Raw genomic sequence first — 72,089 nt, 5'->3', positions numbered from 1 at the left:
CTGGAACTTCAGAAGTCGCCACAGGACCTAAGAATCTGACGAGGGTAAAGCTGAGCCGACCTGGAAAGACAACACCTCCAGTGGAGCCCTGCTGAACCGACTCACCACTTCCCAACGACAGAGGAGATCTCCCTGCTGGAGAGTCTTCTTCCCCCTGACTGGTGGGAACAACCAGTCCCTTGCTTTTTCTTCGCTTCCAGGACATCTAGTGGTCGAATTGCCCGTGCTGAGCACCCCGGCAACCGGATAGCCACTAACCACTGTACCGCGACCAAAAGGTGGTGCCTTATGACGGAGCACTCCACGGCCGGTCTCTTCCCTGGTGGTGCAACGATCTTCAACTTTACCTCGACAACGGGATCCTCTCATCTTCTGGCAAAGCCCCGACTTGCATCCACCACCAGGAACAACTGCCCCCGCCGGAGCTGTCTCTTCACTTGCAATACTGTGTCCGCCTGGCTTCCCTTGAAACGGTTAGCGTGAGGTGTCTTAAATCCTTACCTTTCCATTGGGTCGCCTCCAGACCTTCTTAAACGTTTGTTCTAAACTGGTCCAACCTTTCGGTGACATTTTATTACAAAGACTTGAAGTGCATTTCCACTGTGATACTTTTAGGACATCCAGCCTTGCCTCTCTCCGAGTGGGCCTGGCCTCTGAACTTTGTGATTTACAGTAGACCATGCCTTGCTCGCCTTGCATTTGTTTTGTAAAAGTGTTGGTACTGAGTTGGTTTCATACCCTGCTTTTTTCTCTCCCTTTCTAACGAATACTAGAGTGCCATCTAGGTTAAAGCATTCACCTCTGTCTGCAAATAAGTGGTGCTGTTGAACCTAGACTTGTCGAAATATTGTTATGGGATTGATATATACTTATAGTAACTGTGATTGAAGTTGTTTGCCATATTAGTGCAAGTGTGTTTTCCATAGATGTGTTTTTAAATAAATAATTATATATCTTTACACCCAAGCTCTGATCAGTGTCTGCTTGTTCTACTGTGTAAATTGCCCTATCCTGTATACTCCAAGTACGGCCTAACTCGTCTTGAGAGAAGTCTGACTGCTCAGCCACAGCTACCAGGTAAATCTGGGTGGTACAGACTGCTACCAATTGGGTTTACTGCTAACTCCTGTAGACTTAAACTTTTTGCAGTGGTCCCAGAGGGAACTGCACAGGTTTCTGCCTAACACCCGCTTGGCGTTTGCTGTTTGGCAGTCCGGTAAACTGGTTTTGGGTTGGCGCAGACCTTTGCGCTGGATTGGGGATTTTGATGCCTTTTCCTTGCGCAAGGGCATTCTTGGGGGCGTAACTGGTGCTGCTGCAGGGTCGCTGCGCCACTCTGCGCCACGGCTGGTTTTGGAGGCTAAAATCCATGAATACGCTGTGCGCTGAAATGGATTTTATCGCACGCGGCTGGCGCAGTCTATCGCACTGGAACACTGTCCGCCAGCCGCCTGCGTCAAGTTCATACAACTTCAGCTATTATTGACACCAGATTTATGCGGGTCAATTTTATTTAGTGGTAAATATCTTAGTCTTTCCCTCACAATGGAAAGTTTTTTAAGGCAAGTTTTAGGATAACTATTTAATTAATAACCATTTTTTATTCTTCTTTCTGGTATTGATCAAAATTTTAAAAAGAAAAATGTTCATGAATTGTAATGCATTTTTCCAATAGAAATGTGTGTGACTAATGCTTGTAAATATGGAAGAATTGGTTACCCTTTTTTATAAGATGGTTTTTAAGACATTATAATAAGTGCTGCTCATTGTTCTTTTTTTAATAATGTCTTTGCTTATAAATGAGTCTCCATCCTGGCAAGCTTCCGTACATCCCATTACCTCTAATTATGCCTTCTCTCTGTGCTCCCTTTGCAGGCTCAACATTCTCACAGATTGAGACCGGTTTGCTGCTCACCTCAGTGCTGGACTCATTCCCCAGCTGGTCGTCATTGTTCTCATCTTGCTGGCTGCCTACTTCTTCAGGTAGGAGTCAAGTGTGTCACGTGGTACGGTGGTGTGTAGGGGAGAGCAACTCTACATCAATTCTCATTGTGGGAAACTCAACCATGTTGATATGATTTTGTCACAGAAGGATAAGGAGGGGGTATGCGATCTCAGAGACTGTGTGGCGCATTCAACAGTGTCTTAGTTCTGCCGTTTGTTGGCCAATCCCTCATTTCTCTTCATTTGGTGTCCCTGATGTATTGTTGTCTATGATATTTATTGACCCTGGAACAATGTCTTCCTGCTCTTCTAGTGTATGACTGCGAACTCCGAGCTCCTGTTGGGCTTGGGCCTAGGTTTGAAGGACCCAGATCCCTCGTTCAATAACACAGCAGGTAAGTGCTTTGAGGGGAGCAAATGCCTGGTGTCACCCTGCCCCCTCGCTGTAATGCAGTTGCCGTGCATCCCACCATCCCGTTGATTAAGGGTGGAAGGAACTTACCGACATACAATTTTGGGGAAGGGAAGAGAACCAGCTTCTCTTTTTTCCACTGCTCAATCCTTCTCTCACTAAAAAAGGGTTCCATTGCCCATCATATGGGGGGGACACAAGCTTTATGGGAGACTCCTCTCAGGGATTTCTCAGTGTAATGTAACCCATAGGGTAAAATATCCCGGCCACGGAGTCTGAAAAAGTATGGGAGCTTCATTTCATCCTTACTTTATTCTGGGATGTTTTCCCCCACTAGTCCAGGCCCTGCAACATCACTGTGCATTGCTTGCATCAGGAACATCAGAATGGCTGCCGGAAAGCATACTGCTCGCTGAAAATCACCCAAAAGTGCGCAGTAAAAATCTGAAAAATAGGCCGCCATCCACTTTTGCCTATGTCAGTGGTAACACAGGAGACCACTGCCAAAACCCCTCATTTGGCTACCCACAGAGCAAAATGACTGCAAAAGAAACACAGAGCTGTTTGAAATCCGTTTTTTCTTGGTTGCCAAATGTGCAAAAATCATGGCTCACAAACCACCCAAAAGATCCAACCTCCTGTTGGGTGTTGAACATCATTCTACTTCAAGAATCCACATAAATATAATGCCAGCAGAAATATATGTTATCTGAACAAAGTCCACTTTTGAAGATGGTTGCTGGAAAGAAATCTGTCAAAAATGGATGCAATACCATTACTCACCTTTGTCAGACGCTGGCAATTTCTAAATCTGACAGGAGAAACTTGTGTCTCAAAAAGCTAAATATGCCAAAGAAGGGATTTCCATCAAATGCAATATAGGGTGCCACACATTGATTTTCATGTTGAAAAAGACTGGAATTGAAGATATGTTTGCTTATTTTAAATTTGTAACTGTAATTTTGCACAAGGGACAGTGTTAAAATGGACTATAAGGTAACCTGATTCAGCTAAACTTCCACTGAGTGTCACAATCACACTTTACCGGAAAGGAAGAGAGATCGACACCCTCCCTCGAACCACGGAAGCCGAATGAACTCGACCCTCCCACCGTGGTTGACACAGACACCTGATATCAGTGCTCCAAATAAGATTTTGAGGTGGGAGTATTTTACTCCCTATTTTTGAACTTTGAGAGTAAATGTGATTTTAAGAGAGTAAAAATTGCTTTTCTCCTTTGCAAGAGAGTAAAATGTATGTGACATCCAGCTGACGTGTGCAAAAACGGTATGGAAATCATTACTATGCAGTAGCTTTTTTCATTGTGACAGAATACACCTTTCATTTGATCTCTCCTTTATATATTTAAATGTTGAAAACATAAAAAACCTAGCCAAATAGATATTACAGCAAACATTAATTGTATTGCGTGTTTAGATGTTCGATAGCAGAATTGTCTTCTGATGTTTAATGAAAGTCTGCTTTTCTTGGAGCTATAACTACCTAATGGTATACCAATGTTATGCTACAACAGTGCAGAGAGGCAAGGACTCCACGCTAAATTCTATAAGTAATCTCATGGTCAAATGGCTATTTATATAGCGCTTTTGGCAAAGCGCTGTACATAGAACATATTTATCACAAATATCACCAAACTGAAGTCTGTACTTTTTTATCTACCTTGAAAGGATGAGCTGGCCTTGCCGGGATTCGAACCTGCAACCTACAGATCACACACAGATCACAGCAAGGAGCACTCGACCGGCTAAGCTATCTTATTGTCTAACATTCTTCAGAGCTCAGTAAACTGGGTTTCGACTGAGGTATAATAATCACAGTGCCTAGATGTTGGATGAACCATGTATGAAGCGCTACATACAGTTAAATACCTATCTGGATTATCACAGGGACAGGTTTTACAAATGTAACTTTAATTTGTTTGTTTTTAAACAGCACTTGCACTTCCTGGAGAGTAAGGTTTTGGATGTTTTAATTGCAGTCTCGAAGATTTGAGGCTATAACACTGGTGATTGTTGTATTGACAATCACTCACCCTGGAGCCGTAGACTCTGCTGCCACTGACCATTTATAGTAATGTACCCCATTAACTGCAAGGTTGAATGGATGTAAACTAGGCCGCACATACTCATCATTTTACACACTGTTTTTATAATTAGAGTTTACATTAAATTATAAGTGTAAAAATTATCTGCCTCCGCACGATTATGCACACATCACAGGAACTCTGAAAAATACAAATGTTCAATACTCGCTTGCTTTCTCTGGAAAAAAAAAGCATAATTTGTTACAAAAGATGACTTATACATTGCAACTTTGTTTTCCATCTTATTAATTATACAATCCTAAAATGCTAGGAAAATAAATATTCACAGTGCTTCTATTTGCTCCATGAGCATCAACACAGCAGAAGCTGAATGGAAAGAAACGATTCCTTTTGTCACAGTGTGCAGTTTCTTTTTTTGAAAGACTTCAGATAAATACATTCTGTTTCCGAGGCTTTTCTCCATGGCTTGCAATTACATCCATGTAGATCAAATCTGTCAAGTAACCTGAACTTTGCACTGCTCTCTGCTCTAAACGTGGGTGTAAATGTACACAGGAAAATAATAAAGCTGTCGTATTTACAAGATTTTCATGCGTAAAAAGGCCTGCTATGCTCCTTATCTGGAGGCCTGCCTGATATATAAAACAGGTCGCCACGTGGCAGCCAATGGGAGGAAGAGGGGTTAGGGAGAGGTTGTGGATAGGATGGGGAATTTAGGAACACCGGAAAAAGGGTCAGGAACTCCTACTTTGGATGGGACAGGGGAAACACCAGGAAAGAACCCTACTCTGTCCAGCATGTAACACTGACCACGTATATAACCTAACTTCCTACCTCGTACACCTTACTACGTGTACTAACCCCTGTTGGTTCACAAGAAAACACATAAGCAAGCAACATGATGAAAACAAACATTAGGAGAACTTCCCATCATGATAAACAAGACACATGGCCCTTCGGGCAGCAAAGCAACATATAACATAAATGATTTCCCTCCTACACTAGTTTACTGCACCAGTGAAGATTTGGTGAACTTGATAAACGTAATGTCCATGTATCATATTGAGTCATTTGTCAGTAAATAGTTCATTACTCATAGAGACCCATTAAAGATGCAGATTCACTATTGCTTGCTACACACTGGGTTTGCCCAACACAACCGTAAATGAGTGAACACCCTGGATTTCCCAACGCAGCAGTACATGAGTGAATACACTGTGTTTTCTCAGCACAACATTCCAAAAACGTTCGCAGCTACTTATCTTATGTCTGGGAGCCCCTCGGGACTTCCCAGACGAAATACGACCCGCTGTAAAAATCACTCCCAACAATGTAAGCAATCACTGTGCATTTCCCCGTACTTATCTTTGGTCCGGGTAGCCACACGGGACTTCCCAGACAATGACCGTAAAGCCGTGATCCTTATCTGCACTCTCCTGCTCCTTCCGAAATGCATCCGCCTGTAGTTCATGCAGTCCTGCTCTCCATCGTTCCTCTCTGCACGCGGCCTGCCTGCCTCCACGCTGAAACAGAATAAGCCACACCTGCACGCTGTCGTTACCAGTTAATATGCTGTCCTTAATCCCAGACAGCTGGCCAAGCGCGCGCGTGTTGAACTACACGCAGACCCAGAGAATGCTGGGAATTATAGTTTCTAGACCTTCCCAGCATAAGAGGCATATCTAGACACTCCTCGTCTTTGCCAGCCCTGAGTCCTGACACTGAGCTTCAAACATATTCCACACCTCCTCCCTAAACAAAGGAATCTTTTCTCCTGTGCTCTGCTGAGTATCTGACAGGCAAGTCTGAAAGGAAATGGGAGCGGCACTCTGGCATGTGGCTCTGGGAAAGAGACAATGGAGTCCTTGAACTGAATGGAAATGCTAATTCGGGTGTGACTGACATCAACTGCCCTGGTAGGAAGACAAGCCATGTGACTCTCTGACTCAGTCAAGCTTTGGAAGCGGGTCAGACTGAAAATGTGGATTTGAAATTGGACTAAATACATGTTTAAGGAAAAGTCTTATGAAATATTGTAGCGAACTGATAAAAATATGAAACTTAGAGATTATTAAAATGAAAAATGTGCTCACAGTTTTAAACTAATCTGGAATCTGTGAGACATTCAGAGACTGAACCACAACATTTTTAATATTGTAGCTATTGTGATTATGTTAGGAACATGAAAAACTATAGGAATATGCCCAGAGCGTATGTGCATGTATGTATAAAAAATTGTACGGATCCGAAAATGTGTAACCAACCAAAAGTGCGAAAAATTGTCATTTATGAACCAAAACTCGTAGGAAGATAAGATTTTGACAGAAACGTACCTTAGGCAATATGTGGTGTGTATATGTATTATTAACAAGTTATGCATATTGAAAATATGTTTTTGGGGAAAAATAGATTTCTGGGTAAAAGCAAAGCGGAGGTGCTTCCCTAGATTGTAAATGGCAGCATCACTCTGACACATGATGACACCTCATGACACACTGTTCCTTTCTCAAATCAGGGGACAGGGAAGTCTCTGACCTATCAGATACTTAGAGGGTTAGGCATAGACAATCAGCCTCCCAACCCACTTTGGAAAATGGATAAATAGGGACTGCTGAGGACAGGCAAGACACACACACTTTCACTCATTAACTCATCCACTGGCGAAGCACCCTGCAGGAAGACCCAGTCTCCAGAACCTAGATCCAGACTCTAGAACCTAGATCCAGACTCCAGAACTCTGAAGCAGAGGCCTAACCCAAAGAGCTGAACCCTTTTCAGCAGGCCTTTAGAATCTTTTGCAACCTGATTCTAACCCCATACTTCCACGGGGCCTAATTAAACCATTCAACAGCCTGGCTGAGCTGTTTTGCTTCTGGCCAAGAACCCATGCTAGAACCCAAAATCCAGACCAGTCCAGCAGAGCTGTAACCCAGAACCCGTCAGATCCAGTCCATCCTCAGCTTTCAAACTAACCCAAAACGACATTCCAATTCCTTATAGTTTTTCCGTAATCGCGTTTCCCGCACGTGGAAAAGTTGCAGCGTTTTCGCATTTGGCTCAAGTTCACACCATATAAAAAACAGCTTTTTCTTGATTTCAACCTCTGAATTTCGTTTTCCATCTGCTAACCATTCAACAATCATTGCTAGTGTTGACCTGAACCAATCCAAAGCAACTCTCACTAGTTCTGAATCCCATTTAGCGAATTAAAGTCATTTTTAGCATTTTTCTCATTCAATTCAAACCACATTTAAAAGCAATTGGCCTGTTTAAAATCATTCCTGTTCTCGCTAAGCTTTCTGGGGGAAATGGGATTGAACTGCATTGTTGATTGTTATTCCTGAAACCTGTGGGTCCTCACTCCATATCTCTATACTGCATATTAGGGGGGAGTGAGTAGTAACAGAGGGAAAGAGGGATCATATTGTCTTTTGATTGAAGTCATATCAAGTCTTATTTCTGTGTTGCATTCTTTCCTATCATTGCATTTCCTTGAACCATACAAAGTATTCTCGGCTACATGATTCTTCCTATTCGTACTCCGAATTGATTAAAGAGATTGTTGATATTGTAATATTACCCATTGCTGATCATTGCATAAATATTCATACGTGTGATATTCAGATGTTATTCATATTTATAAAAGTGTAATCTATATATTGTTCAATTCTTCAAATAAATCTTTTAATTTGGAAAACAAACCTACTTCTGGGCTCAGTGAGGCTGGGGGGATTCAAAGAGAGGGGTGTTGTATAAGGGTACATCATGCAGAATTAAAAGAACTTTTGACATAAAAATATATAGATAAGGGTTTCCATTGGGCATCCCATACTAGGCCTTGACTTAGTTGGAGTGCTGGATTGAAATCACTTACATTATCTTGGTCATGCCAGAAACATTAAGCATCTAAAATAAATAGTTCCTCCCCTTGATACTACGGTGAGGTAAGGGGTTATTCTGGCGAGGTAGGGTTCCATTTCCTCTCCTTTTCAGACTCCACAGAAGGAGTACACTTGCTGAATACGTGGTCAAGAATCATGGCAGCAGGAGTGTTAAAGGTATCTTAATAGAGAAGAGGTAGGTTTGCATCTCCCAGGTATCTGTCCAGCTTTTGCTTCCTCCAATTGTTAGCTGAGGAGTGGGAAGATGAGCAGGAGATGGTTCTAAAGGTTATACTGGCATAATGCCTTGTCTCTGCATTCCTTGCACCCCTGCACACAGCTGAGCACTTTACCATCCATGCTCCAACATGTGGCAATGAGATTCCTGTTACCTCGGAGGATCCGAGGTATAGTGTATAGATGGCGCCATGGACTTTGTTTACCTTGAATGCAGCTTGTCAGCCCTGGAGGGGCACACCAACACCCTGCAAGCCGATTGGACATGGACTACAACAAATCAAATGGCCTCCCTGGGTCGGGAGGCAAAGCCGGCCCAGCTCAAAGGCCTGGTTCCAAGGCTCATTGAGCCTGTCTGTGCCTGCTGCAATGCCGTCACCACCTCTGTCCTGCACGCTGAAATCCTCATCCAAATCAAGCTGTGCCTGGTGCTCTCCCCATCTCGATTACCTGCCGTTCGCAACGGTAAGAAGAAGCCTGACTCATCTTCTATCTACATGAGGTACGCGATAATGCAGAGCTTGTCTGTACCTGTGCCATCCCCCCTACCCACTCATACCTGCCCGCTCCCGTGGTTCAAACGCTCAGGTCGTCCCGTTCCTGTGAATTCCATCCTCACTATTTGCCAGCAATGTCTACTCTTACAGCAACAGCGCTATGTGCCTCCAGAGCCTTTCAACATCCTCATTTTTCCTTCTGCCCTCCTTGCCCGAGTTGATTTCGCCTGCAACACCTCTGCCCTTAATTCACTGCCTAACTCTAAACCTGCAGTGTAGCCGGTTACACACCGATCTTGACTGATTTTACTACTCCTCCTGTAATATGTCCACAATGCCGCCGATTTCGGCTTTTTTAGCATAGTGCAAAACATATACTGGAAACTCACTGATGCTGACATTCTGCCTATTGCTATATTCAGAATATATATGTAACACCCTTCATTTTTGCCTCTCGGCCTAATGATGATTTGATAACTTACCTGCAACCACCTCTACATCATCTTTTTGCTCTGCCACTCCTGCATACCTGTAGCAGCCCCCCATGCCATGAGGCGAGGCACTGCCAGTTTGTGCACTCATACTTATTTCGTCTTCCATGTCTGCTCACATAACTGAAGTAGCCCCCGTACCAAGAGGCTAGGCTTTGTCAGTTTGTGCACTCATACTTATTTTGTCGCTCATGTTTGCTCTCATACCTAAAGTATCCCACGTACCATGAGGCAAGGCTTTGCCAGTTTGTGCACTCAGACTTACTTTGTCACTCATGTTTGCTCTCATACTTGAAGTAGCCCCCGTAACCACAAGGCAGGATTTTTCAGAGTGTGTTTTGGTAATTTACCCTTATGTTTGTAAACCTTTGCATGGTCCTGCACCTTTTGGATTATGCTATTGCACTTACTGTAACTAGCAACTGGATGCCCCAGGTCTTTGAGCGCTGCTATAAATGTAAAATAAATAAATAATGCTCCCTAGGATGGTCATCTGTTTTCTAAGATTGCAGAAAGACGGGATGATACTAATGTATCCAGTATTTTTATTTATTTATTTACATTTATAAGGCGGCCCTGGGGCATCTTGGCGCTGTTACATTAAGTCTTGCTTACTTACATGAGAATGACAGTAGAACAGTACAAACAAAACAGAACATTGCAAAATGTACAGATTTGAAATGCTATTTGCAAGAGAAAAAGAGAGGAGAGCTGCCAACTTCATGATTCCGTGGTTACAGTGGAACAAGTTGAAGCTTGTGGTGTATGTCTAAGGCAAGATGTTTAGTTGAATAGTTTGGTTTTCAGACTCTTGCGGAAGGCAGCATGGGATGTTACATTTCTGAGAGATGCAGGTAAAGCATTCCAGTTTTTTGGAGCTAGAAAGAGGAAGCTGTATCCTCCTGCTTTAGCTCTTTTCTAGGTAGGTACCGAGAGCATGTTGGTCAGATGGGATTGCTTTGGTCTGTTGGCGGTGGCTCTAACACATTTTTCTGAGAGATATGAAAGGGCTGTGAGAGAAAGGCACTTGTGTGTGATTGCTAGCGTTTTAAACAGAATGCACTCTTTGGCCCTCATTACAAGTCAGGCGTTAAGGGTTTAACAGCGCCGTCGGCGCTGTTAACCCTTAACGCCTGATTCACACTTTAACGCCTGCTTTTTGCAGGCGTTAAAGTCCAAGGCGCTAAGCGACCTTGGTGCTAATTACGGCACCGCAATTTACGGTGCCGTAATTAGCGCCTTCCCCATCCCCATTATGCCCTATGGGGCAAAAATGGGAATGGGGAAGGGCAAATGGTGAATGGGGAATTACCGCCCCACTCACCTTGGAATGGGGCGGTAATCCCGCCATCCACCATGGCGGAATCCGGCATGGACCATGGTGCTAATAGCACCATGGTCCACCGCCTGAGTTGTAATGAGGGCCTTTAACTGGGAGCCAGTATAGTATAGTACAGTGTGTAGCCTGAAGGCTGTGGTTTGAGTCTCACTTTTGACTCCACCTCTTATCCTTCTTGGGTTGATAAAATGGGTGCCGTAGAGTTGGGTAATGTTAGGGAGAATTCTCATAAATCTGCTAATTCCCATCACCTTAGAGACCCCCAGCAACTTTGCTGGATTTTGAGGATTTGATTTTTTTTCCTGGAAAGAGTTTGAGCCTCTTTTTCCCACTCTTTCATGTATTTTGATGTGTGCTTTACATTTGTGTTCTTTGACTTTGGAGTCTTAAGAGAACTCCATAGGCATCTTTTCATGTGTGTTACACAGCACCGTCAGTACAGTGACACAGGGATGTCTTTTTAGACTTCCCAAAGGTTTAAATACCTTCTCTGGGATAAACTACTGTTTGCCAGAGAATGTAAAGTGAAATTGACTTCACTAGTCTTTCCAAATTACTAGACCCAGCACACACCATTTTACAATGGAGTGCTGGGGGGTGTTACCTAGTATCCCCTATGTCTAAATACTCATGTAGCAGTCAAATTCTACCCTTTCCTATTGAAAAGGCTGGTGGCAGTGGTTTTACAACGAACTACCATGATTTTTCCCGACCGCGAACAACGGTAGCTAAAAATCGAGGGAGCCATGTTTTTCAAGATGGTGCCTTAAGCCCCTTTATTTAAACAGGTCCGGACTTCTTTTTTCGCCATTTCTTTTTGGAAAAGTCCTTCTGAGTTTGTCTCTGTGTACCAAACCAGGTTTGGTCCCTTTGTTTGTGTGCCTTTGGCCGGCTTCAGGACTTAAGACCGCCTCTGGTGTCTGAGTGTCTGGGGTGGGCAGGATGTGAAGGAGGTGCCCGAAACTCCCTGTGCTTAGTCTCCTAGGAGCCCCAAATGCACTCTGGCACGATTGGCTGGCTGACTGTCCGGCAAGGACAGCCACCCTGCTGGGTGAGTGACAGCTAGGCTGGAATGAATGGGAGAAAACTGTTTAAAAAGCGAGTCTCCAGGACTGGAAGGCAGAGTCGACCACTGGAACGAAAGAACCGAAGACGAGCTGGAAGAGGACGGCTGCTGCAACTCCTGGACTGTCGGGTTGCCCAGTGAAGCCCTGCTGCAGGTCTGAATTTCCAAGCTCTATTCAACAGAAAAGCTCCTTCAAGGACGGCTTCTTCCCTTGAGTTGGTGGGACCAACCAACTCATAAGACACCTGGATACCATTCTCAAGGCTGGTTAGGATTAACCAGGGAGAGGGACACCAGCTTGTGTTCTTGAATCTACAGCGACTCCATCTTGTTTGCTTTCTTCAACAATCCCGCACAGTGCAGGAGCCCCCCGACGTCCTCCCTCTTGTCCCCACAACAGAGGCTCAGGGACAGCGAGATCTGCAGCACCTGCCAGGATCCACGACTTCAGCAGCATTTGTTTCTTCACATACAAGGTACTCTGCCAACCCGATTGAGAGAACGCCACTCTCGCAGTGAAAGTTCAAGAAACTTTCCCAACTTGCAGGCCTAATCAGCTTGTGACCCGACATATGATTCTTTTTCGCCTAAACTACTTTTAAGAACTTTCACAAAGACTTTACCGTTTGATACCAGAACTGCTCTTTCCTATCTAGAACACTAGCCCATTGACTTTGGCCTGGCCTATTGACTTGAATTGAACTCCTCTGGTGAACTGAAACTATTTGCATTGTCTAAAAAGTATATATGATCTATTTTACTTACCTTGTGCCTTTTGCTCCTTTCTAAGTACTGAACTACTTTTTGGCTCCTATTTTCAGGGGAGCTCAAATGGTCTCAAAACCTTTGAATTTTGTATTGAAGTGTATTGGTTTATGATATTAAGTAGCCTTCTTCTAGTGAAATGTTTTCTAAATGATTGTGTAATAAATTAATACATGTTTTTACCAAGAAACCTTGAGCATAAGTGTATACGTGAGCCACTGTGATTGAAGGTCCTCTGTGTAACTACTTGTACTGCTCACATTCACTCTTGAGATAAGCCTAGCTTCTCAGCTCGCTACCAAAAACTGTGTGGTACAGACTTATACCAGAGGTTGGTTTGACTAACACCTGTAGTCCTAATTGTGTGTAGCGGCCCCACAGGGTACTGAATGCAATTCTGCTTAACAGGAACAGTAACACTTGTCATCAGTATCTAGACTATGCCCACCATGATTCTGTTACTTTAGGACCTCGTTTTGAGAGTATTATAGGTCCAAAAGTCATGGCATACTTGTAGTTCATCATGAATCAGATTTCTCCTCTGGCTCCAAATTAGTCTCCATCCTGGCAAGTTCAGCAGGGAGGTTCTTTATGGCTTAAGATTACTCTTCCAGGTGAATTCCTGACGGGAAAATAGAGCCAGCCCTACTGCTCAAGGTGGCTAAAAGAACCTCAACTACCTCTATTGATAGCTGCTGAGATGCTTAACCTCATGGACATGGACTTAGGTCCCATGGGAAAAGACGGGAGGCAGTCATTCTCAGTATCATCGAATGGATGTCCTCATTGGGAACTCTGTTAGCCTAATAAGAACAGAAACGTAAAGGGCTATGGGCTGTTTGGTGTGTCTTTTGACAGTCTCCTTGCTTTGATGGTAGCAATATGAGTATTGGCCATGGCTAGAATTGATGACTGAGCTGGCAAAAAGGGTTGATGGTCTCATGGAGGGCAGAGCTATGTAACCTCCTTGCAAGAAGTATTTTATTTTCATTTTATTTTATTGAGCATTTATTTGGTGCCTATACAACAGAATGGTGTTTCAAGGTGCCACAAGACAACGTGGGGAGGGAAAAAGGGGATTAAATAATACTGTCAAAAACAGCAAATATACAATTGTGGTCCTACTAGACCTTTTGACATTCTGACATAGAAGTGCAGGTGATAGGGAAGGGTGGGGGGCAAGGAATGGCCAGGTGCTGGTGGGGGCCTGAAAGGGAAGTGCTAAGGGGAGCCAAGGGAGGAGGCCTCAGGCTCAATGCTACACAGCTGCCAGGCAGGGGGCCCACAGGGGCAGTGCTGCTGGGGAGGGGGGTGCAGGTGTCAACTGGGTAGAGGGCATGATATCCTGTGAGATTCATGAGGGCCAGGCCACCAGTCTAAGCGGCTGTGGGGTGATTAGCAAGGAAGGGAAAGAGGTAGGGAAAAGCAGAGTTTTGAGAAGTTTCCGGAACTTAAGGAGGTTCGGCTCAAGTCTGAGAGGGGCAGGAAGGCTGTTCCAAAAGGAGGCAACAGCCGACGAGAGACACCCGCCGCCCACTCTCTGCTTGGATAAGCGTTTGACAAGCAGAGAGTTGAAGTTAGAGGAGTGGAGTGCTCTAGCAGGGGAGTATTTAGGTAGGGAACGTTGGATATAGTGTGGTCCCAGGCCCCAGAAAGCCTTGTGGATGATGCAGAGGGTCCTGAATTTGATCCTTGCGGCCACCGGGAGCCAGTGGAGAGATTTTAAGACTGGAGAGATATGGTCCCTGGGCTAGAGGTCAAGGATAAGTCTTGCAGCCCTAATCGGAATTAGCTGAAGGGGGTGTAGGGAGGAAATGGGGAGATTGAGGAAGAGACAGTTGAAGTAGTCCCGTTTAGAGAGTACCAAAGCTCTGGAGACATTGAGCTTCTAGGGGACGGTGAGGAAAGGGAGAATGCCTCTAAAGAGGAGAAGCTAGGAGGGGCCTTCTTGGCAAGGTCCAAGATATGAGGGGTGAAGGAGAGAGTGGAGTTGAAGATGATCCCAAGTTTTTTGGCCTCACAGGATGGTGAGGGTAGAGGGCCCAAGGAGAGCAGCCAGATGGTAGGAGGAAAACAGGGCGCATGTGTTCCAATGAGAAGGATATCTGTCTTACTTGCATTAAGACAGAGATAATTAGCCACACACCATGCCTGGATGTCGGTCAGACAATCAGGGATGAGATAAGAGGAAGGGGAGGTGGTAGAGGGAAGTTTGAAGGAAAGCTGTGTGTCATCAGCATAACACTGGCAATGAGGAGAGAAGGAGGAGATCAGGTGAGCAAGAGGGCAGAGATAGATAGTGACGTAGAACAGAGGAGGAGTCCATGGGGCCAGTGGGGGAGGGTAGGTTTCTGACTCCCCCTTTCATGATCATTTATAAAAAATTATCTGTTTCATTAGATCTGGTTTGATCAACCATTTTCAACGTTAGTTCCGCTACAGAACTGGAGTTATATGCAATTATTTAGAGGGGGGTTAACCCATAGCCAGCCCCCCTTAATAAAAAAATGGACAAAAATATAAGTAATTTGTTAGATATTCTTTAGATCTGGTTTGATCAACCATTTTCAAAGTTAGATCTGCTACAGAACATGAGTTATAAGCAATTATTTAGAGGCGGCTAACCCGTAGTCCGCTAATCAAAGCCGTTAATTTCAAATGTATTTGTTAGATTTGATTTGATCAACCCTTTTTAATGTTAGATCCGCATCCGAGCAGGAGTTATAAGAAATTATTTAGAGGAGGGCTAACCTGTAGGTAGTCGCCCCTCAATCAAAAAATTGACAAAAATGAATGTCTTTTGTTAGACCCGGTATGATCAACCATTTGCAATGTTCGATCCGCTATAGAACATGAGTTCAAGCAATTATTTAAAGGGGGGAGGCTAACTCAGTCAGCATCAGACCTCACCTGGGTTAACCTCACCTTTTATTTGCTCTGTGAGACATGGCGGAGGTTAATTGGGTAACTATATTAGGCAAAGTTCTCAACTCACATGCTTTTGGAGGGTGTCACCCGCCTTTTCTACAGTTCACTCACCCACCAAGCCTCCTGCACACCCATTCACTTCAATGGGCTCTCACATGCCAAAAACAAAATTGACAGTTTTCACCTGCCTTGGCAACACAATGGGCCTCATTACGACCCAGGCGGTAAGTTACCGCCTGGGCCGTGACTTTACCACCATGGCGTAAACTACGTTTACGCCATGGTGGTTGGCGGACTTACCACCCCATTCCGAGGTCGGCGGGGCGGTAAGTCCCCAATCCCCATTTACCCTTCCCCATTCCCATTTTTGCCCCATAGGGCATAATGGGAGTGGGGAAGGCGTTAATTACGCCACCGTAAATTACGGTGGCGTAATTAACTCCATGGTCCCTTAGCGCCATGGATTTTAACACCTGCTAAAAGCAGGTGTTAAAAGCGCCATGGCGCTAAGGGACCTCGTAGTTGGCGGTAAGGGGTCGGCGCAGCTAACGCTGGCGTTAACCCCTTACCGCCAGGGTCGTAATGAGGCCCAATAGGTTGAGAGCTATGTATTAGGAAGTGTTAGGGCCATTTTATAACGTGACTCTCCCTTTGTTAATTGTGACCTTTCTACAAACATGAAGACATGTGGGGCACGTGTGTCGCACTGCTCACACTCAAAAAAGTGCCTGCTACAACACAGCATTGCGAACTACGGTAGGTCGAATTGAATACTTCTTGATGACCAGTGTGTCATATGAAAATATTCCTTGCAAACAAAAATAATTCTGACATTAGAGATTAACACGATGACGAGGCCTTTTCAGGAAACGATTGCTGAAACAATACGTTTGGCAAAGAGGCGCCTTCCTGAAAGTCAGCTGCGAGAACATGTGCGCAGAGAGCAGAAAGCACAGACCCCAGCAAATGGGCGCGAAAAACAGACCTGTTGAATGTCGACCCAGTGCCAGACACTTTTAACGCCAGCTCAGGGGGAGTGCGGCCAAAACACACTATCAGGGATTTCCGGTTAGAAAGGAAGACACTTTTTAGGGAAACACAAATATTTGTCAGCAGGTCACGGGCAGCGGAAATAGGAAGTGTGTCGCTGGCCTCTCTGAAAGAGCCTGTCAACAGAAAGTGAGAGCAGCACGTACATGTATTGCTGAAGTTTAAACGGAAAGGCCGTTTTCTGGCAGGCCATCAAACAGCCGAACAGATTTTGACTCAAGGCACTGCATGAAAAATATCCTCTGAACTTCATAAACATGTCACATTTTCATCATCCGCCTGACTCGATGCCTATAAATAGGCGCATTCGGAACTTTTTCTATTACTCGTGCTTGCTCATAACTAAGGCTGACACTTCTGTGGAAACAGTTCACGTCCACGAAGCATTGCGTAATAAAATGTATGCTCCGTAAGACAATGGGATGTTGAAAAACATTATGTCCAAGACCTTTTGGAAATAAAAGGAAATTAAACTACCAGAGAGAAGGCACAGCATGAACTCTGTATTGTGCAAGCCATTTTTTGTATTTGTTTCCTCAAACCATCCCAGATGAATTGACTTATTAGTATGACAGATCCAGACAATTCATGGCTTTCGAAATGTTCTTATACCGATGAGAGTAAATGGTTTCTAAAAAGAATACCATAAACAAGTCTGATATTGTCAGCCCAGGTGTCCCTTGATATTTGCATCTGCTCTATGTGTCAAACCCATTCTGGCATTTACCATTTCCCCTCGGAAATGTATCCATTAATGAGGGTCGCTGTTCAGGATAAAAGGCAATCGATGCGGACTACCATCACTAACTTTGCCCCTGGTTTTAACCAGGTGCAAAGTGATCTTTGGCCCTTTTGCAACATTCCTGCTTTATTGCAAGTTAAGTTGGTCTGGTGCCAGGTGTCCTTCGACCTCTGGACCCCCATCACAGAGGTAGTGCACTGCCATCCCATTATTACAAGTTCTGAACCGTCACACACTTAACAGAGAGGAGCAGATGGGTAAGTGCCCTAACAGCGGTACATGGAAGCACACGCATCAGCTACATTCATGTTGCCCGACCCCACATGCAGGCAGTGAAGGCTACATTCTAGAACATTATGGAGGATGCAGCTCACCGGTTTAAAAGATCCTGCCTGAATTCAGCGATTCCTTGTTATTGCTTTACAGGAGACGTTCTACTGTCTCACAGTGAGGGCACCCATACAAGGCATTGAACAAATAACATCTGTCAGGCAAAAGAACATGATCTATGAACCCCTTCCCTTGTGGTCTCTGTCTATTATAGTCTTACAACGTTGTGAATGATTGGCTAGTAAAGAGGTTACCTACAAATGCCAGAAGGAACTCTTGGGGCTCAGCCAGGTGTGAATTAAGGAGCAACAAGCTGCTTGAGGTTTAGGAAAGTTGCTGGCATGGTGGGCAGCGTTAGGAAAAGAAGTTGGCTCTCACAAGGGAGAGGTTTACTTGCAACACTTCAGGCAGTGACTGTGTGCAGGTCTCTGCAGAGAGCAGCAATTAGTCAAGACTGAGAACGTGACTGGACAATACTGAAGAGAAATAGGAGCTGCTTAGTTGCCAATAGGTGGAGGCGTATGTCTCGACTTGGGAAATTCACCCGTTCGCTCTTGGGGAGCCAGGGTGAGGTTTTGGCGACTCTGGCTCTCTGCATTATGCATTTATACATATCGAGGTAGAAAACACGTGAGCCTCGAAAACAAATGCATAGGAATTGGTTAAAACAAGCTTTAATTAACAACTTGGTTGTGAGTGTCTAATGTGGCATAGCTTGCTGCAACCATGGAGTTATCGCTGGTGTAGAGCTGGGAAAAAAGTGTGAATGTGGCAGCTGAGCTTCCTTATGGATGGAAAGGTCCAGTATTCCTTAGAGTAACTCTTCAAAACTGTTCAGACCCCTGTGAGCTGCCACTCACTATGTACTAATACGAGGTGTTATAAGTTTCGTTTTGTTGTCTTCTTCCCTATAAGTACAGGGGCCTTGCAGGTTCGAATACGTAATCTGTGTGTAGTAATAACATTTGTCTCTCTTTTTCTTTGAAAAGGTAAGATACTTAGCGGCAGTGCAGTGGAAAGAAACGGAGCCATCTTGGAAGTGTTAGAACTGTATGCACCTCACTATGAGGTGGGGAGTGTATTTATTCTACCATATATTTTTACCCAGTGGATGATTACAGGTTAAGTTGCACATACATAGTATTAATAGAATTGTTTTTTATACTGTGCCAGTTTACCACCCGAGTGGTCACGAAGCGCATTAACCTTGTTCGAGTAACGGACCAATCTGTCTCACACCAGTGATGGTGGAATCCCATTGGTCGGAAAATTAGTGTCTAATAAAGAGAAGAATACAAGAGTGTGTTTTAGCTTTAAAGGTGTATTATTAATATAAAAGTGTAAATGAATGATAAAAGAAATGAACCAGAGTATTGTAAGGTATATTTGTAAGGTTGGGATGAGTGACAGGCTCGAGATGTACTGAGGCAATCCTAAATATTTTGTGGGAAAACATTTTTTACCAAGTAAAGTCAAGCTAAATTGGCTGCCCAACAGCCTAGGTATCAGAGTGCCAAGAATATGTGTTGCATATCTTTAGATCATTGAAGTAAGTAGAGTAACGTGAAAACCAAGAAGGATCGGTGTGAGAATGCCAAGGATATGGAGATAGTTCAGAAGTTGGGTACATATTTTAGGAGGCTCGGTGGGCGGGGATTAAGGACAGTTCTGTCTTAAGAGAAGGCTTAAATGAGGTATTTGCAACATTTATAGAAGACGGTTTTTTATTTATCCACCCCTAATTTCAGAAAACTCTTAGATGCTTTGAAGGAAAGGAAAAACAGACAGCCTGAGGTAGGCCCATGCAAAAATATAATTGCAAAGATGATTACAAAGTGACATTTCATCATTCCTCTATGAGAGAAAAGTTATCCAGCTTGGGGGGTGCCAAACTAAGCAACATGTTTGAATGAGATAAAGATACAAGGCATAGTATATCTACAAGATATAAAGTTAGTTAACCAGTTTTATTAAACATCTGGTGCATGGATCAAAACCTCTATACAGCCATTAAGAGGTGAGATGTGGGTAGAACAATAGTGCAGTGAGCACCATGGTAGGCATTCATAGAGGCTTGATTGTGAAAATTGAGTGTTCAGTATATGAGCCCAAAGTTCAGATATCTAAAGTATAGTTACTTACTTTTATATCTCCTAGGAAGTTGCTTGATTAATGCTTACGAGAAGGGGAGCCCCCCATTTTCTTTATATTTTACTGGTTGGGTGAGGGGTAGTTTAGCGTTCAGCCCTGGTTTGCTGTGGCTTATGATATATGTTGAGTACTCCTAGCTGATTTTACCCGAGGCAGATTAATTTTCCTTGAGTTTGAAAGAAAGACACAACATTTCATAGCTTTTTTGACAGAGCTAAATTCATTCATGTCCCTAATGTGACACAAAAAATAGTCCCAGAGCCTGGAAACAAGTGTTGAGAATGTGGAGTCCCCATTCTCATTTTATCAGTGGCGGCTGGTGAGTTTGAAAGCTGGTGGGGCGTGAATTTCCCAAGGGTAATTTTGGAGTGAGCGCGCGCAGCGCGCAAGCCCACTCCACACAAGGGGGTTCCGGGGCAGTTCTCCCCCCGGAAATGTTGGGAAAACTGACCTCCAAAATGTGCAATTTACTGTCCAAACCCACTGAAATATGACATAAAAAGCATTAGGTTTTACATACTAATGGTGGTACATCATTCTTACGTGCGCAAGTGTGATGGTGTATTTTACAGCAGCTGGTACTATGGTGTATGCATAAAGAAATACATAGATAACCAGTAATGATGGAAAAATATAATTTTGTCGTGCTGTTACTGGCATTCATATGCGTTCATCCTCTTACTAAGGTGCGATTGTAGGCATTTTCTGAAAGGGGAGAATCTAAGCTAACATATTACTTGTTAACCACTTCATTAATGCAGCGTTTGTCCTATCTCTAATGGCTGTCTGCCTCATTGAGTCGCCATTGCTTCAGTTGCTCAAAGTTGAAACATGTGGAATGCACAGGTCACAGACATAGCACACACATATTGCATGGAGAAAAATGCAACAGAAATAGTTTAAGGAGAGAGGTAACTGCTTGTAACATTGAAGCTGCACCAGAATAGTCTCATTACAATGTGTAAAGAAGTTAGATGCCCCCACACTAGTAGGATTGCCCTTTCCCCAAAGTCTCTGAAGTTACCTCCCTACATTTGAAAGGTTAGCCTCTCCACCCCACTGAAATGTGTTGCCTTATTTATAAAAAAACAACAGAACAACTTAAATTTTATGGTTATTTACCCACCCATTGACTACCCATGGCCAAGCTAACCCCCATGGCGATTCCCAACCACTTCCTACCCTTCCCCATGCAAAACACATCCTCCTGGGATCTCTTTAACCTAGCTGTCTTAAGCATAATCAACAAACTGTGTGCTCGAATGGCCTCCCAGTGTTTTTTCAAAGCAGTCTTCTTAGAATGAATGACTCAATTGGAGCAAAGTGGTGCATATTGCCCAGCCTGGGGTATCTGCGGTAGGCAGACTGAACGAAAAGAGTGAAGGGGAATTTTAGGCTATGTGTTGCATTTCAGAAGAGTTTGCAGGCATTGCCAACCAACTGCAAGCACTGTACACAAGCAGCATGCTAAATTCAGACATTTCAGTGTACCAGTGTATACCCTTTTCCAAAAAAAGTTGGGAGACCCTCAAACTAGTGTTAGTACAACACTGCAGTCATTTGCAAAAACAGCAACAGCCCCTCAGTCAGCAGTAGCCACTAAATCACTTCACCATCTACAGCTGACATCTGGCTACGGACAGCCTCAAATGCACAAAGTGGTACCTCAACATACCAAGTTATGTGTCATATGGACAGGTACTGCCATGAGACGCCATGTACTTTCATGCATGGGACTATGCAACCAGGACACCCTAGAGTCAAGTTTCACTTTCCACAAGCGCTTCTATCACGTGACATGCTTTGCTATCAAAAGTACTCACAGTCCCACCACAGTCCATAATAGATGATCCTTTCCTATTCACTACCACGGGTGGACTAGCCTATAGGGATTTCCTGGTTGGCGGCCTCTGCACCCTGTGCCTCTTTTGTGTGGGTTATTTCCTATTGTGCTCATAGCAAAATACTTCAGCTGCAATACTGAACGTGTGTAATATGGGGCCACTATGAATATTATTTCCATGGCCTCTTTTGGTTCCCAGTCCACCCCTGTTCACTATCAAAACATTTAGCAATGAAATATGCCTGGGCAAAACATGTTCCAATACAGATGTAGCAATGAAATATGCCTGGGCACTGTATGTGCTCAATTCTACAAGTAAAACATTCAGGAGCACCGTACCTCAACAACTGGTACCACCATAGCTGCCAAGCCGTTAACTCCTTTGCTGTGTGGCAGCTCCGCCAACTAGAACATCACTTAGACTCCTAGCAAATGAGGACACTGCATACACCAGGCTTCCTCGACCCTGCATAATGCCACAGGCTGTGGCTATCTTAAGGGCACATTCTGCAGAAAAAGGCGCCTTCCTCTGCTGCGCACAGCCATCACATAGAAATGGGTGGTGTATGGCGCCTGGATAGGTCGTGCAGACTTACTGGCGAACGATGGCCGTTTGGTGCCACTTCCCACTTTAAAAAGGCCCCTTCAACCGGCCTGGGTTTGGGAGGCAGCCATGCCATGCCTGCTTACCAACGTTGTAGAATGCCTCCCTTCACCAGGCACTGCTGCAGAATGCAGATCCGGTCTCCGGGTCCACTCGCTCCTAAAGAACTCGGCTATACCGATGAGCCTTTTCACAACGCCCTGCAGACATTCCAGTCTCGAGTTAAGTCAGGCATGGACTGGCTTGCTATTAGACTCCCTGGCTCTCCGGCAGCTCATTTGTAATACCCGTGAGTTAAAAAAAAAAGATAATCTTTCTATTCTAACTGCAGTTGATGTAACCTGTCCAAGTGGAGCTTTAGCAAACATTTCCCTTCTGTTCAAATTGTCTTGGAAATTGTGTGTGCACACGCACAGCCTGTACAACATAGCAATCAGCGGTGCAAGTTTAAAGGGCCAACAGTTTACTTACTGAGAAGTTTGTACATGGCTGGCTCACTCGAGAGAAGACGATCCAAAGTGTAGGTGGCACGTACCCTGCACCACCACCCCACCCCCAAACTAAATGTCATTGGCTGGCAAACAGCTAATGACATTTCAGTATCTATGCAACAAGGGTCATCAGACAGATTAGTGTAATAAATCTTGTTCGGTGCGCTGTTTCCGTATATGTTATTACTGGCGGGGCCACCACTCAAGCGCCCCGCCAGCCTCCTAGTTTAAATGGCTTTACATAAAGTGCGTGGAGCTATGAGCTCCACGCACTTTACTATAGAAAAAGCTGCGTGAAATGGGACGCGCCCCGCTGTGGCAGCTGGCACTGATAAAACGGCCACAGCTGAGCTCACGGTAATGGTATTTAATCTTTTATTGTGTTGTTTGACACTGCAGCACTGCGATGCCATGTAATTAAAATACACATAAAACAAACCAAGATTCAGAAGAACGTCTGAATCTGAGTAGCAAGTCCAAATTACCTATACCTTGGTGGGGGGCCCTGTGGAGGGAGGGCGGCGCCCCCCCGCCCTAATGAAGCGGCCGCCACTGCATTTTATTGAAAGTGGGGATGGTCAAGGAAATATGTTTTGTTGATCTAAGGATTCTACTAAGGAAGTGAATCTTGATCCTTTCTTTAATAAAGGCTGGTCCCAAAACATGTACTGCATTGAAAGTAATGCACAATGTTTTAAAAGCAATTCTGCGGCAGCCAATGCATTGACAGCAACGCAGGGGTTATGTGATCTCTGCGTGATCATTTTAGTAAGAGTCTAGCTGCAGCGTTTTGCGCTCTCTGCAGTCTGGCTGGTAGATAAACTGGGTCACCTAGATATAGGCTGCTAGCATATACAAGTCTGGAGAGAATGATAGTAGATATTGCTGTGCATTGTTGGGGGAACATTAGGATAGGAAGGATTGTCTTTAGTGTTTTTAGTAGGCTGAAACCTCTTCTAGAAAAAGCATTATTGTGGGGTTCTGGTGACAGCTTGCAGTCCATCATCAGTCCTAAATTCATCATTTCTGTAGCGGACATGATAGGGAATCTCGAGCTCGAAAGATCTGACAGGAAGAGGCTGCTGAGTCACTGCTTCCCTTGTAAGAAGAACTTCTGTTTTCTCTGGGTTCAATAATAGATGGTTCAAGGCGCCCACTGTTCTATTTGTAGTATCGTATCTCAGATATTTTTATTAGGGATTTTCAGAATGAGCTGTGAATCAACAGCCTATTTAAAGCATGAAACATTGAGCGCTTTTAGAAAGGCAGGGACTGGTGCTGGGTACAGATTAAATAAAAGCAGAGAAAGTGAAGAGCCTTGTTGTACCCGTATAAATTCACTCATTAGGATCTGAGAAGAAGGCAATAATAAATATCCTTTATGGGCGTTTGTACAGAAATGACAATATTCATCCCAGTGCTAATTCTCTGATGCCTACGTCAAAGAGGCATTGTTTGAGAATTGCATGTTCGACTAACTCAAAAGCCGCTGAGAGGTCAAGTAGGAGGAAGGCAGAATCTTTGTCTTTGTCACCATTTCGTTTTCAATCATCCCATATGGACAGAAAGACTGTTTTGCTGTTGTGTTTGGGTCTGAAACCTGACTCTAGAAGTGAATTTTCCTTTGTGTGCTTTCTAAGTTCAGTTTAGGCTACTCTGTCAATTAGCTTTTCCATAAACCTACGTTTAGAAATAGCCCAGAAGTTGTTTGGGCCGGAACAATCCACACCAACCTTTTTTTGAGAGAGGCTTGCAAAAGGTTTCCTTGAGGTCCCTTTTTACAATACCACAGTATGGATTATGGCTCGGGCTGTTTCAAATGCCAGTGGATTTTGTAATAGTCTCTTGGGAAAATGAGGGAGGGGATGGATCCCTAGGAGAACCTGCTAAGGAGCGTCTGCAGACTAAATCCTTAAAATCTTCCACTGACAAGGTAGGAATCATGTGAGGGGTTCATGGTGCAATGGCATTGAAGAGTGTGCTAAGTGAGAACAGATTGGTTTGTTCTGGGTTTAGCTTGTTTCTTATGTGTTCATCTTCTTTTACTTGTTTGGAGTAGAAGAGGTCTGAATGGGTTTCACACAATGATTGTGATGGAGTGATGGGATGGATTGTAGAATTCACTGATGATTTTAAATGCTTATTTGTTGTTATCCGAATCATTGACAAGTCAGTTGTTGTAAAATTCAGATTTAGGTCTTCTGATGGGTGTGTGGTAGCCTCTTTCATTTTGTAGAAAGCATATTTTAGTAGTTGGATATTTGTTCCTCCTTCATTTATGTTCAGCTGCTCTGTGCGCTACCTGATGTTTCCTTAAATCCTCTTTAAACCAGTTAGGTGTGCCCTTTTTGTTGTTAATTGTGGATGTCATCAGATGAGCTACTCTGTTGAAGGCTTTTGTGAGCAAATTGTCAAAATCTCTGAGTAGTTATCTGGGTGTTTGAGTTGTCTTTTAAGTTTGCACTAAGGAGTAGTCGCGATAGGTTGCCAATATCAATACTGTTCTGTAGCTGAAATGGTGTGATGCGCTTATGTCCAAGAAGGAAAAATGGAGAGCAGAGTGATCAACCCATGGAAGTTTGATGATAGGGAGAGATTGCATGAGCAGCTTTGGTCTGCAAATGCCATCAAGAGCCTTGCCCAAAATATGAGTAGGTTCCGTTGGGGAAGGTTGTGCTGGCAACAGCTGGACCAATAGGTGGATTTCCTGCGGTATTGGGGCTATCATTGTAGGACATTCCTAGGTTGACTGTGTTAGAAGTGGGGATTCCAAGACTAGAGTTAGTGCTACTGTTCCTGGTATCATCTGACGGTGGGATTCCATTCTAATAACAGAGGTTTGTCTTCTCTGGTTATTGTTTATGGAGGGCAAATATGAGCAAAGGGTCACGCGGGAGTTTCAAGTTCCTCAGCATAATGGGATGTGATTTCCTGTGAACGCGTCCTGGAAAGACAATGCATCAGTTGCATCCTCCTGCAAAATGATTCTAGAAAGTGCTCTTAAACTGGCTAAGAGGGAGGTTGAGCTTTCGTTCATTCCCTCACAAGGGTGAGACAGACTGTTCCTGATAATGGGGTCTGAACGTGAAGGTAGGACTGTCTTATAGGGGAGTTCAAAATAGGAGAAGTTTTCTTTTCCGGAGGACTAAAGTTTTCCGTGAATAATCTCACGCTTATCTGGGATTTTGGAGAGAAATTGGTTGGACTTTGCTTTACAGGGTATTCATTCCACCCTAATGCCTGTAATGCCATCACAAAGATAAAGGGCCGCATTACGAGGAGGGTAAGGGGTTCACAGCGCCGGTAAAGGTGCTAGAGCCGTTAACCCCTTACCGCCCCATTACGAGGTCCCCTCGCGGGACCCGCTCAGGATGCCTGGTTTTACCAGACGTCCTTAGCGGGTCTCGTGAGCGGCCAAGCATGCTAACAACAGGCCCGTTGTTAGCATGCTCCCCATTCCCATTGAGCCCTATGGGGACTCAAATGGGAATGGGGATGGACCGGGTCAGTGTTCCCTGAATGGGGAAATACTGGGCCCTCCAAGGTCGGAATGGCCCGGTATATCCCCATTCAGGGAACCCGGACCGGACCCGGGTTTGGGGGTAGCCATGCCCTCATTAAGGGCATGGCTACCTCCAAACTCGTAATGAGGCCGAAAGACTTTTTTCTCCTGTTCAACGGTGATGGTAATGTTTTTCATACGAGGTACATTTATTTGAAGGCCCATACAAGTGCAAAAATAGATGATGTATTCAATTACAATTTTGAAGAAGCCATAAACACAATACATCAAGAATGACAAGTCACAAATATGGGGACACCTGACATAATGCACATCAAAACTAATGGCAGCCATCAGAAAGTGTAGAAAGTCAGAAACATAAAGCAGCAAGCGACATCTGTATGTCTAGCAACATCATTACAATCAACATGTTCATCTCTCAAATTTGTGGCGTGAACACACATATGCCAGGGACCTCTACAAATGTACAGTCAAGTGGAGGACCCCCCCAAAAAACCAGCAACAAGAACACCTCTGACAAAAAGCTCGCAGGATCCCCAAAAATACTAATAACAGGTGCACCTCTGACAGATCAGAGTGGGGGACCCTCAAACGTACGCGCAGCAGGTGTACACCAGACAGACCACCATCACTTGGAGCAAGAAGGCGAGTAAGAGCCAATGATCGTGCATGTAATGACAGATTTCAATATGCTAATGCTCACATCAAAACATCCAAGTACACCATCTTGACCTTCTTACCAATTCATCTGTTTGAGTAGTTCTATGGAGTTCCAAACACATATGTTGGAATATACTGGAGCGCAGAAGTGCTCCATTGATCATTCTCGGGTTCCAAACATTCCACTGTGAGGGCAAACAAATGTTTCCATAGGGTTTTCTGGTATACCAACTGTATGTCCGTTTTCTGCACCGGTGTCTGTTTCTTTGGGTCCCTTTACGGACCATTGCCCTTTTCTTCTCACTTAACTATGGAGAGAATTTGCTGGGGTTGAATTTGTTAAAGAAATTGAATGCAGTAATTCATTGTTCTTCTGATGGCGTACGGCTGACGGTTTCACCACAGCAACTTCCTAATTCTCAGTTCCTGATTCGACCTTTACCTCCTGAGTTTAGCATTGTCCCGGAATGTTTATGGGCGGTAGACGACAATGATGTCGGGGTATTACAGATTGAGCCCGTTAAAATAGTTTTGAAATATGGAGTGAAACTACCACACATTCCGCAGTATAAAATATCAGTTGAGGGCGAGCGTGCTTTGAAATGCATTGTCTCCGATTTTGTGCATCGTGGGGTGATCGAGGAGATTACAGGTAGTTTGTGTAACAGTCCGATCTTGCCCGTATATAAGAAAGGCGACAATGCAATTCCATACCGGTTCATAATTGATCTTCGTGCTATTAACAGAGTCGTCGCCCCACAATTTCCAATTGTGCCTGATGTGACGACGATATTGACAATGATCCCTGCTACGGCTACGCACTTCAGCGTTGTGGATTTAAAAAACGCTTTCCTTAGCATTCCTATACATAAGGAAAGTAGATATCTGTTTGCGTTCACCTTGGGGGGACGCTCATTTACATTTACCAGGGCACCTCAAGGGTATACTGAAAGTCCTAGCATTTATAGTAGAGCTTTGAAAGAGCAGCTCGACACCCTTGAATTGCCACCTACTTGTACGCTGCTTCAATATGTTGATGATTTGCTTTTGGCTGCAGACTCTGAGAGTGCTTGTAAAGAAGGCACTGTACTGTTGCTTGTTCATTTAGCCAAAAATGGTCATAAAGCTTTGCTTAAAAAATGTCAATATTGTTGTCAGGAGGTCGCCTATTTAGGCTACCTCCTGTCAAAGGAGGGGAGAAGATTGACACCTGAAAGAATAAAACACATTTCTGGCATGTCTGTTCCAAATACACAGAAGGAAGTCAGAGCCTTAATAGGTATGGCTTCTTACTGTAGGTTGTGGATCCCGAACTTTTCGCTAGTGATAAAACCGATGTTGGCTTTGACGAAGAAAGGCATTTCTCTGCCACTGCCATGGAAATCGGAACATCAACGATCATTTGAGCTTCTCAAAACCGCGTTATGCTCTGCACCGGTTCTGGGTACTCCAAATTATGACAAGGCCTTTGTGTTGTTTGTGCATGAATGTGATGGATGTGCTTTGGCTGTGTTAACACAGGAACACGGAGTGAAGAATAGGCCGTGCGGCTACTACTCCTCCGCCCTTGATCCTGTCGCATGCGCTTTGCCAAGATGTTTGCGAGCTGTCGCTGCTGCTGCCGCGTCTGTAAATCAGAGTGAGGGAATGGTTCTAGGCCATGATTTGATTTTGATGGTACCTCACTCTGTAGATATCCTATTGAATAAAACCAAAACGCAACACCTTACCTCTGCGCGGTTAACAAGGTATGAATTAATTCTGTTTGCCCCTCACATCCAAATTAAGAGGTGTTGTGTTCTTAATCCGGCTGAACTCTTACCTTTCCTGCAAAACACTGTTTGCGGTGACGAAGAATTACATGACTGTCTGTATACCACTGAACAAGAAACGAAGGGCAGGATAGATCTCATAGATACTCCTTTGGATAATGCAGAAGGGGAGCTGTTTTGTGATGGCTCCTGCTTCAAACTTTCAGATGGTACATCTACAGCTGCTTATGCAGTTACTACATTGAGTAAAGTTGTTGAAACTAAGAGAATTTTGCATAACTCCGCGCAGGCCGCAGAGATTATAGCGTTGACCCGAGCTTGTGAACTCTCCCAAGGGCGTATAATAAATATATATACTGATAGCCAGTACGCATTTGGGGTGGCTCACAACTTTGGAAAGCTCTGGTCGGAAAGAGGGTTCCTGACCTCACATGGGACCAAGATCCAGCATGGCCCCTTGATAGTGCAATTACTCTCGGCACTCTCACTCCCTAAACAGTTAGCGATCATGAAATGTGCAGCACATCGTAAGGTCATAGATGATGTGGGCAAAGGGAACGCTTTTGCGGAATTGATAGCCAGACAAACGGCCACAGACCTTAGCACGGACATGTATGCCTTGAGGGAAACGAGAGATGCTTATATAATGGATGAAGGTATTGGGTCTGTGCGAGATATTCAAACTGATGCCACAGTAGAAGAATCTAAAAGGTGGGCTGAAGGAATGGGGAAACTGGATGATGAAGGGTGTTGGGTGGATACATCCGAAGGAAAATGGTTGCTCCCTGATTCACATGTATTGGCAATGGTTACGATGGCACACGGTCCTACACATGTGTGTGCCCAGCAGATCACGAAAATGTTAGAACAAGTTTGGGTGAATAACAAGATTCTGGAGACTGCGAAGAGGCATGTCCAGAACTGTATGATCTGCTTACAGCACAATGTGGGTAAGGGGACAGTAACTCCAAGGGGAAGCTTTGGGGAACCTTCTGTTGCCTTCGAGGTCATTCACTTTGATTTTATTGAGATGGAACGATGTAATAATCTGAAATATGTTCTTGTAATTATTTGTGCCTTCAGTAAATGGGTCGAGGCTTTCCCCGTTAAAGATGCTACCGCCATGACCAGTGCAAAGATTATGGTAAAAGAATTCTTTCCTCGATTTGGGCTCCCGAAGGTAATTTGGTCGGATAATGGTCCCCATTTCATTGCAGCAGTAATTTTGCAGATATGCACAGCCTTACGTATTGGAAAACGATTTCACTCAGCTAGACATCCTCAAAGTGCTGGGTTGGTGGAAAGACACAATGGTATCTTAAAGAATAAGCTTGCGAAAACATGTGCCGATACCAAACTGAAATGGCCAGATGCCTTACCTATTGTATTATTAGCTATGCGTACCACACCTCAGATTAATACTGGGCTTTCTCCATTTGAGGTAGTGATGGGGAGACCTGCTAACATTTGGGGTCTCCCAAAACCTAAAGCCCTGAGAGAGGTGGAAAATGTATTGCTTGTAGACTACTGTAACCAGTTAACTAAAAACCTGTATTTCATTTATCACCAGGTGCACTCAGCTTTACCTGTACGGTTCACGGGCCCAGGACACGATATACAGCCTCGAAGTTGGGTCCTAGTGAAGGCCTACGAGAGGTCTTTCTGTCTCGCGCCTCGCTGGCGGGGACCCTACCAGGTGTTGCTGGTCACCAGGACAGCAGTGCGGGTGGCTGGAAAGAAGCACTGGATCCATATGACGCATGTCAAGAAACTTCCTCACCCGACGCCACACGTTACAGAAGAAGCAGAACCCCTCGCTGATGCTACAGTCTCTGATCTTGGAGTAACAAACAGCGCTGTGAGTGCGTCGGAGAATTTCTCTGAGCCCGAGGAGCTTGGGGAACAGTCCATTTCGTCTCCGCACTCTCTTGAAAAATCAGTTCCGGAAAACACTGTTTCAAGCTCCGCGACTTCCGTCGCCTCCGATACGTCGCTTCCCTCAGGAAGTGACGACATCTTATTTCCGGATCAGACAATCTTGGGTACCACCAGGTACAACCTTCGACGAAGGAAATAGAACTACAGCACGGGTTTTTCCGTGCATCTGGAAAAAGGAAGTGATTGGAAGTTTTCTTTTGTATAAGAAAGTTCTGTTGAACAAAAGGGATTCTGCTGGCTAGGGTTGGGAAGGACTAAGAAATCGCGCGACCGTAGCGTCGCCAGCAACAAACATTGGGGTTGTCGATTGAGGAACTACAATGCCTGCCACCTCCACTGCTGCTCCCCGCACTGGACTTGTGAATAAGGGGGTGACCAACTTGGACAATGAACAACGTGCCTGGGCCCCGAAAACGTACTGCTGTGTTTTGATAATAATTGTTATTTTTGCAACTGCTGCTGTAGGACTTTGGTATTTTGAAGAAATCTATCCTCTGAAACCTTTACTACCGACCGAGATTGTACCAACTATTTTGACTCCCTCTGTACACCTTCACACTCTGTCCCCTAGAGACTCCCAACATAGACAAAAGTATCATAATAACACTCTAATGATAGTAATGAATGCAACTCATGTCATTTTTAATAAGAGTAATTTTTGGATTTGTACTCATTTACCGCAACATGGGAACAAGGGACTGGGATGGTATATACATCCTTTACCTTTAACGACTGCTTGCTATGCCTCTCTTAGAGCACTATTCTTTGGCCGATGGAAGGATAGCATCTCAGGGAACTTTGATGGAACTAATCTGAATGATTTCGAGAAACGTGAATTAACTCCCCTGGGATGCTCGCTTTTTGCAAATAGAAGTAAACCTAATGTCGCTTCTATTAGGCCGTCTGATAAACTATCTCTTCCTTTTCATACTCTAATTTCCTTTAAAATGGCTCCGATAGGCAATAAGGACGCCGTACCTCCTTCTTATTCTATAAATCATAGCCCTGACTCGGTCCCCTTTAGTGTACAAAGAAATGGCACTCGGCCAATGGGAGATTTTGAAGGTTGTAAGAACATTGTAAATTTGACTGGAGAAAACAGGCCTCTGTATGTAGTGGGGCCTGTTTATTTTGTTTGTGGTAGTTTAGCATTTCCCTGGTTACCCAAGGATTGGCAGGGAACCTGTTATTTAGGAATATTGTTACCCGGGGTATTTGTAGCTAGTACATTGGAGGTTTCTAAGGCTCGCCCACGGCGGGACAAGAATGGAGATACCCCTGGGCAAGTATTGGGAGATATAGCGAAATCAGTTGTGCCCTTTTGGGGACAAATAACAAACTCTGAGAACATTAGGGGATTAGCAAGGGTACTGGAGAGAACGATCAACCGGACCACGGACATACTCTACAATATGACCTTAGAGCAAAAAGCAATAAGATTGGTAGCACTCCAAAATCGGATGGCATTAGATGTCATTCTGGCAGAACGAGGTGGAGTATGCAAATTAGTGGGGTCCGCTTGCTGTGTTTTCGTACCAGATTCCTCGCCGACAATTTTTAAAGCAATACAGAACTTGCATACTCTTAGTTCTGAAGTACATATCCCTGTAGGAGATTGGAATCTTAGCACCTGGTTCTGGGAATCTTTACGATCTTGGGGTTGGAAGGTGCTTTCTGTTATTCTGGTTATTTTGGGGATCCTGCTATTCCTTTGTTGCTGTTTTCAATGTCTTCCGAGTATATGTGGAATGCTAGGGGGATGTTGTGCCCAAGCAGTGAGCACAATAGGGCATAGAATATATGCCCCAGATACAGCTTCTAAAGAGTTCGTGTTACAAGAGGTTCTGATGAACGACCTAATGGCTATAGATATTACAGACAATGATTCGGGATGTATGGATGACAACACATGGAGTTATTTGCAAAAGTATTAGAAATGATGTTAGGACTTGGCATAGGCCAAAAGGAGGGTCTGTTGGAATTGAAATGATATTTTGCCTCCTATCACAGTATTTGAATGTGTGTTGGGCTACGCCAAGTTGTCTAAAATATCATGTAAATAGAATCCGCGGCAAGGTCTTGACCTTAATGAAAAATTGTGTAAGTCGCCATCTTGGATTTAGCCGCCATTTTAGGTTCTCTTGTAATGTGGAAGTCACCCTGAACATCAAAATGGAGGCTGAATGACATTCTAAGTGAGATTCTGGCCGTTGTGACCTCCGCACACATGAATAAATAATATGCCTACAGGCCACTTGTCGGGGTCGCGAACTGAGACCTTGTCCTATCCCTGACCTATGTGTAAATGTACAACTATATCAGCGAAACTGATCAAAATGCATAAATTATAGGATTGACCTGGCAAGGAACCCTAGGCCTGGTCCCAAGAATGGTTAACCCGCGAGGGGGTTGGCCAGGGCTGGATAAAGAGTATAAAAAGCCCAAATATTCCAATGTACGGTCTCTCTACTAATGCATCGAACCTTCGTTGAAGTTCATTACGTTACTCTGAGAGCCGAATAGCTATCCGTTTGTCAATTGACATTTTGGTAACTGTTGTAGCTTTTAAATAAAGCACTTTGTATGTCCTTTGTAACCTGTGTTGGTGTGTTTCCTTTGGGCTTCCCGGCCTCATATCAATTTCTTTGTTTTCACAGTCCAGTGACTCATTGATGTCTGACATTCATCAGGGGTGATATATTCTTCCAATTCAGAACGTAAAGGTTCATGTCAGTCCTGGTCAGGATAAAACTTTGCAGAAATCTGTAGAGAAACATTCACACTTTAGTACCACAAACATACAAAGCAACACCTATCCAAAACATTAGATTGGACTATGCAAACCCAAGGAACGTCAATATAACATCAAAAAGTGTCTTCATATCGTAAAACACCCTTATAACAAGTCCCAATGTCGACTTAGTATCACATAAAAATATGTTGCCCATTACCTTGTAATGCACAAGTTTCCAATGCCACAAATGGAACAAGTAGTGGAACCCTTCAATTTGGATCGCGTAAGGAATGGAACAATCCCTTCACTGGGCACAAGGTAGGTATACTGTATGGGAGAACCACAAATGCACACACCACAAAATACATCACTCAAAACTCCAAACCAACAATTAATGAAAGCAATAGAAAAAAACATATACTCATGACATGCCATGTACCTTCAACTATATAACGCAAAACTGTATGTCAAGTAGCATGAGGCACCCAAAGCGTCACATCCGCCGTCCTCTTTGTGCAACACATGCAGTTTCTACTGCTTTCAATAGCTTTACGCCCATAAAGATCTACAAATAAGGGAGCGAGATAAGGATAGTATAAATACCGTCTCTACAACCACTGAGTATGTAATACATTGTACCACAAGCATGCACACTATAAACAGTCAGGATTCACGGCCCACTGTAGATGGCTCGAAAAATATCACCAGAATCCAGCCCACAAAAAATGTGGCACCCAACAGTCATTATATTGCCAAAAGCCAATAACATGTCCCTTCTTTTGCTTTTTATGTATCTACACTTACCAGCACCATGCTGCGACAAACAAAGCCTCGTACTCCACTCAAAACTGCAAGCAAAACAGTATACAGCGTTGGGTATTATATGTTTAATGTCATTAATACATTGTACTTCTGATACCACAGACATGCACCTGCTGAGTTCTTAGTAAGTTGATTGGATCCAGGCATCAGATACAAGTTAGATTTATCTCACGTGTTATACTCGTGTTGTAGTAGTCATCTCTCAAAAGTATACATATCTATTACTTTGCAGAAATGTGCTCATGAGGAAGGCATTTTGCCAAAACCCATTGAACTGTTCACTAGTGATGATCTGTTTACATGGACCCCTTTTAAATTGAATATTGGATGACATATATTTGGTTCATCTTCATCAAAACTGCAAAACAAGCAACATTGGCACACAAATTCAAATTGCCCCCCACAACACTTCTGCTTCTGTGTGCATATCATAAGTCTTTTTTTCAAAAGTCTACATTTGGTAACAATCTTTCGAACGGTCTTCGTAGACTACCAGTCTTTCCATTCAGTGCATGCAAATGTTTTGTATTTCCTATTTCCTGCAGGCAGAAATTCCATTACTGATACCACATTAGGTGCCCTGTAATCAGGCAGATTTTCCTCACAATTTTGCATGCAGAAATGGTATTGACCGCCTTGCCGACATTTCAGGTTGTACTGCTCCAAACTTTTAAGGAGGGCCCTAATGTTTAAGTAGCTGAGAAGTTCTTTGCTGGATGGAATGGCTTGGAAAAAAAGGCGTGGAGCACAATCCCTCGGTATCAGCCTTCCTTTTTGTCAGGACTTAACTGTATAAGGAGATTGCTTTTGAGAGAGACTCAAATGCATCCAATCAGGCTTCTTGTATCCGACAATGATCAAGCATCCTCTGGGACTCGATGATGGCTGGGTCTCAAAGGTGTGAAAGCGAGTGTGGCTGTTGCATGCAGGACAGGTGGATCTTGCAGGTTGCATGGGGGGGCAGGGTTTGGCCTGAAACCACTACAAAGCAATTTAATATGTCCCGGTGGGGCCTTTGGTAATGTCATGCCAGTATCAGCAAGATGGAGCTCATCAGTGCCTGCACACTGGTTACTGTGCATGTTTCAGTAGATATCACTATCACCTAAGGCACATAATCAAAGAGTATGAATTATACATGGCATACCTGAGAAACCCAAGCCCTGATAACATGCCTCTGGAAAAAAGGTATGGTGAAAAGCACCCAGGTTGCAGGTCAAATCATCCCATTAGTTTCAGGGTTCCATCAGGATCAAATATCCTCTAGGACATGATGGTGACTGTGCCTTGAAGGGCTGTGAAAGACTTTGGTAATGCCTTGTAGAACAGGGAGATCAGACTGAGCCCTTAGATACTGAGGTCAGGCTTTCAATCAAGGTTACAGAGGACTACGTTGGGCCCTGGAGGTACTGCACATTTCAATGTTGGCAAATTCCAGTACCTGCACAATGGGCTGGATAGGTATTGTTCAAGTGCCAGTTGACAACTGTGCTGCATTGAGCATGGATATTGTTAAGCAGTTGATAATAGAGCTACAAAAGTGAATGCATGCATTTCACAAGAACAGCATGCTTCTGCCAGACTTGTTAAGGCACCTGAGTCTGTATGGTGCTGTATCCCTATGTTGAAAGCCCCCGAGCGAGCATCTTAGTTATCTGTCTGCTTTTCCGTTTTCTAAGACCAATGTTTTTCCTAACGACTTGTTCAATAATACTCAGAGGCGGTCCAGCCTTTCTCTGGTATTCCCTTTGGATTGAATGTGTGATCCATGGGTTGGCCTAGAACTTTCTTTTCTCCTTTTTATGGGTTTCGATTCTTAGTTATCACTGGCTAATGTAATAGCCAGATCTAGATCCCTACTTCCAATTCTTTCAATTCTTAGTCCTGAGCTACATACAGGTCCTGCATCATCATTCCCCGGAAACATCTTCAATGGTATCAGTTTATTCCACATCTCAAAAATAGCTCTCTGGATCTTTCCAACTGATGGAATTATTTCATCCCGAGTCCATTTTATCCCTCCTCACCCAAATCTTCTTCTCTTTGCCTGAACTCGCTTCTGGTCCCTCTATCAACATTTCCAACTGTCTCTCCCATTAGATATTGGATGGGTTTCCACTCTCTGATGTTAAACTCTACCAAAACAGAGGTGCTCTTCTGCCAAAGGCTCTCTCTCATCTCTTCCTCTGCCTATCCAGTTCTCACCTGACACTCTCCCCTACTCTTCTTCAGCTAGAGACCTCAGTATCATCTATGACCCTTCTCACACCTTCTCTACTTTCATCTCCAAAACGGGAACAGCAGCTCACTGCAACCTGCTAAATATTTGGAAAATCAGACACCAGCTATGCTTTCTGTCCTCTCGCCAAGATCATTCACTTTGTTACCAGGACTCTCTTTGAAGTCTCTGACTAAACACCTACTTCTTCTTACAATCACCGTGCTGGATGGCTGATGATACAAAACAGGGCAAGATTTCAATTTCTTCTCCTGTGTCACAAATCTATCTGCAATTTATTCACAGAAACGCACCACTGTATCTATCCTCCTCGATCCAACTCTACAAGCCTTCTTGCAATCTCCGTTCTGCCTCCTTGACTAACCTCATGGCTCCTCGCCCTCCCTGTGCTTCCCCTTGCTTACTCCTTTTCTCCCCTCTTGGTCCACTTGCATGGAATTCTCTTCCCATGGACATGCGAGAAACAGTCCACATGTATTTATTCAAAACCAAACTAAAAGCCTACCTCCTCACTTCTGAGTTACCCTCTTAACCTAACTCTCATATGCCTGCTAGCTAACATGTTTCCCTCGCCTCTAGTCTGCCTCTGTCCCTCACTTCCCCTACCTCCACTCTAGCACACTTCAACCATCATGATCGCATACCGAGCACAGCAGACCGTATCGCCTACCTGCACTTGTCCAATGTTGGTTGTCCTTAATCCATGTATGTCCACTTATGTATTGTCCCTGGTGACTGTTCCATTTACTCCCCTCCACAACCTAGTCAGAATGCCCCCTCAACTCTCCGCATTGTAAGAAGCTCACTGCTTCTCTTCAGATCTAATTTTTTATCTATTGTATGTTATTTTGTGGTCAAACGAGCTTTGTTCCTCCTGTTTAAATAAATAATTGCATTTAATTCCCCTAACAAATCTACACTGGTTTCAAAATAAATTAACCACTGAAGAGACCAAACTTCATTCATAACCATACTCTGCAAGTCTTAATTAATGAAAATAATTTTCTTTTTCAAATAAAAAGCCAGTCACACGTGTTTCATGCAAGTAAATGCACTGCCATAATTAAAGGCTGTATATCAGTAGCTGATAAGTGTTAGTTTACATACAGGAAAGTTATGTAGTTTAAACATCTCCTTAATTTCCACTGATGCTTCATGTCAAATCGTAAATGCCAAAGACGTATTTACATGAAAAGCAACATTTCTAATAAATGTGCATGAAAATAAAGACTGTGTAGATTACAAATAATAATCATGTCGGTTGTGTGAGGTTGGAACTGTTACTTTTTCTTGGTTGATTGGATGCAGTGGAACAGGAGATTTGGTGAGTGTCTTGTTAACTAGATGACTGGGTTTGGGATATTTTTCTGGCTTCTGGTGCTGTGGTTGTGGTTGGTCTGGTTCAATAACCAGTACCTTGTTTCTCGCTTCTTCCTCAATGCTTTCAGTGAATGAGATTTAGCTATATACTCAAGGGGTGAGCAACTGCCATAGATACTGTTGCTGGAATGTCTTAATTGAGGAAGGATATCCTAGGAATATACTGGTGTGTGCTGTTGCCGATCTAGTTGTCTAAGTAGCAGCAAGACGTGCATGCTTACTTCTCGAACTATGGATACTTGCCCTTCCCTAATTTGATGTTTTTGGTGAATGTATTCCTGATGCTTGACCTGTTGGTGGGCTGTCTCAGTTGAGAGATGTTGTCCTTGGTGTATGGTGACATGTTATTCCTTGTTAAATTGAAAAAGCAGTAAATAGGTTATGTTTTAACATATTTTTGTATAGGAAATTGGGGACAATTCCACCAATAATAGTTCCATCTAGGTAGTTAACACTACATACAATTTGAACCCATTTTAATTCCAATTCTAAACAAATTCTCCAATTCTCTCCTCTCTGTAGGTCATCGTTTATTGAACAAGCTCCTTCATAAGAGGATACATGAGAGGCAAAAATCGTGGTCGTAGCCAATGCATTTCAGACACAAGTTTTTCATCAGGGTGATCTCTACAAATAACATAGAATATGTTCTTAGTGGGATCTGTCCTATAACAAAGAAGTGCACCAATGATTGATAAATACACTGAAAGGTATCCTCTCGGCCAGCCGTACAGACCGAATACAATGCAAGTCTTTTCATGTGTAGGTGAAGAACCGAAGATCGTGGACAGAGAAACCTATATGGACACCCTCGATTATGCACCAAGAAGTCATGGTGCTGACATCATTAGTGACACCATGGCGTACCAGCTTTAGACATGAAGCACCCTCACAGTCGTGCACTGTATCACACAGACACACACTAGTATACATGAAGAACATGAGTGCACAGTTCTATAGCTAGAGGACAGATACATATACAGCAGATACTGTAATAAAAAATAAACTTGTGTTGTTTTCACAAATATTTAGTGGGTTTTATCCCTTTTCACCCCTTAGGCAAGGGAATACTCAATTAGAGGCACGACCTCAGGCGCAACATTTTCTATGAGAAGACATTGGGCCTCATTACGAGGCTAGCGGTCGCCGTGCCTGTAGTACAGGCATGGCTGCCGTTGGTATCCATTTTTTCCGGAACCCGCAAATGGGCAATTACAGGGTCATGCCGAGTTTGACGGACCCAGTAATTGCCCATTCACGGGTGCCGGTAATAAGGGACTCCCAATCCCCATTCGGGCCCATAGGGCTGAATGGGGAGGGTGGTAGCACCGGGACCGTTAATAATTGTGCCAGTGTAACCATCCTGTTCTGCTTGGGGGTGCCGGTACAGCCACCAGGTCAGAGCAGAACTCCTAGTATGGCAGAATGGTAGCATTGGTGCCGGTAGCGATACCGTCACCGTTGTTGCCTTACCGCCATACTTGTAATGAGACCATTGGCATATAAGAAACATTTTGTTCTTACAAACTGAATTCATCTCTTGTAATTACACCATTAGATGTGGTTTTCCAAGGTATGAACCCATGTCCACTCTTTTGGAACTTAAATCACATGCTACTCCACTTATCTGCTTTGCCAATCTACTTATGTGAAGGCACATATTTATGAATATCAATTTCCCCTTTCAAGACATCAGGCCTTGAGAACGACGGGTTGGGTCAAAACACGTGTCGGCTGTTCAGAATTTGATTTAATGATTACAAATTTGTAAAAACAACACACGTTTATTTTTGATTACAGCTTTGATCAACGTTGCAATAATATTTATCTGTGCAGTGCGCGCGTTATCAGACTTCCAACCTAATTGACTCACTAATACCAGATTTTAGCATTGTTTGGGGGGGCTCTTTGGAAGTGTAAATGCAGCAGGTCATTTCACTAGTTAACTTCCAGGTGGATAATATGGTGCACTGGTACTTTTGTCGAACCCCTCACCCTCAATTACTTCAGATACATATACATACTGTCATTGCTTTTATTATTGTTTTCAGTAGCCAAATGCAGTAACGCAGAACCGCAAGGCATAAGAGATCCTGAGCAAGCTTGCAGATGCTTAGCATGAACAAACCTATGGGACTGCAGGGATGTATGGAACCTGATAGGACCAAGTGTGACTAACATATAGAGAACCTAGCATAACACGGCCAAAAACAAGAAATCCGCCAGGAACCAAAACCATACCTCAAGAAAAAACTTGGAGGCACCTCCTTCTACCACTTAGCTGCAAAAACCTGGAACAACATCCCAAAAGAAATAAGAAACACCAAAGATCACCTAAAATTTAGGAAATTCCTAAAAACCTGGCTATTCAACACAGACTCAAACTGAAAATGGAAACAGAAAGGAAAAGGGATGACTAGGACTAAACTAGACACAGACAGCTCCCAGAACCAACTGGGTAGCTCCCACGCCACCCGGACGAGTCTCATCGGGTAGAGTGCAACACCGACGACACCCATGGAGACGGAATCAACAACCCTACCCTAATCCCACCCAACATACGCACTTGAACCTTAGTTGCCAGCAGGTACCACCGTGCTTGGAATTGTCGGGATATTGGCAATCACCACAACAGCTGAGCTGTGGACGTAGGCAGGTGCACTGGCTGTATGAGTGGGAAGGGAAGATAGGTAGCGCTGCGAGTCAGACTGGGGGAGGATGGGGCCGGATGTGAAAAGGACCTTGAAGGCTGGATGGACCCAGATCATGACAGAGGCATAGGGGTGGTACCGAAACCCATCTGGGGAGAATACAGAAACCCACCGCCTCAAGTCAGGATAGAGATGCCAACTAATCAACTGCACTAACAATTTCCCCCTCTGCACACATCTCTCAAACTCCAAACCTAGCACAACCACAAACCTACAGCACAACAAACCGCACAAACTTCACTACATGGCAACAACAAAACAAAAAACACACATAGACTCACACAACAGTACACAACGACTACCGGCCTCAAAACACCCCAGGCCCAGCCAACGGACCCACTGGGCTGAGGCCGCCAACAGCACATCACTGCTCTCTTGCGCCTTCCCAGCTCCTTCCCACTAACCCCCCCTCCCTTCCCTTTTCAGTGCCACCAGAGCGCCAGGGGACCACTTCGGTGGTGATAGTGCGCGGTACAAATGTCCTTTAACGTTAACATTAACAATGTCGAAACCACATTATAAAGGTTAGGAAAATAACAGCAGGCCACAAACCACTGAGCATGAGATGAGCAAAACTGCCAAGGGGACCAACTGCAGAGAAACTGAATAAATCCTCATAAATGAGAGCTGCTGAGCTCAATTCTGTGGTCCCTAAACAAGTGGTACAGCCGAACGAGACAATGAACAGTCATCCATGGTGGGAAAGGGGAGCCGATCCCAGCAAGCCAGACGCAGACTGCAACAAATGTTACAATGTGAGGAGCAGATTCTCATAGGGAAAGGTGGTACACACAAGATACAATACAGACACATAATCATTCACATCACCTTGAAGAGGTGCACAGCAAGCTGAAAACTCAATCGAGTCCCAGGCCTGGGGAGATCAGCTCTATTCAATCACATCCTAGAAACCCAGAGGTGGATGTCAAGGGGCATGAACCAATAGTAAGCCCACTACTCTGCAACAATATAATAGATAGTTTCTTTGAGATGGGGCAGGCCCACCACCTGACGTGCAAGGGCCAGTAGAATACCACCCAGAGGGTTCCCTATAGGTAGTAATACTCTCAATACCCCTCGTGCTTATAGATTGTTTGGGGAAGGGCCCAAGTAATGATGATAGAGTCACACAAAACTATGCCTCACGCCATGAATTCCTATTTTCTTGTATTGATCCCTGTTGGTTTTATTTGTAATAACCCACAGTTTGTACTTGCCGTTGGCTGACTCCTCTGTTTGTCCTGGGGAGGATGTTGGGCCCTCAAAGTCGGCGGACCACCAGCCATACTCCGGCATACCTGGGAGTCCCTCCTAACATTGTGTTTAAGTGCTCCAAAGTTATGCAAATACAGCCATTCATTGCATTAAGTAGAAATCCCTCATGTGAAATGTTCAGGCTTAACAAAAGGGAACCCTGAATGTTAGGAGTTGGGGATAAACCATAGATAACAAAGAATCTCTCAACAAACAATGAAATGTATAAGCTACTAGAAATTTCTGAACCATGAGGCATTGGTTGTTTTAGTCTATCTAGCAGTGTCTTACCACATGATGATTACATATAACATTACTTCTTTTGACCTCAAAGAAGCACCCGTCAATGTGGGCAATGTGGGCGTTTATGTCATTTTATTTACGTGTGTTGTCCTTCAAAAAGGTTTTTCAGTTGAGAAATCGGACATTTACTGACTGAATATATATATACTCATAATAAAATGTACCTGTGCAGATTCAATAGTGCAAAAAATTGCAATGTGCAAAACGGCAATGGAATATAAACATAAATGTAAATGCACAAAACATACGCCTAGACATTTCTTCTAAGGTGCAAACAGTACCGGGTGCATACAGGCAAACTCTAAGCAGCCCTATTATAAATTCCTATAAAATGACACAATTGACTAGAATTTGCAAATGAAACCATTGTACTTATTTTTCAAACACACCCTTTGCGTACAGAACAACACCAATTGATGGCTATAACCTTATATTGCTGTGTAACTAGCACCACATGCATTTTTACTATTTTTACTGGAAACTAAAATTCCATAATGTAATCTGTGCCCAGGGTCTTATCCAAGGTCTACGTCACCATTCACTCGGACAAATCAGTGCAGATGAAAAAAGCAGGACTAGAGGGAGGCACGGGATGTCAGGCGCTGGCAGATTGTAAATCCCCATTCCACTAGAGTCCTATGGGACTCTATGGGAGTGGGGACACGGAAGAAGCACCTGCACTCTTGCTAACGGTGTGGGTGCTTCAGTGAGCAGTCTGCCAACCATGTCAGGGTCAGACCTGTCGGGCACAGTGGGCACGGCAGGCAGACTCTGAGTTTCCCGATCCAGAAACAAGGGTGCCGGTGAGCTTACCGGCACCCTTGTTTGCAGACTGGCAAACTTTTAATGAGGCCCACAGTTACAAAGTAGTGGGATATTTGTATAAATCCAAACTTGCTGCAAAATTGGTTACACTGCACGTAATGATGTCACAGCGCGTGACGCCACCAAGTTGCATGGTATGACGTCACTAAACATCATTGCATCCTAAGACGTTCTGGGAAAAGTCTGGTGTGACTACATATGTTTTATAAGACAGAATTCAGTCATTTTGCTAGCTACCTAGCTAAACTCTTCATATTAAAATATTATGAAAAGGAGATGCTTTACAAAGAGGTTTCAACTCACAATTACGGTGTGTGGCTGCAACAAGGTTCCATAAAAGTTAGAGATGGGCAGAAACAATACCAAAATTGCATTTAAAGAGTCTTGGTGAATAGTGTATACATTCAAATACATGTGTGAAACATTCTAATTGAACATACTAGTGCTTAACTCACTTTTACTCAATTCAATCACTAACCTCAGCCAGAGATAAGTACAAATTGTTTGATCAACCCATAATTTGGGATTCATGTGTGGGGTCGAAGTATTGGTACAATACAATAAAATAAAAATAATTAAAGCGATAAGTGCGATAATGCATTCCTTTTTAAAGACATCACATTTACATATAGCTGTACACAAATGTGTATATCCTCTGCCTAAAATGTATCAATGTATGAATGTGAAGGTTATATGAGTTGAGTAATCGAGTGATTAACTTGTAACTGGAAAATTCTCAGATGAGCAAAGTCCAGTATCCATTAACAGAAAGTAGGGTAAATGTAGCCCATCATTCATACCGTGAGGTATAACTGAGTTAAGCCTATAAACCCAATAACACTCCTGCTGTTCAAGTGTTTTAAGTTTCTTAGTAATGCTCATCATGAGATGTTTGGGATATATACCTTCTAGTAGTTAAAATCGTATTTGTGAAATCTGATTTCCCTTGTAATGGAAATGTTTTGCCACAGATAAATTAGGATTATTAGTACAGATACTACACTGATGCTTATTCCAACAGATTTTTGGTTTTTTAGAACTTGGGCCAACCTAATATATTCCACATGGCCATTTTATCGTGTATGTAATATTCTTAGCATCACATGTGGAAAGGTTCTTTAGCTTGATCTTTTCACCTGTGTTAGGATGAAACACCACATTTTATTTAATTGCATTGTTGCAATTACAATTAAGACAAGGATCAGTGCCTCTCCTGATATTATCATCATTTGTCCTTACAAGGACACATGGTGATAATAAAATCGGAAGATGCACAATTATAGGTCACATGCTGATATGTTGCTTTAATGAATCTACAGACCGCTCTTTGTCTACATCGCTAATGTCGCTTCCTCTTTAATGGCTGGAAAGCAGCTCACAAAATGAAATGGAAGACAACCATAGAAGTGAGGCAGGTCATGTAGGAAGGGGGCATGACCCTTTTACCGGAATGATCTAATTTCAGAGCAGAGCCACAATGATAGTCTGAAGGTAAGTGGAGGAGAAGTGGAAAAAGGCAAAGGAGCAGACTGGAGTGATTAGAGAGTTGAGGAAGCCACGAATGAAAGGAAAGAGGGGACAGCTGGGTGCTTGGAAATAAGTGTCATGGCGAGCAGGCTAATATTGCAGTTGCAATGCACATGATTGCTGCTGGCATTCCTGTAAGTAGTCTTCCCTTCACTTGGCTGAGCACGGATGTATGGGGTGCATTTACAGGCCCGAAACAGAAATCCCTGTCACTGAAAAGCTGCATTAAACATTACCACCAAACACGGCTGTGCTTTGCTTTCCCTGGCACATGTGTGGCAAGCATTTGAACATTTCACTGAAAACGGCCCTGCGTGCTTGTGTTTCATCTGAATGAGAAAAAGGTATGCCCTGCAACCAAAAACGGTCTTGTCTTACTTTTAATTCACATGAGGGGAAAGGATTTCAATATTGCAACCCGACACAGCTTTTGATTTCCCTTTCGTATGAACAGCAGCGCTCTAAATACTGCAAATGAAAAACGGCTTGGCTTTTTCTTCTATTCAGTGTCCAATTAAAGAACCCTGTGGAGGGGACCTACCCTTCTGTTTCCATGGACCAATAGCAAATGCAAACCCACTCAAAAGGATACATTAAATAACCCCACGACCTACAGAACAGCATTTCAAACATTAGATGAAAAATACAGCTTGCACACATGTGAAAAAGAAAAAATTACTTCAAAAGCCACTGTGAAAGGATAGTTTTGCTCTCAGTGAAATGTCAGTGAAAAATGCTGTGGGTGGGGTGTTGACTAAGCCATGTACGTTATGGTTTTCCCCACAAGAACTCCCAAATTGCCAGTATAATTAATTCACCTTCCCATAGTAGAATCTGTATTAGCATGTGTATGCTAGCGTATTCCCTGTGATAAATCTCTCAGGTGTCTGTATAAATCCTTAACATTATTTTGAAGTAAATCAATTAATTTCCCATTGAAATTCACGGTACAAGGTGATTAAAATTCTAAATTAACCCCCTTGCGCCTAGTGTCTTTCTTTAATAACTACAGTCATTAAAGTATAGCCTCAACAGAATTAGTCTCTGTGTAACTGAAAACCGAATTTGCTCATGTATTGTGTGCATTACCCCACAAATTCCGATTTGCCTCTGTCCTATTAAAAAACCCAAACCATAGTCCCATTGAGAGCAACCCCTTTTGTCTAGAATCCTATCTGTTATGTGCCTCTGTCCTTGTCCTTGAAAATCAATTTCCGATTTTTAAAGCTAAACCCCTTCCTTAGCTATCTGTCATTGTAAATCCTGCGTAAAACAAATTTCCATTTGCCGTTTGTATTTTTCCTTTGCATTTGCTTTCTCCCCAAAATTGATTTTCCTACCTTATTTCCACGTTGCCCTGGTGTGCTGATTAGTAGTCTCTAAACTTCCCTATCTCCTCAAGTGTAGCAAGAAAAATGTCCACAGTAGCTGTTCCATAGCCGTGTGACTAATAATCAAAATCCTATTCTGCCGTTTTGCTCCAAAAACGGGTTTTCACTTTCTTTTCTGGCTTCCCATCTTGGGGTGTTGGGCTTTATTTGAAATTCCATTTTCTCTTTCTATCCTTACTCCTTGCCACTGCCTTCCATTCAAAGGAATTAAGTTAGCTGATGTTTGGGGGTGAGTGTTGCAGGAGGGAGTGCTTAACCTTGGTGCTATCACTTGATTAAAAACTGTTATTTTTCCTGTTTTGCCATTAAAGATCTGTGTAAATTGTGATAGGATTTCAGAACCAATTGTTCTGTAGGAATCATTGCATTTGTGTTGCCACAACATTGGTGATAGTTGTAAAATTGTTTGATTTTCCTTTTCATTAAACCATAAATTAATAAATATCTTATGATACACACCGGCTTGGTTGTGAAGGTTTGGTGCTAGACGGGTTGGGAGCCTAATCAGAAAGAATACGTAGGATATTTAAGATAAAAAGCATTTTATTGTGCGCCACATTCGTTGTCTGGGAAGGAGTCCTGTTAAGTATTTCAATCAGGCAATACACCCTGGTCTCAGCCCAGCATGCAGCGCACAGCTGAAATTCTTATTTTATTATATGCATAGTTTAAATATTTTGAGTGGTATACCGCTCATATCACACCCCTTCTCAAATACCCAGGGTCACAATGGACCAGGAATCAGGCAGGTTGGTAAAGGTAATATTTGTTTATTTATTTAAAAATAAAATCAAACATATAATTTTAATATATGGAGCAGCAATCACCAATGTGGTGATAATAACAGATAGGAAGGTATGTAATGCACTTAAATTCACTCTTTAGCAACACAAATTTCAAACACCAGAGAAAAGAACACTTTTGGCTTGTTTGGAAAGATAGCACTTAATTTAGGATTTCCCCCTACAATATTCCTCAACCCACAAATAAACAATTCTTAATAGATATACGGAGGCAGCAGGTAATCAGGAATAAAGAATGGCAAACAGAATTTGAATACAACCTTCCCTCCCCAAACAAGAGAGAAAAGCGGATTTGAAATCTTACACTTTAACATGACATTTCGAAAAAATGGCTGGGTAAAACAATGAATGTGTGCAAAAATCCTTAAATCAGTACAAATCTCTATGGGAGCAACATTAGAAAGATACTAACAATCATAAGGTATAGCTTTAGCAAAATTAAACACTTTGAATCTGAATTGAAGGTTGAAAATAATTAAAAATAAGAATCACACATGTAAAACTTGGTAAAACTTTTGGTTTCCTGCCTAAATTTAACCAAACAGTTTTTAAGAAAAACGGGTGAAATACACTGATTTGGAGTGCGGTATATTTTTGGGTTAGGGTGTAGCTATGGGCCTTAGGTATAATCCAGAGTTGAAATGAAGTCTCCAGCTATTAAACTGATGGAGATATGCAATGTTGAATGAGAGGCATTTTTAGAAAAATCGGGTACTGAAAACGGAAAAGAAACTCAGTTTGGACAAGAAAATATTTAATATAGATTTACTCTATGACTAGAGCATTCCAGCTTGAATACCAAGGAGGGACAAAGTAAGCTCTGGAGTTGATTCATAACTTCAACACCAAATCCCCAGTGCCCGCCCCGGCAGAACCAGTCGGATCACTCGAAATAGGATGGATAGTTTAGGATTTACACAAGAGAAAATGACTAAGGAAATGGCACTTAGCAAGATAATACAAAGACAGGATGGCAATAAGGATTCTGACAAGGTTACAATTGATTAAGTTAAGGATAGGATGATTTAGAGATTGGGATGGGGCAAGGCAAGGCAAGGTATGCTATGATTTCCTATGCTTCCTATCAATACTTACAGTCCACTTTAATTTAGGATTTTGGACCGTCAAGCGTTCTGGTCATCACTCGGATAGGGTCTAACCAAGGACAGCTGGGCAAATCTGGGACAGGATCATCTGGGCCGTTCTGGTCACCGGACTGCACTGTACTGCACTGGACTGCACTGGACCTGCCCTTCTGGTTACTGGAGACTAAAGATCAATGGGATGGTGAGTTTGCAGAAGACATGCATCTAGTAGTAGCAAGCCAGCTGGATCAGAATGCTTCCCTTTGGTTTTTGGGATTTCTTTTAGAATTTGAGGCCTATCTGAAAAGGGTTCAGCAATGCATAGACCTTGGCTTTGCAATGAAATCTGGAATCAGGATCAAACAGGATGAATAAATCAGGAACAAGACGCCACACAGGAAATCAGGAAGAAAGTCAGGAATCAGTGTCCCTTGTGTGCTGTCAGGTTCCCTTATTTATCATGCTAAATAACATCACTACAATATATGGCAGGGGCAGGCTTACTATCCACACCCATAATGCTAGGATTGGGCAAGAGCATAGTTTCCACCTTGCTCTTCTCTGATTGGATCACAGAAAAGGATGTCATGTTTATGGTGTTACTTTTACAATGTCTGGAAACCTCCCCTAGCTACTGGAACCAAAATCTAATTTGACCACAAATACTTATTTATAAAGTTATAACCTCTTTGAAAATCATATACACAGGTTGCATATTTTGTGAGTCATATTTCCATCCAAACCCCAAGTCTGAGGGACCTGGTTTTTCCTTTCTGCTACATTTTGGCAATTTTAACCATGAAAGATTTGGCCTAAAATTTCCCAGGTTTGTACACAGTTGCGCATTTACCCCTGGATGTGTGTACAACATGTTATGTGCGCAATATCAATACTTTCCCCACAATCTGTCATTCTTTACAACTTCTGTTCCTTATGCAGTAATGATTTCTACCAAGTCTGCACAGAAAAAGCATCAAATTAGATTTAAAACTACCAACTTTCATATTTTTCCTCAATCTTGCTGCAAAGTTAAATCTCTTGAAAGTTCAGTGACATAATAGGCTTTTTAAAACCAAAAGGAAGTCTATTGTCTCTTAATCAGTTTTTCTTTCTTTTCCCCAACTCCAAGCAAATGTCAATTCCTTTGAAGCAGGATAAGGGGCCTCTCTCTTGACTGAAGTTTACTGCCCCTCCCACTTGCCTCAGTCTGGAGCAAAGACAAATGTCTAATGACGACTTGGGAAGTCCCTTTGTCCTGGGTATTCAAAGCCTCTAAGTTAGCAATTAGCCATTCTTGTGCCAGCGGTTTATGAGGTATCACCCTTTCTCAGGGCTAGTACCGGTAGAGCAAGTTTTTTTAAAATATAGTTTACCAACTTATCATGAGTTTAGCTCTTATTTTCTCATTTTAAATCTTGCTTGAAACCTATGGAATCAAAACAGTTTATAGGAGTGCTTGTACCAGCAAGAAATATTTTTACATTTCTAAATGAGCATGCCTTTACACAACAATGTACTTTTAAATAGTCGATTTTGCTCTTCATTCAGGAAAAAGCACATTTAACTTATTTCTTTAAATTCGGTTTTCATCTGCAGCAAATGTACACTTTGTGCAGCTCTTGTTCTTTCCTTGAGTGCTGGAGTTGTTTGCAGCATGGATACATGTATCAGGCATCTGTTTAGAGTCTTTCTCTTACAGCTGATTCTTTAGATACACTTGCAAAGTTTTAGCCGCGTTTCCTGTGTAAATGAAAAACAAAGCCCCTTGTTGCTTTTCCAAAGATTCTTTTGACAGGAGCTGTTATTCAAATGGGGCCCAGTTCCTCTGAGACACAAGGATGATCCTGGGCATTGCAGGGCCTTTTTGAACACAGTGGTTCAGGAGAGATGAAGAATTTAGCACCAAACAGCGATTTGAAGGTTGAAAAAGTGACATTTTATTAAAAAAGAGGCATTTTTGGGTTTTTCAGCAAAGTAATGCTACCTCTTTGTAAGTGGCTCTGATCAAGCAATCCCACTAAGTCAGGGCCTTGTCTGGGATGCCCAAGGGAAGCCCTTATTTATGTATTTTTATGGCAAGTTATAATCTGGATGATGAACCCTTGTATTACACCCCTCTCTTAGAATCCCCCTTGACCCCACTGAGCCAAGAAGTAGGCCTGTTCTGCAAATTTAAAAGGTTTATTTGAAAAATTAAACAATATATATATATATATATATATATATCACACTTCAATAAATAAATTGATAATGGATAGTACACTTGTGAATATGAGCAGTAATCAGCAAGAGGTAATCCTACAGTAGCACAGTTCTTGGTTACTTAGGAATAGGAACAGAAGAATAAGGTGGGAAAGAATGCTTTATATGGTTCAAGGAAACACAATGATGAATGAAATGCAGTGCAGAAAATAACTTGATATGGCTTCAACAAAAGACAATGTAATCACTTTTCCTTGACAATTCACTCCCCCCTTTATGCAATATAAGGAGATGGAAAGAAGAGCACACAGTTCTCAGGAATGCAATCAAATACAATACGAAATTCAGTTCCCCCCCAGCAAGCTTAGAGGAAAACAGGTAGAAGTTTGAAACACAGGCCCAAAATGCTTTGAATGTGATGACAATGAAGTGATAAATGTGCAAAAAATGCTTTTAATTCCTTCTAGAGGTTCAGGGTGGGTGATATCTAGTTTATATTAGTTCAGGCTCACTTTAGCAATGCTCTGTGAGTAACTAGCAGGTTAAAACGAATTTTAGCAAAGAAAAGCAAGGAGCTGCTGATTTTTACACGTGGCTGAAATTGTGCAAAATGTCAAATCGCGGCAAATTTAATCGCGTGCGTCGAGCGTAATTATGGAGGCCCTACAAGGAGTAGCAAGTCGGTTCTAGGTTCATTGGAAAGCCTAGAATCTTAGCTTTTAGATAAAAGTTAGATTCCGCTCCTAGCACAAACGGTTCCGGAGATACGGACGATTTTGTGAAGGTCGTTTTTCAGATTTGAAATTTAAAAGTTCAAAATGACTGGTGACAGTTTTCAGCTTTAAAAGGACAGAATGACACACACGATTCCTATGAGGTAGTTCTAAATAGGTTAAAATAGTTTTAATTAGATTATTTTAAACTACGAGATTAGTCTGGCACAGTCCTAGAGTACTCACACTATCTTTTGGACAGGAATGCGACTTCATCACGGATCTGGTCAGGTTTGGACTGCGGTTCCCTTGCCACGGACGGTCTCTGCCTGGTTCTGCTTTCTCTGGATACAGCACTGCTTTCTGGGTCAGCTATTGGTTCTGGCAAAAGTTCTTGGCACTGCACGGCGGTCTGGTCTCTCTGGATGCAGCACTGCTTTCTGGGTTCTGGCCTAGGGTTCTAGCCAGAATCAAACAGCACAGCCCGGCTGTTGAAGAGTTCAGTTGCAAAAGATTTTGAGGCCTGCTGAAGATACTTTTGCTTGCAGTGGGCCTTCTAGGTTCAAGGTTCTGTAGTCTCTATCTAGCGGGAGTCAGTCTAGATCTCTGGAGTTCTGGATGTGAATTTGTCCGTCAGCGTGCTCCGCAGAAATGGAAATTGAATGTCCCTGTCTGGGTTCCAGTGGCACTTTTTATGTGTTTTACAAGTGGGTGTGTGCCTGGGCCTAGCTAAGCCTGCCCCTCTCACTTGTCATTGGCCCAGTTCTCCCCTCTCCCTTGATTGGGGAGCTGGGTTGTGTGTCATCTTTATGGCTTACAGAAAGACACTCCCCTTGTCAATGTGCACACAAATCTATTTCTGATCCAAATACATATTTCCTAGATACACAATTTGTTGAAATTACATGTACATATTACAGATTCCTTATGGTCCATGCTTGTCCGACTCTGATCTTCCTGGGGGCTTGCATTCAAAAATGACAACGTTTTGCGCTTTTTGACTGGTTTTGCAATATTGGATTTTCATCAAAAATTACACAAATGTACACCCTCCTTCTACACACATTCCAGTTATTTACTAGGTTTCTAGCATAAACCCGGTGTCTGTAATCTCAATAAATAGCGGGGTTTGGTCCTAGAACACCGTAGAAATTGGAGTTTGGACTCAATCGTGAGGGCATTTTTCATACTAAGAATCTCAAAGTTGTACATTCCTGTCATTTGGTTATAATAAGTTATCAATGTTTCTATAAAACATATTTTTGCTGCAATAGGAATCCACACTCAAGTCTGGCCCGCCCCTTGAAGCTGGGTGGGTCAGGGATCACATGTCTCTGCTCCCAGGCAGCGCTCTGTTTACAGTCAACATTCAAAATTAACATACCCCATTCAACTGAAAGGGGCTATTGTCTCTCTCCTCCAGGCTGAACGGGAAACCCCCTCCCTCTCACTCAGAAGGGCCATGTGATATCCTGCCTCCTGTTGTGAGTCTCTGGGGTGTTAAGAGTTCTCAGTCTCTTGGCCTCTGGAAACAGCAGGTGGCTAAGATTTTTAATTAACCAACAGGCTTTGAAGTCCCAGTTAGGCTGGATCCTCTTGTACTCCTGAGATACAGTCCTACTGTCAGAGTTTAGACCGCTAGCGCCGGTTTGTGGACAAAGCTGGTACTGCACCCATTTTTGGGATCTGTCTTGAATTAATGCATTTCAATAGAGTGGTATTTTGCTTGATAGTATAGGACCCTTGCTTAACATTGTTTTGATGGCATCCTTACAGTAGAGTGGTGATGTGGAACCCCTACAAGAAGGTTGTATCTTTAGAGTGGTCTTGTGCCCATGATTTTAGCAACTTTTTGACATTAAAAAAAACGGATTTTGAACAGAACCACCTTTCTTTGCACTGGTGGGTGGCAGATTAGGTGACCATTTTGGTGTGCGCAAACTGCGCAGTTCTCCTGGATTCTGGTGTGAATGTGGGCGGCGACAGCTCATCCCCACATCCACCCAGTCTATTGATTTAGTTTGTTCTGGGATAGAATAATGGGCGGCGACAGCTCATCCCCACATCTACCCAGTCTATTGATTCAACATGAGTCAAAACCCTTGACAAGCCCCTCTGCCCGACTGCGCTTTGATTTCTAGTCGAGGGGGAGTCAGGTGCAAAGGATGTTTTGATCCACGCGCTGGTATGTCCGCATCATCTTCTTCCAATTCCATAGGCGGCACAGTTCAGCATCTTTTCCTCCATCCAGTTGGATCGATCGGTTCTCCTCGCCTGTCCTTATGGGAATATTGGGTGGTACCCCAGGCCCCTCGGATCTCTGCTCCCGGTCCCCGGTCGACCTCCTTGGTCAGTCTCCATGGTTTCCTCTCTCCTAGGATGATAAAACAAAAGCGGCAATACCTATTCATCGACATTTTTCCACCACTATTGATCTAGTGGGGCGGCATGTACATTTTATAACTCAAGAGACATAGCATTCTTATTTTGAAAAACAAGATATAATATGAAACATTTTTTTTTCAAATCATAATATTTTAGAGACTATATGTGGGATATTTTAAGATGGGAACTGAATTAATATGGAGCGGTCCCCTCTGGTATTGCAGAGGACTCCTCCAGTTGCTGCAGTGTGTGCCTGGGGTGGCAACACTTTAGCTGATTAATATGTACCCACTTGTCTTCCCCTTCCGCCAGACTACCTTTGGGGATGCAGATCTTATAGGCTACAGGGGAGATTTTGTCTATAATTTCAAATGGTCACTTCCACGTAGGCAAAAATCTTCGCTGTTTGGCCTGGTTTGTTTGGAAATTGTATAGATAGACCCGGTCTCCCACAGTATATTCCTTCCTGGTGGTCTTCAGGTCGTAGTGGGTCTTCATGCTATCAGCTGATCTTTCTAGATTCCGCCGAGCATAGGCAAAAGCATGTTGGAGGTGTTTCCTTAAATTGTCCACATACTCATGAGTTGTGGAGGCATTTATCAACGTTTGCTCTTGGGTTCTATAGAGCAAATGCTGGGGAAGCACCATCTTGCGTCCAGTCATCAACTCAAATGGTGACATTTTAGTTGCAGATGAAGGGGTAGATCTGATGGCCATTAGGACCAGAGGTAGTCGGGTATCCCAACTTGGCCCAGAATCTGCCACAAACTTTTTTAAGATGCTCACAATGGTTTGGTTGTATCTCTCTACTGCTCCAGAAGAAGCTGGCCTGTAAGCAATATGTAGCTTCCTTTTGACCCCCAGTATCTCCCACATCTTTGTCATTACTTCACTGGTGAAGTGGCTACCCCTGTCTGACTCAATCCTTTGAGGTAGACCAAAACGGGAAAAGATGTGGTTAATCATCAGGGCAGCTGCTGTTTCTGACATGCAGTTTGGGGACGGGAGACATTCCACCCACTTTGTAAATAAGCATGTAACGGTCAACATGTACTTTTTTCCTCTAGACGAGCGAATTACAGGGCCAACAAAGTCGATTTGCAAATCTGACCATGGCAGTGTCATCCCCCTCTTTTGGAGAGGCGCACGGTGTGTGAGGGATGATGGCTGAAACTGTGCACACACAAGACACACCTTCAAGTATTGGTCGAGGTCCTGCCCCATGTGTGGCCAGTATGCAATCTCTCTTAAGATCTCTAGTGTTGTGTGAAACCCCCTATGAGCGGCGGTGGCCGCATCATGGGCGTGACTTAACATCAGGCTTCGGAATGAAGTAGGAACCACCCACCGATCATGGCCAACAAACCGTCTTGGATTCAGAACCTTTTTGGACATTTCATCAACACTCTTAGGTCCTCTTTCCCAATGTTATCAGTTGTCACACCGCAGCCGTGGAAACTCTGGGCAAGATGGAGGCGGTATTAATCCCCTCTACAGGTCTGCTTGACGCTCTAGTCGTTTTTGGGACCGGCAGGGATATAAGGAGGCCACGCCCCCTGCGAGTCGCGTTGCAACTCGCATCAGTCGGTCTTTGGACTTTCGCCTGTGCTGCAGTGCCCCACTTACGAGACTTCCCTCGTTACTATTCTTCCCGGAGCCTTGTTTCTTCCTTGGGCTTCCCCTCTCGTGCATATCCCTTTTTTCGCCTGTCCCGCCTCTTTCCTTCGCTTCTCTCAGATGTCGGTCAGCCTCTCCGCTGCCGCTTTTCCCGATTAAACTGCAGTTCCGATTGTGCTTTCTGGGTTCTGTTTCTTTATATTCTACCTTGGGGTCTAGTGGGCTCTCAAATATCTGTCCGCTGTGTTTTCGGAGCGGTCACATTCTATTCCGAGTTTCACCCACTTTCCGTTCTCTCTCTCTCTCTCTCTCTCTCTCTCGCTCTCTCTCTTTCTCTCTCTCGCTCGCTCTTGCACTCTCTCTCTTTCTCTCTCTCGCTCTCTCTCGCTCTCTCTCTCTTTCTCTCTCTCTCTCGCACTCTCTCTCTTTCTCTCTCTCGCTCTCTCTCGCTCTCTTTCTCTCTTTCTCTCTCTCGCTCTCTCTCGCTCTCTCTCTCTCTCTCTCTCTCTCGCTCTCTCTCTCTCTCTCTCTCTGGTTCTCTCTCGTGCTTGTTATCTTCAGTTTATTGATTCCTCCGGATTTCTCTTGGTGGCTTTGCCTATTTCTTTCAGCCTCCTGTCATCTTACCTGTTTGCCCTCTGTTTGGGGGTTGTTCCTTTGTACCAAGGGTGCTGCCGATCCCCACTCCCATACAGAGCATAAGCTTGGAGCTAACCCTAATCCAGGAAGATCAGAGACTTCTATCAGTTGTCATTCAAATTTTTCAATTTCTCTTTTGATCCACGACTATAACAGCCTCTCCAATCTCCACATCGGATCGGCCAATACCATCTGCTATTACACAGGGTTTTTTCTGCCATACCTGGCTTTTTCCCTGTTTGAAGGGACGGACTCCCTTGGGTTCACCTGACTGCCAGATCCATAGGCGGGCAAGGTGGCTTCGGGGGGAGACCGTCCCTACCTCTTCGAACGCAAGAAGGGAAGAAGGACTGTCAAATCGAGTGACGAAGGAGAGAATCCCACGAAGGAAAGAAGAAGGAGACAGAGGACTTCAAACCACACTGAAGATCCAGGTGAGGAGTCTCAGGGGGAAGGAACTTCCGCATACACTGACATCAGTATCCGTCAGGGGAAAGTTCTCAGGGTCCTCAATGTGTTGATAAAATTTACCAATTATTGGATCCCCTTTCTGAGCTGTAATCAAATCAGCATCAGGGGTCTCCTTACTCCATTGTGCAGTTGAAAGATCATTGTGAGCGTTTGTCTGGGACCTAGTGATAGCAGTGACCTGGATTTCCCCCAACAGGGACTCTATATCTATTAGATCCCCTTGGATGGCCCTGGTTTTGGCCAGCTGATCAGCTAAGTCATTTCCAGTTTTGTCTGTTCCCTCTACTTTGGAATGACCCTTGATCTTTTTCCAGTAGATGGTCATCCCATTCGATGTGACCAGATCATCAATATTTTGGATTAGCTTCCCATGTTTCAGGGGTTTGTTATTAGCACATAACATGCCTCTGGTTTTCCAGTTGTCCAGATGCTCCACGAACCCGTTCCGTACATAATCCGAATCTGTGATTATGACCAGTTCGTGGAGTTGATGTTGGACAGCAGTGAGGATGGCCTGATGCACAGCCATCAATTCTGCCACCTGACTACTTCGGGGACCAATTTTGTATCCAGCGGAGGGTTCTGGAAACTCCTTCACCCATGCATTCCCTACGCCGGCCACCAGTTCTTTCTCCCCGTTGTTGTCAACATGGTAAGGGCATCCATCCACATAGACAGTGGGCATTCCCTCACACTTGTCTTCTTCAAAGACTTTGTGTGGGGAATTAAGGTATGCCTCCATGTTGTCCTTGATTTTTAGACTTTCGTCCTCGAGACAGTTTTCTCTGGCACAATCACGCAAATCAGCCAGACCTTGCGCGAGGGGACTCTTCTTGTTTTGGCCATATCTGACCTCTACAGGAAAGCCTTGCATTGACAGAATCCAGGAAGTAATTCGGGAATTACTCACATTTCCGGCCCGGATTCTGTCACTTTGGAGGTATTGCAGAGGCTGGTGTGGAGTCTCCACTATGATGTGTTCCCCCTGGATGAACGGGCGGTAATTCTTCAATGCCCACACCGTTGCCAGGAGTGCCTTCTCACAATCGTTGAATTTTTCCTCCACAGAGGATAAAGTTTTGCTCGCATAGGAGATTACTTTATTGACCTTGTCATGCTTTTGGTATAATACTGCCGTCAAGCACGTATTAGAGAACCCTGTCTCCAGGAAGAACTCCCTGTTTCTGACAGGGTAAGCTAGACAAGGCGCTTGTGAGAGGCTTCTCTTGAGTTGTCTTACTGCCTCGGATTGTTCTGGACCCCATTCCCAGTTGACCCCCCTTCAAGAGATGAATCAGGGGTCTGGTGATCTCTGCGTTGCCCTCAATGAACTTTCTGCTGTAAATAGTCAGTCCAAGGAGGCTCCTTAGTTCCCGCAGAGTGGTGGGGTCTTTCAGTTTCTGAAGTGCTTCCACTTTCTTTTCCTGGGGACAGAGACCCTGAGGAGTAATCTCATGCCCCAAGAAATTAACACGGGTTCTACACCACTGTGCTTTCTGAAAGGAAAGTTTTGCTCCTGCGGCCCTCAACTGTGTCAGAACATAACGGATCTCCGCTATGTGTTCTTCCACCGATTAACTTTTGATGAGGACATCATCTACATAAGCCTGGTTACCCCTCGCACCCAGGTCGGGCATGGCCTTATGTAGGAAAAGGTTGAATTCATTGCCGGAGTTGAGGTATCCGAAGGGAGTCCGGGTCCATGTGTACTGCTGGCCCCCAAAGGTAAAAGCCAGTTTGTATTGGTCCTCCCTACTGACAGGCACGGTCCAGTATCCATTGGTCAGGTCTATTGCTGTGAATACCTGTGACCCCTGGATCTGGGCCAGCCCTTGGTCAATGTAGGGCAGAGGCCATCGGGAAGTATGGACCCATTTGTTGAGCTCCCTAAGGTCGACGCAGAGTCTCCACTGGCCGTTTGGCTTCAATATTCCCAGCACCAGATTATTGAAAGTGCTCTGGACTGGACGGATTATTCCCCGGGACTCAAGGTTCTTAATTATTTCAGTAAGGGACTCCATGGATGCGAGAGGCACGCAATATTGCTTCACAAACACTGGAGTCATGCCAGGGTCCGTGGGAATTGTTGTCGTGTGGATGTCGGTGCGACCACAGTCATATAAGTCTACCGCAAAGAGATCTTGGAAATCCAAGAAAACCTGTTTCAACTTTTGCTTCTGTTCCAGAGTCACACAGGCATCAGCCAGGTTGACTCTCTCTTCCACCATCTGCCTGAAGCCTGGAAAGACTTCTGGTTTGGCTATCTCAGCGGCCTCCTCCAGCTGGGTGGAGAAGTCCCTGGTCAGAGTGCTGATTTGGATAGGTGGGAAAGGCAGCCCTCATGGACCTGGAAAATCACCTCATCCCTCCTGAAGTCACAAATCACATCTTCCTTACCATAAGGGCAAGAAGTGTACACCAGGAAGTTCCCCCCATGCCGGGTAAAGATCCTGTATGGTGTTGTATTGTCATCACTGTCACTGTCAAAACAGTCCTTGGGGATTGGTCCTAACAGTTCATTTCCTAAATCAATGGAGAAATGTCAGTCATCAACCGCCATTCCAATAACGGTGCCTGCGGCTAGAGTAATACTCTTTAAGTCGCTGTTATCCACCTCTATTGGAATGGTGTCATGTTTTATGTTGACTAATGGTGTTGGGTTTACCCCTAACCCTTGCTGTTAGAGAGAAGCATTTAGATGAATATAAGCATCAGGGTTTTTCAATTTTTGTCCTCTTTTAACTTTCACTTCCAGGGAGAATTGTCGGGTCCTTTCTGGGATGGTGACTTCCTCTTTAAGCTGAATTTCAACTGCATAAGGTAGCACTTGAGCTGACGTAAATGCTTTTTCTTGATCATCAAAGCCCATGGGATTATCCGCTAATCGGGACCAAGCTTTGAAGTTTATTAGGTCCAAACTAACGGCGAAGCGATTGAGAATGTCACTGCCTAAGTAAAAGGCGCAGTGACGTCTCGTATGACCCAACAATTATGGACTATGCTCTTGTTGCCAATGGAGATTTTGAGCATACACCTGCTTGGCAGGAGATGTTTGGGCTTAGGTGCTTCCAGGTCCATTTCCCATTTGTCTATCAGTTTGAATGTGGGAATGGCTGGATCTTTTGGGAGTTGGCGGAACATGGCTTCGCTGATGAAGCTCTTACCGTTGTTCACACACACTCGGGCGAGAACAGAGTCCTTCCCATCATTTAACTGAACAGGGATGAACAACTGCTCTCCAATTTGCTGAATATCGACCAGGCTCTGAGCTGATTTCACATCTTTCTGGACTATAGGAGTGGGAGTGTCTGATTGTGGATTGGTAAAGAATTTCAGAGTATTTCCTTCCAGTGTGGAATACCACCTTAAACTGGAAGGAAGGTTTATTTTCAGAAATAGAGAGGACCCCCCATCACCAGTCTGTTGTCCTACTGCTATTACTGTCACATCTGGAATTTGGTTGTTCTGGAAGTGAAATTCTACTTGGTCAGATTTTTGTTCAACCATGTGGCAGGTGCTGTTTAAACTAACATGGTTGACACTCTGTTTTAATTTTATTGGTCGGCTAGTCTGGGTCCAGAGGACCTTGCTTACACAATCTATTAGGGGTGATAACCTTCTCAGGAGGTCATTCCCTAGTAAACAAGGGGTGCCCTCTGGAGTTGCTACTATGACCGGGTGTTTCACCTTGTGTCACCCAATTTTAATGTCCAAGTCTGCAGTCCCCTCGACGGGAATTTCCTTCCCGTCAAAGTTCTGCAGTTGTCCAGGAAGAGAGGTGAGGGGAATTCGGTAATTCTCCCCCCTTCCTGCATTTAGTTCATCAAAGGCCCTTTTGGACAGAAGGGTAGCTTGGGATCCAGTGTCCACCAGTGCCAAAATTGTACTCTGCCCCTGTACTTGTACTGGGGCATAGTATCTTCCCTCCTTCTCCCCAAGGGGGCACAGATAATGCACATTTTTGGACAACTGGTTGGCTAACTTTCTGGTTTTGGACATGGCAAGAGAAGAGATTTGGGCAGAATTCTGTGAAGAGCCTGGGGAATCTGAAAGAAAAAGTTGGCAACTGGAAATGGTTTTGGGTTCTGGGCCACCCCCCCCTTTTTGGAGGCAGTCATCAGGATGGGTTTGAACTAGGGGTTTTTGGTATTGTTGGTTCTGGGATAGGATGATGGGCGGCGACAGCTCAATCCCCACATCTACCCAGTCTGGATTGGAATCTCTTGAGACCCATTTATCCTTGGGAGGAGTTCCCCCATCTCTGAAGGAGAAGATCCTTTTCCCAGGATCTTCTGAGGATCCCTCTCCCTCAAATTGGAAGACCTGTACCTCCTCCACAAAGTGGGTCTGTTTGGGTCCTTTGTTTCTCCTACCCCCCCTCTGCTCCTTGGGAGGCAGGTTTTCAGGGGCAGGAGATTTTGTTTCCGGTTCCTGGTTTTCCAGGGGTTATTTACAAGTTGGGAAGGGAGCTTCCTCCAAGGCTTTACACCCCCCTTCCCCTTGTGCCTCCCCCCTGGGAACTGGTGGGTTATCGAGGTGCTGCCCCTGTCATTGTTCTGGAGCACCAGGTCCAGACTTTGGGGTTTTCTGCGGTGGCATGCTCATCTGAGGGTTCTGTTGAGCCCTCAGTATGTGACTCAGATCCCGTGCCATATTTTGGACCTGGCGCTCAAGTTGTGAAACCCGCTCAGGCTGATACGGGGCTCTATTTTCTCCCCACATTGCAAATTGTAGGCCGCCTTGCAAGCCTCTTGGGGATTTCTATGTACAGAAAAATGTTTCAAGATGGCCGCCCTATATGTGGATCATCTTGAATGGTTTTGTTCCTCCAGCCCCGCAAAGAAACTGGAGTATTCAGGGGAGAATGTCCATTTGACGTACTGGATGCAGCTACTGCTGTCCTTCAAATGGAAAGTCTCCATCATTTGCTCGTAGAGCTCCAAGTGTTCCCAAACAGAATACTTGGCGTTCTTATGATAAGGCGTGATGACACTCCTGATTGCCTTAATCTGTTTTAAGGGGTCCTTGAGCAAGGCCCTTTTCACCTTATTGGCCTTTTTGGTTCGGGTAACCCTGGTCCATTCATCCTCTGATTCAGAAGCACTGCTCCCAGAGGTGCCCGTCTGATGTTCCAGGTTTTCCCGGATTCTGCAAGCCTGGGAATAGCTGTCAGAATGTGGGGACCTGGTCTCCTGTGTCCTGTGACGCTCAGAGGAGTCTTCACATCCCTCCTTGCTACCAGGAATTGATGGGTACCCCCCAAGAGACCTATCTGGGTAGAGGTTTTTAGGATGCCCTTAGGGGGCCTAATTTCCTGGGGTTCCCCACTAAATTGCACTGTACTTAGGTGCCCATACCCAGGTGCCCGTCCATCCATTCCTGGGTGGTACTGGCCTATGAGCCCCATACTTTTGGCTGGATAGTAATCTGCCATTCCTGTGGCCCTGTGCTCATGCGTGCCAGGGGACATGGGGGTGGCAGAGTCCAGGGACTGAGAGAGATGAAGGCCTCTGGTACTAGGGCTTCTGAGGTTATGCTCAGGTGTTTCCCTTTCCCAGCGAACTTCATCTCTGTCAGCCCCTGCTCCCTGTTGCAATGCAAGAGCCTGCGCTTTCAGTTCCTCAGGTAAGGCCTTACTAGACTCTATCAGTCTCTCCTGCATGGCTACCTGTTGCTGGAGCCTATCATTGTGCTGACAGAGAGCCTCATTTTCTCTCTGTGCCTCCTGATTGGTCCTGGAGTACTGGGCCAGACTCTGCTGCAGGAGGGTTACCTCCTCAGTCCCATCCCCACTGGCCTGCTCCTTTCTTGCCGGAGCCTCCTCCACCCTCCTGGTGTGATCTAACAAGCCCTGATGCTCTTTTTGGAGGTCACCCAGCCCATGGAGGGCCAAGTGATTTTCTTCAATTTTTCTTTTTAAATGGCAGACTTACTGGCCTAAGGTATCCCTTTCCTGACCAAGAGCCTGCATTTGTGACACCAGGTCGTCCCTCTGCCTTTTGAAAGGCACCAGCTTTCTGGCGTTCTTCATCAAACTCTGCCTTGGTATCCAGGTCTTTCAAAATCAATTTATTGCTTTCCTCTTTCTCTCTGTCTAGTTGGATTTGCAGGGTGGCTACCTGCTCTGTGCATGCCCTGTTGAAATTGATCTGTTGCTCCAGCTTTTTCTGGCTCTACAGTAAGGAGTCCAAACTGTCTTGGTGCTCTTTCTGCAAAGCCAGAATTCTGGCATCCTGGTCTGTCTTTTCCTGTTGCAGTATATCCATGTCCTCTTTTGTTTTAATGATATACTGCCTACTATAATTTTCTGACTCCTAGCTCCTCTGCAGCCTCTGCTCAGAAGAGACCAGGTCAGATTGGGCCTTTTCTAACGCCATCTGTTGCCTATTTGCCAGATCTTGGCATTCAGCACATTTGTCCTGCATGGCTCCCATATATAGATACAAATATGCTGCTATCCTGGCAATCTTATTGTGTTCATCTTTGGCCTTAGAAGCCATATATAGTTCACTCAGGGCCACATGTAAGGGACCCTGATCTCTCCACATATCTGACCCAGTTGTAGTGACCTGTTGTGTGATCGCCTGCAACCATACATTTTGGTCCTGCTCAGACCATTCACCTATCACAAACAGTTTATGTAAGAGGTGCTCCCTAGCTATCTTCATATCTACCAAGGTCGTCATTCTGGAATTTGAGTTCCTTCCTGACTTACAGAAGTTTGTATTTTATTTTGCAAAACAGACCGTTTACTTAGAGCGTTCCTTTGAGGGGTGCTTTCACAGTGTAAAACAGCGTGGTGAACTAACCGGATATGTGTATCCGGTCAGTTGGCACACTGTATTAAGCTGCACAAGTGGTAAATCTAACCCAGAATATCCCGGCTCCGAGCCCCCACTTTGTAAGTGACTCCGATCAAGCAATCCCACTAAGTCAGTGCCTTGTCTGGGATGCCCAAGGGAAGCCCTTATTTATGTATTTTTATGGCAAGTTATAATCTGGATGATGACCCCTTGTATAACACCCCTCTCTTAGAATCCCCCTTGACCCCACTGAGCCAAGAAGTAGGCCTGTTTTACAAATCTAAAAGGTTTATTTGAAAAATTAAACAATATATATATATATATATATATATATATATATATATATATATATATATATATATATATATCACACTTCTATAAATAAATTGATAATGGATGGTACACTTGTGAATATGAGCAGTAATCAGCAAGAGGTAATCCTACAGTAGCACAGTTCTTGGTTACTTATGAATAGGAACAGAAGAATAAGGTGGGAACGAATGCTTTATATGGTTCAAGGAAACGCAATGATGAATGAAATGCAGCACAGAAAATAACTTGATATGGCTTCAACAAAAGACAATGTAATCACTTTTCCTTGACAATTCACTCCCCCCCCTTTATGCAATATAAGGAGATGGAAAGAAGAGCACACAGTCCTCAGGAATGCAATCAAATACAATATGACATTCAGTTCCCCCCCAGCAAGCTTAGAGGAAAACAGGTAGAAGTTTGAAACACAGGCCCAAAATGCTTTGAATGTGATGACAATGAAGTGAGAAATGTGCTAAAAATGCGTTTAATTCCCTCTAGAGGTTCAGGGTGGGTGATATCTAGTTTATATTAGTTCAGGCTCACTTTATCAATGCTCTATCAGTAACTAGCAGGTTAAAACGAATTTTAGCAAAGGAAAGCAAGGAGCTGCTGATTTTTACACGTGGCTGAAATTGTGCAAAATGTCAAATTGCGGCAAATTTAATTGCGTGCGTCGAACGTAATTACGGAGGCCCTATAAGGAGTTCTAGGTTCGTTGGAAAGCCTAGAATCTTAGCTTTAAGATAAAAGTTAAATTTCGCTCCTAGCACAATCGGTTCCGGAGATACGGACGATTTTGTGAAGGTAGTTTTTTGGATTTGAAATTTAAAAGTTCAAAATGACAGGTGACAGTTTCCAGCTTTAAAAAGGACAGAATGACACACACGATTCCTATGAGGTAGTTCTAAATAAGTCAAAATAGTTTTAATTAGATTATTTTAAACTAAGAGATTAGTCTGGCACAGTCCTAGAGTACTCACACTATCTTTTGGACAGGAATGCGACTTCGTCACGGATCTGGTCAGGTTCGGACTGCGGTTCCCTTGCCACGGACGGTCTCTGCCTGGTTCTGCTTTCTCTGGATACAGCACTGCTTTCTGGGTTGGCTATTGGTTCTGGCAAAAGTTCTTGGCACTGCACGGCGGTCTGGTCTCTTTGGATGCAGCACTGCTTTCTCGGTTCTGGCTTAGGGTTCTAGCCAGAATCAAACAGCACAGCCCGGCTGGTGAAGAGTTCAGTTGCAAAAGATTTTGATGCCTGCTGAAGATACTTTTGCTTGTAGTGGGCCTTCTAGGTTCAAAGTTCTGTAGTCTCTGTCTAGCGGGAGTCAGTCTAGATCTCTGGAGTTCTGGATGTGAATTTGTCCATCAGCGTGCTCCGCAGAAATGGAAATTGAATGTCCCTGTCTGGGTCCCAGTGGCACTTTGTATGTGTTTTACAAGTGGGTGTGTGCCTGGGCCTAGCTAAGCCTGCCCCTCTCACTTGTCATTGGCCCAGTTCTCCCCTCTCGCTTGATTGGGGAGCTGGGTTGTGTGTCATCTTTATGGCTTACAGAAAGACACTCCCCTTGTCAATGTGCACACAAATCTATTTCTGATCCAAATACATATTTCCTAGATACACAATTTGTTGAAATTACATGTACATATTACAGATTCCTTATGGTCCATGCTTGTCCGACTCTGATCTTCCTGGGGGCTTGCATTCAAAAATGACAACGTTTAGAGCTTTTTGACTGGTTTTGCAATAATTACACAAATGTACACCCTCCTTCTACACACATTCCAGCTATTTACTAGGTTTCTAGCATAAACCCGGTGTCTGTAATCTCAATAAATAGCAGGGTTTGGTCCTAGAACACCGTAGAAATTGAAGTTTGGACTCAAATCGTGAGGGCATTTTTCATAATAAGAATCTCTAAGTTGTACATTCCTGTCATTTGGTTACAGTAAGTTATCACTGTTTCTATAAAATATATTTTTGCTGCAATAGGAATCCACACTCAAGTCTGGCCCGCCCCTTGAAGCTGGGTGGGTCAGGGATCACATGTCTCTGCTCCCAGGCAGAGCTCTGTTTACAGTCAACATTCAAAATCAACATACCCCATTCAACTGAAAGGGGCTATTGTCTCTCTCCTCCAGGCTGAAAGGGAAACCCCCTCCCTCTCACTCAGAAGGGCCATGTGATATCCTGCCTCCTCTTGTGAGTCTCTGGGGTGTTAAGAGTTCTCAGCCTCTTGTCCTCTGGGAACAGCAGGTGGCTAAGATTTTTAATTAACCAACAGGCTTTGAAGTCCCAGTTAGGCTGGATCCTCTTACACTCCTGAGATACAGTCCTACTGTCAGAGTTTAGACCGCTAGTGCCGGTTTGTGGACAAAGCTGGTACTGCACCCATTTTTGGGATCTGTCTTGAATTGATGCATTTCAATAGAGTGGTCTATTGCTTGATAGTATAGGACCCTTGCTTAACATTGTTTTGATGGCATCCTTACAGTAGAGTGGTGATGTGGAACCCCCCACAAGAAGGTTGTATCTTTAGAGTGGTCTTGTGCCCATGATTTTAGCAACTTTTTGACATAAAAAAACGGATTTTGAACAGAACCACCTTTCTTTGCACTGGTGGGTGGCAGATTAGGTGACCATTTTGGTGTGCGCAAATTGCGCAGTTCTCCTGGATTCTGGCATGAATGTGGCTGGCGACAGCTCATCCCCACATCCACCCAGTCTATTGATTTAGTTTGTTCTGGGATAGAATAATGGGCGGCGACAGCTCATCCCCACATCTACCCAGTCTATTGATTCAACATGGGTCAAAACCCTTGACATCTCTCACTTCGCTCCATGTAAAATGTTGCAGAGCACACTGGCACATTCCTGCAGTGAGTACTCTATTCCACCCCACCTGAAATGTGTGTTGGCAGGACGGTGCAGCCTTTTTCTGGTTGTTACAAAAACACAGTTTAGAGATCTTGGTGCGCACATGAGTCAGTGTGGCCATTTTGTGCTGTCTCTTGCACCAATGCAGTAAAATGATGTAACATAGCACAGCTGAGTGGGTCAAAATAACCCACAGATTCCCCCCCAACTTCGTCTGGATTTCCAGTCGTGGGGGATTCGGGCAAGTGGGTTTTTTCTTTTCTTGAAAAAGCAGGTTCAGTCGGGTTTGAGTTCTTCTTCCATCAGCGAAGAGAGAATGTGGAATGATACCCACAGCTTTCTTTCAGGTTTTCTTTTCTGATGTAGAGCGATACTCCAACTTTCCATGGGTTTCTCTTTCTGGGTCCTCGAGGAGGTCCTCCTTGGTTATGACGGTTTTATCAGTGCAAATCTATAAAATAGAACACAAACCGGTTATGTCAATTTTCCCAAAAACTGTCCTTCAATTGGGATTTCAGCACTGGGATATACAGGCATTCAGGGAACATTGAAATATTTCTAGGCTTCAGACGTATCCCCCGCTGGGTTTTCTATGGACTCCTCTATTTGCTGCAAAGTGTGCCTGGTGTGGCAACTCTTTAGCTGATTAATGTTGACCCACTTCTTTTTCTGTCAAGTCACCTTTGGGGATGCAGATTCTGTAGGCGAGGCCTGGGATGGTGACCTCTCCTCCATCTCTGAACTTCCATTTCCTACCGTAGCACTGGGGCTGACCGGAAGGTTTTCTTTAGGATTGCCAGGACCCTGAGATGTACTCTCCAGTTGGGACTGGGCTTGACAATAGCTGGGATCCAAATTAATCTTGAGTCGGTTGAGGATGTGACTGCCCATATAAAAGGCGGAAGGAACACCTTGCACGGTCCAACAATTGTGTTCTGTGCTTTTGTCACCTCCAGAAATTTTGATCATACCACTGCTAAGCAGGAGATGTTTGGAATTGGGAGTTTCCAGGTCCATTTCCCATTTGTCAATCAATTTAAATGTGGCAATGGCTGGATCTTTTGGGAGTTTTCAGAATATGGCTCCGCTGATGAAGCTCTTACCGTTGTTCACGCACACTCGGGCGAGAACAGTTTCTTTCCCCTCATTTAACTGAATAGGGATGAATAACTGTTCTCTAATTTTCTGAATGTCAGCTAAACTTTGAGCTCGTTTCTCATCATTTTGGACTCTGGAATTGGGATTTTCTTATTGTGAAGGAGTATAGAATTTCAGAGAATTTCATTCCAGTGTGGAATGCCACTTGAAACTGGAAGGAAGGTTGATTTTCAGAAATAGAGAGGAAATCCCATCACCAGTTTGGTGTCCAACAGAAATTACTGTCACATCAGGGATTTGGTGGTTTTGAAAATGGAACTCAATATGATCCTGTTTTTGTTCAAGCATGTGGCATGTGCCATTTAAACTAACATGGTTGACACTATGTTTTAATTTTATTGGCCGGTTAGTCTGGGTCCAGAGGACCTTGTTAACGCAGTCTATTAGGGGGGACAACCTTTGCAAGATGTAAATACCCGGTAGACAGGGTGTGCCCTCCGGCGTCACGACTATGACCGGGTGTTTCACCTTGTGTTGCCCAATTTTAATTTCCAGATCTGCAGTCCCCTCGACAGGAATTTGATTCTCATCAAAGTTCTGAAATTCATATCCAAGGCAGGCCCCGACTCATGTCCCCCTGCACCCCCACCCATCCACCATTGACAGGCACCTGCCAGCAGGCCCAACTCATGTCCCCCAGCCACACCATTGACGGGCACCTGCCAGCAGGCCTTGACTCATGTCCCCCTGCACCCCCACCTACCCAGCAGTGACGGGCACCTGCCAGCAGGCCCTGACTCATGTCCCCCCGCACCCCCACCCACCCAGCAGTGACGGGCACCTGCCAGCAGGCCCCGACTCATGTCCCACTGCACCCCACCCACCCACCATTGACGGGCACCTGCCAGCAGGCCCCAACTCATGTCTCCCCACCCGGCACATCATCTCACTCCAGACCCATGGCCCTTATGGCCATCCAAATCCCACCCCACGCCACCCCAGTCCAAACACCCAACAAAGCATTCCATCCAATCCACATTGAATTCCCAATGTCATGATAGAAAATAACCAGCATGCCCATGAATACATGTCCCCCAGACCCACACAATGTCGACACATGACTGTGAAAAACCACATTGTGACATGCACAAAACAAATGAGAGATGACCACACAAGTAAAGTATAGAAAAAAAGTGTATTGAAGAATAAACCAAGTCCAGAAGTCCAGAAAAGAAACAAATAAATGAATGCTGTAACCAATAAAATCCAAAGTAAAATGGCTCCAATGAGTTCATCCAAAAAGAAAAGTATTCCACCATGGGTCCAAGAAAATGAAATCAAGGTCCAAAACTATTTACAAATGAACATCCAAGGGTCCATGAGCCCAACAATCCAAAGGAAATCTAACCTAAATCCTACCTAATAAATAACTATATACAAAAAGGCGGGGCATAGTCCATGCGCCCAAAAGGAAAAAAAACTAGAAAGGAAACTTACACCTACAGAACTATTTACAAAGGCGGCGGGCAAGTCCAATGGCTCACTTGTTGATGTTCTGGGCCAGGGCATCATCGAACTCCTCTTCAACGTCCCGGAGCCGGGCCTCTTCCCTGGCCTCGAGGTCTCGCAGGGATGCAGCCATGGCCTCCTCCAGCTCCATGTGAGTGGCCTCCAGGCACTCAGCCCGCCTCAACGCCCTGCGCATGGAGTTCTCTGCCCTGACCATAGTGAGCCGTGCCTCCTCCGCCTGCCACCGCTCCGCATCTATTTTCCGGCCCAACCGCTGCCACACGGAAGACACTCCCAATCCAGGGTCCTCCTGCCCTCCGGCCGATGCCTGCCCCTCTGATGAAGATGTCCCTGAGTCATCATGGCTCCCACTCTGAGCCTGCTGCTGCCGTGCATGTGCCCTGGTGGTCAATGCATGCACGTCCTCCTCTTGCTGGGGTCCAGTTGTTTTGGTGGCCACCCCTGTTGGACCTCTGACTCCCGACTGTGGCAGGGATGTTTCCTCCAGCCTGGCCGCTGGTTCAGGGTCAGCTCCACAGGCTGCCCAGGTGATACTTGGGCAGGAAGATGGCACAGAGGATGACTGGCGCATAGGGGGTTCAGTTGAGGAGGGGGTCGCTAGAGGATCTGGCACATGGAGGAACCCAGCCTGGGTGACCTGTCGTAGTAGGCCAACGCGGTAAATGAGGCATCTGAAATAACATGCAGTGTCCTCACCAGAACCCTGCCCGTCATCCCGAATGTCACGTTGACGCAATGCCACCCCAGCCAGGACAGGCTCAACACGGTCCCGGATTGCCACGTCCGCAGGGTGAGGAAGGCCAGTTGTTGTTTGCGCATCCCCTCCCTGAAAATGGGTCGGGACAAGGGCATCACTGCTGGTGCTGGATGATGCAGTCACAGGATTGGGGACAGAATTACACACAGGCACCTCCGCGGCCACCTGTGCTGCTTCCTGTCCCTGCCCCTGGACTGCACCACTAGCACCAGTGGAATCCCCCTCCAGACCCTGTGTGTGGGCCTTCCACGGCCTCCTCCGCAACCAAACCCCCCACCAACCTGGATGACTCCGTGCCATCTTCCTCCGTAATCCCCTGTGGGGGCTCAGCTGCCCCTACTGCTGCCAAGGAGTCCAACTCCGACCTCCGCCTCTTGGACCTAACCTCGGCAGCTGCAGCCATGGATGCGGCACCAGACTCCTCACTCCCCGACGAGATGACAACATGGGAGGGGAGCTGGGCCTTTCGTCTCCGGCTGACGGTGGGATCCCTGCCGCTGTGCTCCACAGCACCGTCTCCGCCCTCTTCATCAGTTGGCGCTGCAGACAGGGAGAGACAGAACACAGGCATCAGGGCACTGTACAATGGTCTGATACACACATGACAGTTGCACATGAGTGGCAGTGTCAAACCTCACACATGGCATCACACTCCCCAACACACATATCATTTGAACCCACACACATGCGCAAATTAACAGGAATGTTGCAGCAGGCAGCACCATCCATACACATACAACAGCATGAGCATCCGAAGGTTAGCCTAATGTCACATGCAATACGAGGAGTGCCGAACACATGCACACATATGCCACCAGACATACATGCATCTGTACATCTCCACCACCTGTAACAGTGAAATCATCGGCATCCATGTCACATCTGCCAATCAGTCTCCTACATGTCGGTGTCACATGTATCCATGGTGTTTCACAGAGGCACACATGTCAAATACACACACACACATGTACATTGTGCACATACATGAAGGTGGAACCAGCATCCATGTGTCCCACCATAACCATGCACAGTACATACACAGAAATGTATACATGTGTGCACCCACACATGCATTTGGGCATCATGCATTTGAACACATTCACCATTGATGTGCCTCCACATGACTGGACTCACATGCGGCATGCTCATGTCCCTGTACATACACATCCATACATGGGCCTTTCAAGACATATGTCCAACCTGCACACTCCTAGCACACCTCAACATGCACTGCGTCCAATCAGTACGTATTGACACCTACCGCTCGATTCTGGCCGGGTCTGCCTCTGAAGGACCTGGAGGTGGAGCGCTGGGTGTATGCGTTCCAGGACCCTCATCTGGATGTTGGTAAGGCGGAGCTGGCACCCTTCTGCATGCGCTGCCTTCAAGAGGTGCCGGGCCTTGCTGAGGGTCCAGGACCTGAAGTCCTCACAGCGCTTCCGAACATGTTGCATGTTGCGGGCTGCCACCCCCTCCACATTGATGGCAGCCATGATGTCCTTCCAGATCCTCTTCCGTCCTTCATTGTCGGCGCGTGAACTTCCAAAGAGGGCATCATAATGCACCAGGACTTGCTCCACCAGGATACCAACTTCTGTGGCACTGAAGCTGGTAGCCCTATGCCTCTCTGGCTGGGGGTTGCCAGTGGTCTCTGATGGTGTTCCCCCTGACATGGCAACCCCCTAGGCAGGTATGGGTGGGCAACTGGGTCCTGGTACTGGGCTGTGGAGCGATGGATCTTCAGTCAGGAGTCTTCTGTTCCAGCAGGGGTGGCCACAGCAACTGGACCCCTGCAGATGGCTGATGTGCAGGCACCAAATAGCAGGGCATGTGGCCAGCAGGCAGGCAGGCAGCAGCAGATGGCAGGTGGGAATGTGCTCCGGGCTCTGGGGGTCAGGAAAATGGCCTTCTGGGCAGGAGCGTGGTCTTCCGTGTGTTGTCGCGTGGCCAGCTTGATACGGAGCGAATTGGCACGTGAAAAAATAGAACATCAGCGGGTAATTCGAGGAAAGGGCCTTAGCGTGTAAGCGCATCTGTGAAGTAACATGCGCGGGCGTTTCCCTCCACATGGCTGCATGTTGATTGTACACATGCAAAAACTGCACATCCGGGTGTCACTGCGTGTAATTGGAGGAAAGGCCCTTATCGCGTACGCGCGTAAGTGACATCACACGTGTGGGCTGGGTTAAAAGGTACGCGTAGGACGCCATTTTCTTGTACGTGCTTTTTGTGGAGAGCGCGCGGGTGATTCTTGCACTTCTTGTCGGTTCACACGCGATTTCTTCACAACGGTTCCAGTTTGTTCTCCTTGTATACTCAGACAGCGTTCAATTCTTCTTTTGGCGGGTTGTTGCCAATGCGCACACACGCCTCTTTTTCACATTCTTTTTCCAGGCAGACGGTGAGTCGCGCACATATTTTTCAACTGTGTTTGCCCCCGTGTGTCTCGTTCCCATTCAGAGGTCATTGTAGCCTGTGTGTACCACGCGTATGCTTATTTTTATGTTTCTGGGTGCCACAGCATAGTGCGGGTTCTTTATTCCATGCACGTGGGCTACCAGGGGTCACGTGCATGTTAAAATGTGTTTTTGGGGTACCTGAGCATTGCGTGACCCGTCATCTTCCCCCAGGGGTCACAGACAGCTTTGCTAGAGCACTAGGGTACGTATTCCATCTAGTACCCTGCCCCTTTCACCCCAATTGCCCAGGACAATTGTTTACTGCACCTCCGATTCACACAAGAACATCAGTGCCATGCATGGGAGGCGACCTAGTGGTAAGGGAGGCAAAGGTGGCCAACCTACAAGAGGTGTCTGCGGTAGGGGACGTGGCCAGGATGTGTAGGGTGGCCCAAGAGGCCAGTGTGTGGAGGACCAATC

This window comes from Ambystoma mexicanum, chromosome 5p, assembly GCF_040938575.1.
Source record: "Ambystoma mexicanum isolate Mex_15411 chromosome 5p, UKY_AmexF1_1, whole genome shotgun sequence".
Classification (NCBI taxonomy): Eukaryota; Metazoa; Chordata; class Amphibia; order Caudata; family Ambystomatidae; genus Ambystoma; species Ambystoma mexicanum.
This window is presented reverse-complemented; position numbering follows the sequence as displayed.